The following is a 72089-nucleotide window of genomic DNA, read 5'->3' as shown; positions in this document are numbered from 1 at the left end:
TAGCCATAATCCAATGTTCATCATTTAATGCTTCTTTAATATTCTTAGGCTCTATGCATGAGATAAATGCAACATAATTACAAATATTTCTAAGAGAAGATCGAGTTGTTACCCCTTTGGATGGATCACCTATAATTTCACCATCCATGACATAGTTGTACTCTCTTGGATAAGATACTTCACTTTCTTCAATGGTTGGATTCTCAAGAGGATCATGAGTTTCCTCATTTTTCGTTTCTTCCTTTGATGATGGTTCTCCAACGTCATGTCTAACGTCATTTGTATTTATAACACCTACATCATCATTCACACAAGAATCCTTCCTCGGAAGGGGATTATCATCAAAAACAACATGTATAGACTCTTCTACAACTAAAGTTCTTTTATTAAATACACGATAAGCTTTAGAATTTAAGGAATAACCAGAAAAATTCCTTCATCACTTTTAGCATCAAATTTGCCAAGGTTTTCTTTACCGTTGTTTAAAACAAAACATTTACATCCAAAAGGATGAAAATAACTAATGTTAGGCTTTTTATTTTTAAAAATTTCATATGGAGTTTTCTTTAAAATTGGCCTAATCATTACTCGATTTACAACATAACAAGCGGTATTTGTGGCTTCTGACCAAAAATATTTTGGCAAATTATTTTCACAAAGCATGGTTCTAGCCATTTCTTCTAAAGTTCGATTTTTCCTCTCAACCACTCCATTTTGTTGAGGGGTTCTAGGTGCTGAAAAATTATGGCTAATACCGTTAGAGTTACAAAATTCAGTAAATCCAAGATTTTAAAATTCAGATCCATGATCACTCCTAACACTAGTTATAGAGTAACCTTTTTCATTTTGGATTACTTTTGAAAATGTGATGAATTATTCTAATGCTCCATCTTTAGTACTTAAAAATAGAACCCAAGTATATCTAGAATAGTCATCTACCAAGACAAATGCATATTGTTTTCCACCCAAGCTAGTAGTTCTAGTTGGCCCAAAAAGATCTAAATGGATCAATTGTAAAACTCTACTAGTTGATACATCATTAATGGATTTAAAAGAAACTCGCTTTTGTTTTCCTTTAGCACAAGCGTCACATATTTTATCATTATCAAATTTAAGCTTAGGCAACCCTCTTACTAGATCTCCTTGAATTAACCGTTGCAAAACACTCATACTAGCATGTCCTAGTCTCCTATGCCATAACCAACTATCATGCTCATCCTTAGCAACTAGGCATAAATTAGTCATATCAAAAGAATCTAAATGCACCATGTATATGTTTCTATTCTATGACCAACAAGCATAATCCGATTAGATGCAATGTCAATGACTTTATAACCATTAATTTCAAATAAGACATTGAATCCTTTATCGCATAATTGACTAATACTCAATAGATTATGCTTTAATCCATTCACATATAAAACATTTTTAATTTGTATGGAAGAGGTATTACCTATTGTACCAATACCTTCAATGTGACCTTTTGAATTGTCTCCAAAAGTCACTTCTCCTCCATTTTTGGCGTTAAGCTCAATGAACCGGCTTTTGTCTCCGGTCATGTGTCTTGAGCATCCACTATCAAGGTACCATGAATTTGAATTTGTTTCCCGTGCCTTGTAGCAATGCTCCTTTCCCTACAAACATAGATTAATTTTTTATTTTTGGTAGCCAAATTCTTTTGGGTCCATATTCATTAGTTTCCAAAATCCTAGTCCCCTTAGGTATCCATTTGTTTTAGGATATTTTTATCTTTAGTAGTAATGAGTTCTCTAGGAACCCACATACTTCTAACGATTTTTCCATTAGAGTTTCTTTGGGGACCTCTATGATTGTAGTTTCTAAAACTTTTTCTAACAAAGTTGGATTTTGAATTTCCACCTTTTTCAAAATGTTTTGTTTCAACTTTATCAAAAGAAGTTTTAAGATCATCAATTTTCTTTTGATGATCATCATTGATCTTTGAAAGTAAATTTTGTAAATCTAAATTTTTTCTTTTCAAACTCTTCTAGTTTGATTTGCAAATCTTTGATTTTACTTTCAAGATCGTTGTTGGTTTTGGATATAAGTTTGGTTTCATTTTTCAATTTTGAAACATCATTTTTATATTTTAAAAATAATTTCTCATAATCCGAAGCCAACCCATTATATTCCTCTAATAACTCATCATAGGATAAATCATCAAAATCGGATGAGTTAGAGGTTACCTTAGAATCTTCCCCGAATGCCATCAAGCACAAGTTAGCTACTTCTTGTTCCTCTTCATCGAAACTTTCTTCATCGCTCCATGTAGCCACATGAGCCCTGTGCTTATTCTTTGATTGACCATTTTTCTTCAATTGTGGGCAATCATATTTGACATGCCCTGGCTTTTTGCATTCATAGCAAATGATTGGGTCATTCTCTTTCGGTTCAGTTTTGAGGCCTTCATTTCATTTGAATTTTCTTCCTCGATAAGGTTTCATCATTTTTCTGAACCGTTTGGTAAACAATGCCATTTCCTCGTCATCGTCATTCGAATCACTCTTATCTTTTGTGGATTTGAGAGCAACTCCAATGTTTTTCTTCTTCTCCTTCTCCTTTGGTGTCTCGTCAATCTTGTCGAGGTCCACCTCATCTTCGAGCATCATTTCATGAGTGAGGAGTGACCCAATTAGCTCTTCAAGAGTTAAGGACGTTAAGTCCTTAGACTCGATGATTGCCGTCTTCTTTGATTGCCAGATTTTGGGAGGGAGTAGACTAACTTCCTCACAAGCTTTTCATTTGAAATGATCTCTCCATATGATTTGAGACCATTGACAATCGTTGAAAATCTATCCGTCATAGCTTTGATATCTTCATTTGGTTTCATCCTAAAATTTTCATAGCTATGCATTAGAATACTAATTTTAGATTTCTTTACCTCATCGGTACCTTCATGAGTGACTTGAAGTTTGTCCCATATTTCTTTGGCGGTTGTACACGATGAAACTCTTCCGTATTCATCTAGTCCAAGAGCACAAAAAATGATATAGATAGCTTTGAGTTGAGCTGGAACATTCTTGTCTCTCCTTCACTCCACAACCTTGGATGAGTGAGAGGCTTGATGTATCCTTCTTCTACGGCATTCCATGCTCCCATGTCAGTTGCTTGAATAAGTACATCATTCTATTCTTCCAATAGGCATATTTAGCTCCATTGAAGAAATGAGGCTTGTTGACGGGCATCGAATCGAGACCGGAGTCGAAGTTTGAAGCGGAGGCCATTGATGACTTTGATTATCGATATAACTCTTCCCGAATCGACTCAAGAGGTGATTAAACCTTCAAATGAGTTAGGCTTTGATGCCAATTGTTGAGTTGATCGATTGACTGAATCGGCCAAGAGGAGGGTGAATTGGCAATAAAAATTTTGGTGGAAGCTTTTGCAGAAAATTGAAAGAAATTGCACAGCGATTTAGAGTGGTTCGACTTTATCAACCAAAGTCTACGTCCAGTACCTTAGCTATCCAGACTAAGGATTTTCTAACAAAATCACTAATTTGTTCTTTCTTTTGAGGCCAAAGAGGTAACCTTACAACTCCCTCAAGAATATACCCCAATTCTTGAGAACACTCTTTTCTCAAAGAGAAATACAAATTTGCAAACTTACAAGAAAAACCTCACAAGGCAAATATGTTTGCACAATTCTAGAACAAAGAAAGAACACTCAAGAATAAATATAATTGAGCACAATAAGTGTTCTTGAAAGCAAAATGAATATTGAATGAAAAATAGGCTTGAAATGCTCAAACTTGAGGTTTGATGCTTTCTCTTTGATTCTCTCTTGATTCTAATTGCTTGATGTTTCTTGTTGTTGATCAATGGCTTCTAAGCTTGCTTAAATACACCTTGAATCACTTCTGAACGTTGGGGATGATTAGAGAAAATAATATAGCCGTTTTAGTGTGAAAATAATTAATAAAACAGTTTGGAGCGTGGGGGAATCGGTACCCCCTATGGGGAATCGGTTCCCTAAGTGTAAAATTCAAATATTTCGACTGTTATACAAGGGGGGAATCGGTACCCCCTGGGGGGAATCGGTTCCCTCCGAGCATACTGGAATTCTCGGAGCCAAACCATTCAGGGGGGAATCGGTACCCCTTGGGGGGGGGAATCGGTTCCCTCTGAGCAATCTGGAATTTTTGGCTTTGAAATGATTCGAAATACTTTGTAAAATTATTTTGAAATTGTTTTAAGATTAAAACTTAATTTTACACTTGAGTAAGGATTAAAAATGATCTTTAAAAGATTTGGAGTAATGTTTTGATATTCGAATAGTTATATCGAATATACTCAGAAAATCATTTGGAAAATCTTAAAATTCATTTAACTTAATTTATTATATCGAAATATCAAAATATTTTCAACAGATTTTTAAACACGAAAATATTAGAAGGAACAATCATGAACTTCAAACATGAAACGTAAAATGAATCCCCTATAATTGATGATACATAACACACATATCTCGAGCTAAAAAACTAAAAAGGAAATAAGTAAATTTCTATTACTTAAAATCAAAGAAATAAAAATAAAACTCGCAAAATTATACGAGTAATTTAGATATTGTAAATAAATTATATATAAAATTATCTTATAAAACAGAACATGACTAGCACGCCATTATATCACATGTTTTAATTTTTATCAACCATGAACATTTTCCAAACACGATGTTTATTTCAAACCCTGTAGACCATGACATTGATTGGCACATTTTTCATCTCTAGTAAAAAGACCAACACAAATGCTCCCATGAAAAATATCCAGTCGGCGAAGAAGAAAAAAATAAAGGCGCATATATGACACAACATGAATAAGAATGCTTGAGCTATGGTGAAGGTGCAAAGCATGTTGGTGCTCACTAAGAACGAGAATCCAACTATTCTTGTCTCGAGAGGGAATATTTCACTAGCTATAAGTTGAAAATTGTTGCATACTTACAATGTCAAAAATATTGTTAAACTTATATTTTTATGTTCCTATTTTTCTATTGTGTACTTGATCAATGCTTAGGAGTCAATAAGATAGTGATATTCTCTGTTTTAGTAAGATATTATTTTAGTTAGTTTTAAGATAATCATGTTTTGAGTCTACAATTCAGAGGTTTATGTATCAATTCCATCATCCAAAAAATAAGAATCAATTTATTCTTCAAGTTTAAGTCTTGTTTGTGTGTTGATAAATTTCTGCTTTTGTTTTATGGTATCAGAGCCAAGTTTAAAGAAAATCTAATTTCAATCTCTCAAATTACTAATTCTGAAAAATATGTCTTGTTTGGTCTAAATGATGTGAATGTGTTGATAATGTTAAAAAGGTTATAGTTGATGTTGTTCTTTCTAGTGAAAAAAAGGACCTCTGTTTGTAATGTCAGTGGTAGGGGAAAATATAAAGAAAGCAAGTCAAATGGATAGTGCAACAACATGGCATGCCCGATTAGGCCATATGGGTTACCAAATGTTGCAACAAATTTCTTCAAAGAAGTTAAAAGAGGGTGCATGAAGATGTGATTTATCAAGGCTGCTAATACATGAAATCTCATCGTCTTCCTTTCATAAAGTTCTCAAATCGTAAAACTTTTTGCTTGAGTTTATTCATATCGATCTATTGGACCAAGAACACCAAGTTTTTGTGGCCTTCTTTATTCCATGGTAAAGTTCTGGTAAAGTTTGTAGAGTTTAAAAATATTGTGGAGAAAGAATTTGGTGAGAATATTAAATACCTTCGGAGTGACAACGGTGGAGAGTATATGTAAGATAACTTCCTCTAGTTATGCAATAATAATGGGATTTTACGACAGAAGACATGTGTCGACGGATGAAAAACGATTTCGACAACTTGTTGGCAACCTAGTTTCTTTTTATCAATTAGACTAAAGGAGAAGAGTAAAGTCTCTTAAGTTGAATAAAGAAGGGGAATTGTTGACGGATTAGAAACGATTTCGACAACTTGTTGGCAACCTAATTTATTTAACAACTACAAGACCAAAAATTGTCTTTTCTGTAAGTGTCATTTCTCAATTTATTCAGAATCCACGAACTCCTCATCTTGATGCTGCCAAGAGAATCTTGCGTTATATAAATAGTTCTCTTGATTACCGTCTTATGTATAGGAAAGGCAATGAATTTATGCTGAGAGGATTTACTAATGCGGACTGGGCTGGTGACACAAATGATCGTCACTCAACTTCAGGTTATTATTTTAGCACAGGTTCTGCTGTGGTTTCATAGTGCAGTAAAAAAAATCAACTGTTGCTTTATCAAGTATCGAAGTTGAGTACATGGCAGCAACATTTGCTACGCAAGAATATATATGGTTAAAGCATTTGATAGGAGAAATTTATTACAAGATCAACTATGCAGTGAAAATCGAGTGCGACAATGAAAGCGCAATAAAACTAGCTTCAAATCTGATATTTCATGGAAGAACAAAACATGTTGAAATTCATCATCATTTTGTTCAAGAAAAGGTACTGAATGAAGAAGTTGAGTTGAAAGGAGTTCAAACCAGCAAACAAGTTGCTGATATATATACAAAGGCTTTAGTTAAGCCTAAGTTTGAAAGTTTTAGAGATTCACTTGGAGTCATTGATATAAGTATGGATTAAAGGGCTGTTGAAAATTAGTGCATACTTAAAGTCAAAAGTGTATTTAAACTTAGATTTTTCTATTCCTATTTTTCTGGTGTGTACTTGATCAATGCTTAGGTGTCAATAAGAGTGATCTTCTCTGATTTAGTAGGACATTATGTTAGTTTCAAGAGAATATCTCATGTTTGAGTCTATAAATTCAGAGGTTTATGTTATTATGTATTATTTCCATCATCCAGAAATAAGAAAGAATCCAAGTTTAAATTTTGTTTTGTGTTGATAATTCCTGGTTTTGGTTTAGTATGAGCCAAGCAAGAGGACCAATGACCAAGCAAAAGCCATTACATACAAACACACCAGTACTACAACGATAATAGTTAGATTTTTTTAATGAATATTTGGCGTGAAGGTAGTTTAAAAGAATTGCTCCATTACAATCTGTAAACATAACATACATAAGAAGTCAACACGGTAACAGACACTACAACAAAATAGGTTTTTAGTGATTTTTTTTAATCTTATAGCGCGTTTTTAAGCGTCACTAAAAATAATACGGCGCTAGTAAGAGCGCCGCTAAAACAAACACTGTAAAAGTTAGCGGCGTTTCTGAACCTAAAATGCTACAAAAGGTCAGTTATATAGCAGTGTTTGAAAGAACAAACGCCACTATATGTTGTGATTTATAGTAGTTTTTTTTTCCACAAACGCCGCTAATTCTATTGAATATAGTGGTGTTTGTAATACAAAATATTGTTATATATTATGATTTATAGTGCCATTTTTACCACAAATGCCGCTATTTGCAAAAGTTTGGCATAGGCAGATTTGATTGGGTTGCTCTTCGTTGAACCCGTAAATTATTGATCATCACTATCTTAACCTTAAACTTCCATTAATGCTAATATAATATTATTTTACTGGTGAGTTTAAACCATGGGTGTGATGGCATTATTTAAAGAGCTGGTAATGGCAACTGTTATTTTGAAGTAACCAGAAGCCTAGTTCTCTCAAGCAGCATTCTCTTCGGAGCTACAGAATATGTAAGATAAGTAATTTATTAAAGAAAACAATTTATCATCATTCATCTTACATGATATCTTTAAAGAATATTAAGTTCAAAGCTAACAAACTAAACTTTCATGGCTTTAAAGAATATATTTGCACTCCTTGGAGCCCCCAAAGCTTTAAGCAACCTGAAGTATACGAGAGAAGATTGTTCAGTACATGATAGGGTATCAAGTGGACCACATAGCATTGCTAACTTGGAACTAGCTCTTACCAAGTTCAAGAAGTGGTGGAGCAAATTTCAAAGCTTGAAATGCCACCTGATATTAAATAATGAAAAATTAAATCTTGAGAGCAATTATAACTTGGTAAAGAATAGGGTAAAGTCATCCAAATCTAGTAATATTTTGTGTACCTTGCACAAATAGCAAATATGTAAGGGAAAGTAGTTTGCACTGAAGGGGGTACAGTTGCATTGTTGAAGGCCTACATTAAAACATAGAATATTTAGTTACAGAAACTAGAAACGTCACAAGGCAGCTTTTGAGCAACAACATATGCTGAAACACTCCAAAATAAGGGTGTATGAACAACTTTGTACCATCATATCACCTTAAAATCTTTTCCAAATTATGCAAAGTTTTTCAGTAAGGAAATAATACAAAGTCAAAATCCCAGATGCAGCATCAAAAGGTGTTAATGCAACATGCCAAGGCTACAATACCATGATTTGAACTTCCATAACTTTTTCCAAGATGCATATAGGTGAAAAATTAAGTAAACAAAATATCATTAAGAGCCATAATACCTTATACAACCTATGATATTGTTCTGCCTGCTTCCTACTTTTCCAAACCAAAACTCGAAAATCAGGGCCTATACCACTGCAAAACAGCATGAAGATATATATATCCCAAAGCACAGAACAATGCAATGAAACTTATAGTAATTTAGGTGTATTTTGAACTGGTATTTGCTCAAGTGACTGGCAAAACATAGATAATTACAGATGTAAGCTGTGGGTGTATTTTGAAGTAATTTAACACAATATACGACTACATGCTAACCAGATTCAATATGTTCCCAACTAAAATAACTAAACAACTGAGCAATTTAATGTAAGTTCGTTCCCCATTGCATAGTATCTACAGACTATATTAATTCACTGAAACTCAATCCTTTCCTCTAAAAGCAAGTTCGAATTTTATGAACTCAAGCTTTGGCAATCAGAGAAACTGACTACCCAACTTAGATACAGAACTAGAGGTAAGTTTCTAATATCCTAAGTGACTAGCAAATAAAGGGAATAAAATTATATTATATAAGAAACAAATTCTTTGGACAAAAATGCTTGTAGATTGTATCATGTATAAGAAAGAAATATAAAACCAAAAATCCCATAAAAAACATGCTCTTTATTTATCATTCTTTATAAAGAGAAAAAAAATAAAGCATGGAACGTGTTCCTCGTATAACAGATTCTTTTCTTCAATCAATGCACCACCTCATTTACCAGAATAAAGAACACTCAATTTACATATCGTTCCTTAAATTTCTAGTTTTTAGAGAACAAACCCTATTTCTTCCCTGTTTCATTTTGTTCCTAAATTTCTCTCACCGTCCAAATATAACCAAACTCAACAAAGGAAACAAAAGGAAATTACCATAATACCAGTGGCCACAATTGGAACGACAAGTAACAGTGAAAGAACGGAAGCAGAATGGGCAGCAATCATCATGGGAGGGGTTTTATTCAACCTCTTATTCCCTCTAGATGCATTCACATATCTTTCGCTCACCTCCATTTTTATTTCTTTCCCTCTAGATACAATCGAGACAATCGAGACAAAAAGCGTTAGAACCTCTAATAATGGCAGCCTACTTCAACAAAATTGAAAAAAAAATGGCAGCGATTTTCAAGCTAAAAAAACGCAAATCATTCTATTGAAACTCTAATAATTACCTCAACGACGATAGAAACCCAATGGCAACGTTAAACAGTGTTGATGGTGTGATGTTGGAGGCCACGACGGCTTTGACCGGTGACAGGCAGCAGCAGTTTCGTGAGTATATTTGGGTATGTCCGGAGGAGATGGGAAATAGGAAAAGAGGACGGTGGGAAGAGATGGAAAAGGGAAAAAGGGTTTAACACCACTAAAATTATAAAACTTTGCGGCGTTTGTAAACCCAACTGCCACTAAAGCATTGAAATAACAGCGTTTTGTTTAAAAAAATGCCACTAACTATGGATCCAATTATGGCATTTCTTAAAAAGACGACTAACTCTATATCCTATTACGGCGTTTGTGCAAAAAAAAAAACGCCACAAGTCATTACTATATTGCGTTAAAAGATGTTAGGATTTTATTAATGTTGGCGGCATTTGTTTAAAAGTACCACTATATATTAAACGTATTGCGGCGTTTTCTAAAAAACGCCACTTAGGTACAAGTATGTGGTGGCGTTTGTTAAAAAATGTCATTATATATGAAACCTATTGTAGCATTTATGTAAAAAACGCCAAGACAGTAGCAATCTGTTGCGGAATTTGTTAAAAAAAATACCGCTAAAGTTATTATTTTGTGGCATTTGGCATATAAACGCCGCTATATGTTTAAAGTTAATGCATTTTGCCTTAAAAATGCCACAAAAAACGCCCTATAGAAAAATTTTGTTGTAGTGAGATCAGGACATACATGTTAAAAATTGATGCATACCTGGCATACAAAAGTCTGAACACATGCTTGAAGAAGTAATCCCCTCCCTATCGACCGTACATATGACACCAGGCAATTTCACTAGCCTTCACAATTTGTTGTAACTCACTTCGACATCCTCGACACCCATAATCTTTTACAGCGTCGTATGCCACGAAGTATCCTTTCCACGCTCAACTAGGCTCGTCAGTGTCTCGGTGATGATTAGAGAACCTATGAATAAAATCGTGGTCGGGACGACGGCAAGCCCCAAAGACACTCTCCACCCATAAGGGTACATTTTTTATCCATAGTTGACCAAATTTGCAAACAATATCCCGATTACAAATAATTGAAAGAGAATATTGGTTGCTTCACGATGTTGGACTGGGGCTATCTCTGACAGGAACAAAGGAACTACCTGCACAATCAATTTTATTATTCACTGGAATATACAATTCAATAAAAATATGTACGATTTTTATTCGATTAAACCTCATTGCCAAAGCCAACGCCAATGCCAACGAGCACACGCACGATAATAAGCATCCAAAGGTTCCGAGCACTGGAACTCAAGGATGCACCAGACAGGAAAAATACGGAAGCCGCTAGAATCATCAGCTTTCAGTCGAATTTGGTGTAAACCTTTGAAGCAACAAAGCTTGAAACCAGAGCAACTAGGTAGAGTGAAAACGAAAAAAAGCTGAAGATTGATCATCATATTTGCAGTAACTGTCTTCCTTTGCATGCATCTTTCTTTCATGGACGTTGGGGAAGAATTTAATCAAAAAGTCATCCATGGCTTCACCCCACCTGTAATTATACAATTCAAATAAATTTCTGTCTACTAATTTCGGTAACAATATTTGATTCCAATATATAATTGAAAATTGGATAATTAACTTGAAATTCAATGTCGTAACCGAACATAAGTGACAAGCGTCGTAATTGTCAAATAAAATTTCTTATTCTCAAAATAAATAAATAAAGAAATAAAGTATGTCAAAGAGAAGAATGATTGATCCACAGAGCTTCTGATATTGAATTGTTTTGATCTTAATATAAAAATTATAAAAAAATGGTTTCAAATTGAAAGATGATAAATCAAGAATTGAAAGAAAGAAAAATTAAATAAAGTAAATCTTTAAAAGAAATCAAATGAGTAAAAATAGCATCAAATTTCACTTCGCCTCAATTCAAATTGATCATCAAAAGAATTTTACTCTGGATACATGTCGATTACAGTCTACAAGGCTCAACCTTGTAACTTACTTTTCTCTCCGGTAAACCTATATTCTCAAGTCAATATCCGGAATTCAGTTCTTACTTGAACTAACCATGGCTATCCGCATTAGTACAATGTAGCTTTAAGCATTGGAAAAGCCCGTTCTCGGATTATGGTCTCTCAACAATGATCGAATCCGATCTCGATTCATCTTGGTGGACCGTCACTAAATTTGTTCCTAGGAAGTTGAATTTAGACCAACTGATTCTTCCTCCAAACTATAAATTCAAATAACATTCAAACCAACGTCGACTTTTTAAAATGAAAGTGTAAATACTTTAAAGATAAGACCGATTGTCAAATCAATATTTCAGAGAATCAAGAATGCCACCCGAGATGTTAAGTGCTTTTCAGTTCTCACAAACAGAATTGAGTCATCCCTAGGCCTTTGGCTAATTAAAAGTTTAGCTAAGCATGATCAAAATCATGCTTAGCATTTGTTTAAAAAGAAAGTAAGAGAAAACTAAAGCAAAAGGAAAAGAACTTTGATAAAAACCCGAGAAAATTTTATAAAATCGAAATAAATAAATACATATTCAAGCAATACCCAAAGGGGTATTTATAGTCTTCTAAAACCCTAAAAATAAATTCAAAATAAAAAGATAATCCAAAAATAAAATAGTTCCCCATAGTATTTTAAATTCAAACTTAATACCTAAGATAAATCTCCCTAAGATAGCTTTGTCCGTCCACCTTCTAGATTAATGCTGACTAGATCTTCTAGAAACTGTCACGTCGAACTGTGTCATGCCCTAGGTCATGCCCATGTTCCTAGCCATGATTCCAAAAAATAAAAAAACTACAGAACTGATCCTTTTAATGTTGTTTCCATAAAATAAGCTCATGCAAAAAAATTAATTAAAACATCCTAAATCAGCAACATAAAATAAATAGAGAGGAATAATTATCAACAAAACATGTGCAATTTAAAACACTCATCAAATTCTCCCTCACTTATTCAATGTTTGTCCTCAAGCATAACTTAACCAAACCATTTTAAAACTTTTATTTACTTTCCTTTATCTCACCTCATATCTAGGGAAACCAAGTAAGTCAAGATAACAACAATTATCGAAACCAAAAATAACAATAAAGTGAAACGCATAAATAGGAATAATTTAAGCAAAACCATGACATTCCATTAATCTATCAATTTCAATGTAAGAAGACTCAACACCCTCACAAGGATTCACTCATTTCGCTCGAAATGTTTCAGGTGAAAGAAAACAGTCTAAGCCAGAACCTACCATGACATTACCATTGGCATGTAAGAAAATCAAATCTCCACCACTGAAAATAAACAAGATGCAATAATCAAAAGGTCTTTAAAAAGGGTTGCAATGAGGCTTAGGTAAAGGTAGGGAAGAAGGCCAAAATGGGTTAAATGTCAAGACAAGAGATGCACAAATAAGTTTAATTCCATGAGAAATACAATGTAACTAAAAGTAATGCAAAAAAAAAAAAATTGTAACAAATACTAAACAACCAATTGTGTTTCCTTTTTCGAACTTTTTTCCTTTTTTTGTTTTATTCGAACCATGCTCAATTTTTTTCTTCTTTTTTCTCTTTTTTTCGTCGATGAACATACATCAAGTAACTCATTCTCTTGTCCTAACAAGGATAGCAAAAGATGGTAAAATAAAAAGGCTCGATTTTAAAAATGTGATAAAAAAAACTCAAAAATGACTAACTAAGGGGAATGAATGAATACGCAATTCGAACCATCGCCATACATTTGGAAACTTAGCGATATGTAAAAAGTGGCTCGGTTTGTACCTGATTTGGGACATATGTTTATGAGTCAAAGTACCTCAACAGTCCTTTTCTACCTTCATAAAGTGAGTAAATAAGTCCATCTCTTAAATGATAGAGAAATTAAGTCCCCGTATTTTTTAAGTGGAAGCAATTTGTTGAAACTGAAACTAACACGTGTACAATTTTTTAGCTAAAATCCAAGTCATATGAAAATATTATTATTTTAATGTATCTCATTCATTATTGTCAATGCCACATCAACTTTGCAATAACACATATGCCACCTCAGTATTTTGATGATTCCCGTTATAATCGTTATAATCGTTATAAATTTTATCAATTTGCTTTAATTTTAAACGCATAGGGACTTATTTGCTCTCTACATAATTGTAGGGAGACTGTCCAAGTACTTTGACCAAACTATTATGGGCATATTTTGGCAAATGGGTCTCAACAACAGATCGCGTGGTGTGTAAAAGTGGATTGGGGGACTTTTCTAGGAATACTGAAAGTCCAAAATCGTAAGTTGGGCTCTTAGAAAAATTGAAATATCAAATCCAGCTCAAATTTTATACAGGTATAATTTTAGGGGTAGGTATTTGTACAGAAGTAGTGGTGTTCTTTTTAACTCCACAAACATATGTTAAAAAGTATATAATTTGTTTTTATATGAATAATTATTTGGCATACTTACAGTTAAATTTTCTAATTTTACAATTGGAGTTAAAGGAACAATCATGGCTCAATGTTCATGATAATGATAGGATCATACATGCAGTGTTCACCATATATATGTTGGAACTATTACCCAATAATTCAAGAGACATGCTCATATTGAAAAGGGAGAGAGGAAAGATAATAAAATATGACATTTTAATTTTAGGAAAAATAAATTTAGGTGGAATGCGATGGGAACTTGACTTTTGCTATGAGAATTTATAAGCAGTCAATTTAAAAAAATGAAATTTAACAAAAATAAAGCTTTAGGGAGACCTTATTCTTTGGACTTTATTCAACTTATTAAGCTGGAAAATGTGGGGAAGAGTTCAATCATCTGAATCATACTAAGCCACTTGGTTCCTATGCTTAAAAAAGTACCAATTACAAGTTGATAACAAACAGTTTTTTTCCTCAAAAATAAGGAAGATTAATAACAGTCCAAGTCGAGCTCGACCACGTCTAGAGGGGTCAGAACTGGAACTGCATCTCCGGAGAATAGCCGAGAGCATCAAGGTGGCCGGCCATGGCCTTGTTCATGGGTGGAGGACCACACCTTAGAATCTACAGGTCATAATATCAAAATTCATGGTTCATAAATTTTGTTATTTTTCCAAAAATAAGTCGATACATTTTGTTTCCATTTAGGAATACGGAATGTAAAGAAGTAATGTACCTTGATATCAGAAGCCGGTGCCGGGCAGTGGGTTTGAATCGTTTCCCTCGACACAAAGCCGATGCCACCATCCCACACTTCCGGAGGCTGAAGAAATATCATCGTCATAATGATGTTTGTTAAGAAAACGGCTATCAACGTTAACATCCGGTATGTAACAAGAGGCTAAGCGCAGAAGTTGAACTTCAAAGTTGCATGTATATGGAATGAGAGATACGGCAACCGAAAATATTTATAGTAGATTGATCAAGTAGCTCAAACCACATGCCATTTGCATTACCGAATCACAGGAAATAGTATATGTGCAGCTAAATGGAGTGACAAAGGAGTATCATAGATATAAATTTCAAAACTCGTTTGCTTCTCAAAGAATTTCTCTAAGAGGCTCTATTAAGCTATGTTACTCCGATCATTCATTTTTTTTTTTGAGGTATTCATGTATGACATGCATTAGGACACCCAATATATGGAGAAACTTGAAGAGAAGTACCCAAGCCAGACACATACCCATATCCGAATCTCATAACATGGCCACTATACCTGTCCTTTTTACATTTGAAAAATAATTAGTGTGTGTTATGGTCAGAGCAACAAACCTGGTTCAAAACATAGTAGCCATTGAAGCGACCGGGGTAATTGGAAACAAGGCTATCCAACTCTTCCTGCAAATAAATCATTTGAATTTCACTTTCTGATCCATTTCCTAATTCCTATGATCTAGTCACTAAAATCACGCCTGTATTACAGGCTGTGCGAGTACATCCATGCCTCCAAGGTAGCCATAACAATCATTGCACATTAAATGTGCAACGTTCAGAAATTATTTCAGTTATTTAAGGAAACGTGATTATAATATGGAAATGAAATCCACCATGAAATTTGTCATTATAAAATAAAACAGAAGCTGTGTTATTAAAAAATGAAGAGATATCCCTTAGCTTATAGAACTCTTAGAGAACAATCCTAAGTAAAACTCTGCAAAACAGATTAGACATAAGACTAACAGATTAAATTTGAATATTAAACTAAGTATTATTGAGGGATCTATAACCTACAGAGTCCTATGAGGTTATTCTAAAGGACTAGCATCAGATAGAAAAGACATAAGCAAGGTTTTAGGCCTATCTTGCCCGGACCTTTCCGCACCCAAAACGAAATAAGGGCCTTGTCCAGTATACAATTGCATTCAAGACCCAATATAACTCAGCATTCCCCTTAGAGGCAGGACTGTATTCTATTCTCCAAAGCGGAAGACTCAAAATACAAAGTAGAAAGTAAAATACCTTCAAAAGAATGTCTTCGTATGTAACGTTAGCATAAATAAGGTGTACATTTGTCATGTCTTTTGGGTTCTCCAGAATGGCTCTGGCAACCTAATCAGAAGCCAAAAACCAGAAAACAAATGATGGTGAAACATTATTCGAACATTGAAAACTGCAACAGGCAATGATTAAAACAAGTGGAAAAGGAAACATGTATCGAATCTAACCAAATATGTTAAAAAAAAGCACTTGTTGAAAAATGATTAACATACTTGGAACATTGGAGTAATGCCAGAGCCTCCAGCAATCATCCCAAAAGCTCTAACTTCACCAGGTTGATACCTGAACCGCCCCTGGAAGAAACGATTAGGAATAACATTAAAAAATGATAACCAAATGTGAATTCTCAAGCTGAACATAATTCAGACAAGGCCAGAAATACAGTAAGATAGCAAGCCTTAAATAATATGAGGAAAGCGTATAAAACAAACATGATGTGTTTGTATTCTGTAGGAAACGCAGTGGAATGTTTAGCAAGATTGCATCAGACTCAACGGTAAGCAAAAATGAGTTTTATGGTGATACTCTAATATTCTGTCGCAATAAAGGCAAAATGATTAGCCAAAAAGAAAAACCATTGTTGCTAACAATGTGGCCATAGTAATGTTATCCAGAGAAACAGGGTGCAAAAGCGACAGATAACCCTACGGACAAGGGGAAATTATGCTTTCATATGAAAGAAACTGTATACCTTGGGACCCTTCACGGAAAGATAATCATCAACCCGCATCTCTCTAAAATGGTGTGACATCCTTCCTTGAGGGTACATCTACTTGCAAGCAAATTACCATCAGAAAGTTCACAGATGGGGTGCACCCAGATATACAAAAATCACACTGAAGATAACTCCACCCAACGCAAAGTTTCAGGTAAGTACCTTAATAACTAATTCAAAACAACCAACATCAGAATCCAATGTTGTTGGCGTATATGGCTTGATAACCTCCTCACCTTGGCTATCCTTTCCCCTGTTAAGATGAAGAGCATCTAACTCATATAGTAGTCCAGTTCACAAGCATTTGGAAAGTAAGTATAACCATTATCCTAGGAAGAAATACAAAAAGGATGAATATAATCAACTGAACCTGCAACTTAGATGCTGCCCGATGGGAAGACCCAAAACTGAAGTAGGTGTAGGAAGTTCAAATGTGAACTTTGCCACATTATGACTCAACTGCTGGCGCTTGATGAGCTTAAAATCTTTGAAATTCTCTGGATCTAGACAGCCTAAAAAGCAAAAATGACAGTGTCAACAACTTCTTAAGCAAACGATACAATAACAAAACTTGGGGAAAGGAAAAGTGTACCAAGAAGTAGATTAATACTCAATAAATCAACTTTTATGGGGAAAAATGGTGATTGCTTTATTAGCAAATAAAAGTCCATTGACAACAGAGAATAATACAAGGAACTGAAGATCAATTAGAGCTCAACAACAGTTAACAAGCCAAACTCAAGTAGATTTATCACCGAGACTGCTTGAACCTGCAACTTTCCCTAACCTAGCGGTCATAAGTTAAAATGAACACAATAGCATAAGTTAAAATGAACACAATAGATCGGTCTCTTGAAATGCATAAATATGCAACTTTGATCAGATATTCAGAACAATCCACGTCAAAATATAGTCATATATTGACTCTGAAGACACTAGTTTTTTATTTCATTTGTTTTATTTATTATTATTATTTTGTTTTAATATTATTATTATATTATATTATTATTATTAAATAAATAATTTATTATTATTACATTTTTACAGCCCATTTTACAAAATTGAAGCCCAACAGTAACCGGCCCATATTCAGAAGCCCACAGGAAACCCTAAACCCAATTTAGGGTTTGTATCATCTCTTGCCCCAGCCGCCAACATCACAGCGTTGGATCTAGTTTTGATCCAACGGCCCAGATGGTCCCAACAAGGAAACCCTAGGGTGATACCCTAGGGACACGTCCCAGCCGCCGTTGCCTCCGGTGTCACGCCACCTCGCCGTTGAAGCCTCCAGAAGCTCTGCTGCCACGACGACAGCCACACACGTCGCCTCTACGGTGAGTCACCAGTATAGCTTTGGTGACTCACCAAGGCTTTCATCCTCTGGACTGGTCCGACGAGAGCCTCACCGAGGCTATAAAACCTCGTTTCCCCTGCAAACAAAAAAAGGAAAAAGGAGAGAAAAAAATAGAAAGAGGGGACAACATCCAACAGCCACAGAGAAGAAAAAAAAAGCAATCCAGCAACCACAAATCACCAAAACAGCAAGGAAAAGAGAGAAGAGAAACTTACCGAGGGAACAACGGTCATCAGAGCCTCATTGCGCCGTCAGAAAGCCAAAGGTCGAAGGTAAAATTTTTAGATCTACGTATTTCAGTAGTATTTTAGGCTAAAAAACCTCCGTATTTAGCTTTAGGGGAAACCATGCTTTAATTTGGGGTGGGTTTTGTAATTTTCGGCCATCGGATGTGGTGGCCGGCGGCGGGTTTGACGGTGGCCGACCGGAGATCATTTCCCTCCGGTGAGGGAAATTAAGAGAGAAGGTAGAGAGCTTCTTCTTCTCTCATTTTTGAGAGAGAAGAAGAAGAGAAGAAATGAGGATGCTGGCCCTTCGGGCCAGCCGTTTGGAGCTATATATATCCCTTCCCAAACGACGTCGTTTTGGGAAGGGGTATATGCGTAATTTACACGTATAGATAAACCTTTCCGCAGCCATCTTAGTTTTGTAACATTCCATTTTAGTCACTGAAATCATTTCCTATATGTCGTGATTTAGTCCTTTAATTTTATTTTCTTATAATTTAATCCTGATCGAATATTTATAAATATATTAGGTAAATAACATATTTAGTCCTTTAATTTTAATAATTAATATTTTAAACCCCGAACAACATATTTCAATTTATTTTAATTTGATATATGAAATTTATATAATTTTAGTTTAGTCACTAAATTAATAAATAAGGAGAATAGCATGTTTAGTCACTCAAATTTTAAATAATTAATTATGAATTAGGTATTTAATTCTATTAGGTTATAATTTAGTCACTAATTTCAATTTTTATTTATTTGTTTACAAGTTTTATTTATTTTAAATATATAGTTTTAATTTTATTCATTGTTTAGTTATATGTTCTGTTTACTTTTAATTATTATTACTATTATTATTTAGCCATAAATATATATTTATATAATAAATAATATTTATTTATTAAAATCTTATTTAATTACTTTTAACTTATTTTAATCCTGTTTTAATATTTATTTATTTTTCAATATTAAGAAAGGGCAGTCTTAAAACAACTGAATGTCCATTTTCTGATAGTTTTAAATAAATAAATATCCTATTTTATAAATTATATATTAATTGTTTTAATTATTAATTTATTTTTTAATATCGAAGAAAAGAGCTGTCTTAAGGCACCTAGAAGTCCTTTTCTGATATTTCTAAATAAATAAATATTTTATTTATAAATATATATAAATTAATATATTTTTTCATAATTATAATTTTGAAATAATAGGATTATAAATTAAATATATTTTGAATTTTTAAATTTCTAATAATAGATACAATTTATAATTAAAAAGTACCAATTTTGGGCATTGTGGGGGTGCTAATCCTTCCTAAACGTAACCGACCACGAATCCCTTTTTATTATTAAAAAGAACGAATTTTTGGTTAAAACGCAGATCAGTTTATCTTTTAATCGATGTTTTCTTAAAAGCTCTTTTAAAGGATGATTTTTAGGTATTCGACCTACCTGATCCAAAAGGCCGATGGCGACTCCCAAATTATTTTAAAAACCATTTATTCACATCACTTTTCCCGCCAAGTAAAAAATTCGTGCCCGGACGAAAACCGATTACGACAGCTTGGCGACTCCGCTGGGGATTGGTCAAACTTTAAAACCAATTATTAATTGTCTCTATCAATTAGAAAATTAAAAATTTGTATATTTAATTTTTTAATTCTTTCTTTTCAAAATTTTTATATATATACTTATTATTTTCATAATATTTATATGTTATTTTAATTAATGCTTTATTTTCAAATATTAAATTTTATTATTTATTTGTTAGATGTTTGAACATTTCTCCTCACACACAACACTTGCATTGCATAACATAAGCTTTTTAATCAAGCTTGTCCCTTTAAGTGGGAGTGAAAGCGACGTCTTCGTGAGAATTTATTCTCCGTGTCAGACCTAGCAAGTAACTTTCGGGGTTCATATGCTCTATGTCTTCGTGAGAATTTATTCTCCGTGTCAGGCATAGAGAAATGTGTCCCCTCGAATTGAACTCGATCCGCTTAAGTCTGTAATGGACTAGGATTGAGGGTTGACAGCCCAAGGGGGCATCAACAAGGACAGTTCGAGTACCTTTACTCATAGAACTGAAAACCTGCATATAATAAACCCTAGAAACTCTCCCGATCTGAAACCATGCCGAAATTTTGTCAGTAGGTATACACAAAGGAGAAATAAGCTCTAGCTTTTAATTTATTTAATTTATTATTTTTCTCTCTGAATAAATGCCTGCGAACTAGTAATCATATGTTAGGTTATTTTTCCAAACAAAGCATGGAACTAGAAAGCATGAGGTTAAGATTTATACCTTGATAGATAGATTTTTTTCCATTAGTTGGTACTAACTATTCTATTTTTTTCTTATTTTTTCATGTTACATTGCTCTAATCTGTTCATATTGATTTCTTTTGTTTGCATTGCATGATAATGGCATAACCAAAAGGTGTTTACTGGAAAGACTGTTCATCATATTGGAAAGAAATCGTAAATGGACAAAAAGTTTTATGATCAAACAAAATATGATGCGGCCAAGGAAAGACATCCTGAAGAAACTACGAGGATCGAGGGAAGTTCTGTACATAGAGAACCAGTTATATTAATACCAAAAATATTACACAAAGATCCTACCAGATTGATACCAAAAGCAGTCTACAGTAAGAGTATCAGTCGGGACATTTAGAGTAATGGAGGTTTTTATGAAGCTCAAGCATGTTATTTGAAGGACTTGAACGACCAAAACAAGAAATTGAGCACAGAAATGAAAACCATGCATGAAAATTTTTAGAAGATCAGTCAAGCCTTTCAAAATGCTAGCCTAGGAAGTACCCTAGAAGAGTGGATAATAGGGGTCACCAAGCTGAAAAAGAACTGCAACTTATATGAAGATCTTGTTCAAGAACTTCTTGGACAGAAAGGCTCTCTTACAAGGGAAAATAAGCAACTCCAAGAATTGATACAGAAGATGAAAGAGAATGTCATGGAAGAAGCTGCAGTCCAGACAAGCAATATGACCCATAAGCTGATAGACCAACCTGATTTTACGAGGAATTGAAGCAGACTAATAATTCAACTATTGAGCATGAATGGAAATTAACTTGGCTTTAGAGAAGTTAGGACTGAAAGATGTCCCATACATGTAAAAGTTTTGTTTGATGTACCGAAACTTTTGTGTTCAATGAAATCTGTTCTAAGATGATCATTCTTGAGTAACACCTTTTCATACATACATTTGCATTTTTCATCTTTGCATTTTTCATTTTTGCATTTATACTTTTATGTTTGCTTTTGTATTGCATAATTTGCATTTTTATTATTACATTCACATATTTACATTTACATTTGCATTTTTTACGTTTGTATTTACATTTTCATTTTTACATAATTACATTTGGTTTTAAATTATTTTACATACATTTAAACATGAAAACATGAGAGTAATTCATGGAGGATTCCATGACATAATTTCTGAAATCAAAGTGGAGCTAACTTGGTCTTCCTAAACAAGGATAAGAACCATGAATGAGATTTTAGCAAGGGTTAGTATAATTGAGAAACTACAAGAGCAACTCAACAAGAGATGATTGATCAAGTAAAAAAATCCCATAATGATTCAAAAGAGCAAATGACAAAACTGATGGACTGATAAATGTTTACTCCATGGAGAGAAACCCTTAATGGATCCCGCTATAAAGGCTATGAATAAGGTTCTGAATGATAATGATGAGTTCGATGTGATAGTGTCTGATGATCAAGAACCTATTAGAGAGTATGGTAATTCAAGACAGATTCAAGATTTGGTCCCAAGGGGCAATCTAAGGAGTCTGGTGAACACTACCCCAATTATAGCTGAAATGAGCACCCAGAACCCCCTCGATAACATGAGAGCATTCAGTCATTCAGAACGATCAAAGAAGGTGATAGCCTCAAGAGCGACAAAAACTCTGAAGGTGTTTCAAGAATCTATCTCAAACCTATACCCTCATTTGGTTAAAGGTCAATATATTACACCAAGATTGGTGAAGGTGTCACCAAAGCCTTATGCCCATTGCTATGATCAAAATAGCTTCTGTAATTTTCACTTGGGGGTATCTGGACATTCAACAGGGAATTGTTGGTCACTGTTAAAGGAAATAGAAACGCTCGTCGACAAGGGAGTCTTGACACAAGAAATGGGGGGCAAATAAGGATAAAAATCCTGGGCTATGTACACACCCAACATTACAGGAGTAATGATGCATAAACAAGTGGAAGTGTTATCTACCACTGTAGTACTTTCTATTTTCAGCATCTTGTTTGAACTTGTTTTTTGTTTCTTTTCTCCGCTTTTGTGCAATAAATAAATGTGTGTTGTTTTATGGTTATGAGCAAGGAATTAAATTTTAATCTTGAATTTTTTTTAGTATCAAGTAGATTAAATATTCTTTTTCAAGAATTATAGATCTTGGCAAGTGGTAAAATTATATCTTCCATATCCCATCCAACGCCAATTACTCGACCCGTACTAAAACCAAATTTTGACACTACAATTATCTGAGACTCTGAAGAAATGTCTCTACCTGTTTTTGAGAAACTCACTCTAGATGTTTATCTTCTCGGGTAGAATTGATTAATGATACTACATTCCACCATATACATGACTTCATAAGTCACACATTTGTCCTTCCAAATACAAAACCATCATAAACCAAAAAAAAAACCTCAAAAGAACCAAACTTTCAATTATCCGGGAATCTTCCTGCAAAAAGAGACGATATGAGGCATCATGAATCAACTTATTGAAGATGATTTTGAGTGATTGGGGCTTACTAAAGAAGAAGGAAAAAGTGATTGATTGAAATAAATATATCATGCATTAATTACATTTTTTTCATGTAAATAAAGTTAATCTTGAATATTCATCCCCTGGAGACACCTCTTTTTACAAGAACTTCTATGTATGAGATGATTGAACTTCGCACACAGATCAAGCATGCAAATTCAGTGACATATCGCCCAAAGATGAATGAGGCATTTGCAGGAGCAAATAAGAACCTTAAGAGGATCATTACAAAGACCACTAAAGCTTACAAAGATTGGCACGAGAAGCTACCTTTTGCCTTATATGCATATTGAATTACTGTGCGAACATTTACTGGGGCAACACCTTATTGTTTAGTCTATGGGATGGAAGCAGTATTACCAATTGAAGTTGAGATCCCATCATTTTGTATCCTAAAGGAGGAAAAATTGGAGAAGACTGAATGTATCCAAGCTCGATTTGATCAATTAAACCTTATTGATGAGAATCAATTGAAAGCTATTTACCATGAGCAAATGCATTAGAAACGGATGATGAAAGATCACATCCTAGAGAGTTCCAAGAGGGTGATCTAGTGTTTAAAAAGATCTTGCCTATACATAAAGATTTTCGTGAGAAATGGATGTCTAATTGGGATGGGTCAAATATTGTAAAAAATAGGCCTTTTCCGGAGAAGCATTGATTTTGGCAGAAATGAATGGGAAAGTTCTGAGAAACCAAATAAACTCAGATTCTGTCAAGAAATATTATACTTGAAAAAAAACAAAAGGAAAAAGGAGAAAAAAAGGAAAAAAGAGAAAAAAAATTGGCAGTCTAGAGGGATCCAGATGATAGAAAAATCCCCAGCAAAGCAGATCCAAGTCAAGCAAAACAAGATTGAAGGCATCCAATTAAGAGAGAATATCTTCAGAATTCATTTCGCATCTCAAGATTGATTTTTATTTGCAAAAATTAGTTTTTAAAATCCTTAATGCTGATATGAAAAATGATAAAAGGGGGGTTCAAGATGTAAATTTTTAAATAACATCTTAGAACCAAAGAGGATTCGAGTTGAAAACCTAAAAAGGCGGCTCGAATATTGAATGGTGCAACAACGACATAAGAGATGATCTTAAGCTCTTAATGAAGCACCACACATCCCAAAGATGTTCCTGAGAATTTGGAAACCAGAAGTATCTCTACAAGATGAGCATAACAACCATTTCTTCAAATTAGTGGAAGCCCGAAGCGACATACTGAACCAACTTGAAAGAACCTACTTTACCAAAATCAACCTACACCTCAAATCAGTCAATAATTTTGACACTTGCCATAGGACTATGATTTTTGAATGATTTAAAAGTGTAGTTGACTTATTTGATATTCATTAAATTCATTGTTTATGATTTGATTATATTATAAACCTAAAAGGGGTAATACTTTACAAAATTCTTTCATTCTTCGATAAAGAAAGGAGGAAAAACATTTTCAAACATGACAATCTCAAATGAAAAAGGTCCTTGAAGCAAGTTGTTGCCTAATCTACCTCTATTGTAGAAAAAGAATGAACGATGCCAGAATAATGAAGCACTTCACATTTTTGAAGGCAAGTGGTCCAAGAAGCCAGAAAGTCTGGAAAATTGAACTTGTGACACTCTCCGATGACATTATTAGCAGCTCATCAAGAAAGATTATCGTTTATCTCATGCTGAGGGCGATAAGCATCACCAGACAAATTATTTTCCCCAACCATCAATTCAGGTTCTCTAGAAGATTACATCATAGAGACATGAACAAGTCACTACCTGCACTCTGGTTATACCGTGATGCTGGCTCAAGTCTTGATATATCATTGCTACTTCTTCTATGCCGATCATTTTCTTTGTCAAGATGATATTCATTATGTCTTTCAAAGATTGCTAAATTTGAATTTGAGGACTTATGGCACAGAATAAGACATTGGAACATAATCTACCCTTATAGGCCTTTTATATAGGGTAACATTGGTTACAAGATTCCAAAAGTTAAAGATGACCAGTTTTACTGTCAACTAAACCGTTCCATGATGCTAAAAGAGTGGGATATATTGGAGCAGCAGAAGAGTCAGTTGTCGTAGCAGTCATTGCAAGAAAATGCACCAACAAAAATCTTCTAGTTTATCCTGATGATGTTTATTTCTTCCAGTAAGGTTGTTACGCTGGATGCCACCGACAATAAGGTCAAATTCGACAAATCTACTCATCAATTACTCCAACTGATCATCATTCAGTTCTTGCATATCTGTTTTCAAAGATATGCCAAGACAGTGGAAGGCAACCTCTGTATCACTGATTCCAGAGAAAAGAGACAGGACATTGATATCACTAGAGAACATGTCTCTAACAGCTCCTCATGTATGGTTTTTAGGGAAACCTAGAAGCATTTCCACCTCATTAGGTTCAAGTGGAATAACTTTATTCCTTCCAACCCATACCAGATTCCATTTTCAGCACTCATCAAGAACATACTTCTGGACACTCGAAGGTGGCTCATTGTCATAAGCTTCAAGAGCCTTACATATCCTTTCTGTCAATTTGGCTCTTCCTGTACATGTTTGTAAACATTTTAACTTTGTTCTTGGATCCCAGGAAGGCCATCATTTCTTTGTCAATGGAAAAATATCATGTATAGTGCGTGGAGAAAACAAGATAAGAGGAAATCTATTCTCAATTGGCAGATTATGAATATAGCCCCTTTTCAGTGTAGCAGCATGAAAATGCTTCGAATCTACAAATTTTAGCTCTACATCGAATAAGTATTGTGATATTCCAGTCCAAACATTAACTGGAGCAAGTGCCACGTTCTCGTAGTAGAAATAAGGAGACCCAATAGCATCTTCTGGAAGTGTTCTTTGAGTTATCTGATCTGATTTGGTATGAACCCCAAAACCAATCATTGGATTTGAAAGATGAATTTGCTCATACTAGAAATAAGGAGACCCAATAGCATCTTCTGGAAGTGTTCTTTGAGTTATCTGATCTGGTTCGGTAGGAACCCCAAAACCAATCATTGGAATTGAAAGATAAACTGCATGATCGTCTTCATTAAAAAGCCTTTTTTCAAGCTTCCTCTACTTCTTCCTTTTCTAAAATCATAGCCCAAGTTTCGCCTTTGCTTGTAATTGGGATCATTGCATAATGACTTCCTATCTTCTACCATAAGAAGTGCGTCAGTAGCCTTAGCCATTTGATCAGCACATATAAAATCTTTCAATTCTGCAATTGATGAATCTGGACCACATCTCTCCATGGTTATTGAAGCCTCAGCCTCTGAGAATCCATTTTTGTCAAGTATAACAGTTTATTTTCCTCATCAGAATCAGAATTCAGGATTTCCTCGATATCAGAAGAACTATCAATATCTGTGAAATCATCCTGAAAGATCGCTTCATAATCAGATGAGTTGTTATCAGAATCAACATGTTGCATGGGTGTGGATTTTTGATGAACCTGTACCACTGTATATGTAGTCTTGCTATTGCATCAGATTACTGTTTGCATAAATTGGTTTCTCTCCCACATAAAAGTATATTTCAGAGATGGCCTTCACTGAAAGATGATAAGCCACTGTGTCAGCCTGGAACGGATTACCAAGCAATTTATACTGCTCTGTCTGACTAAATCCCTCCAGAATGATTGAGTACTTCTTAAGTTTGTGACAACATGAAGAGAATTTCTCCAGTTACTTGACAGTACTACTGTTTAGTAACACCAGAATGGAGTATTCAAGATAAACAGATTTGGGGCACGAATAAAGCTACAAGTACCTACAACAATTCATTTTCAAAATTAGACCTCGTGGGGATCATGACATTTCAGTCAAACAGACATTAAGAGTGAATCAGACAGATCTAGAGGGACATCTTGAGGGCCTATTTCAACCAGAAATAGAATATTGGGGCATTTTGAAGGCTCACAACAATAAGAATATTTGGGCATTCTTGGAGGCTCATCTCAACAAGAAGTAATGTGGAGCACACTTTTAACATATGTATCAGTAAAATATTGGGGCATTTTAAAGGTTCCTTCAGACAGATCCATGTGGGGTATTTTTGAAGGCTCAGATTAACAAGAAGCAAATGTCGGGGCATGCTGAAAGCCCATTTCAATCAGAATTAGGACTGTTGATGCATTTTTGAACGTTCGTATCAGCAAATGCTGGAGTATGCTGAAGGCCCACATCATCATGTGTTAAAAATCATTGACTTGAGCAGATATTTCCAATAAGACAGAAAGAATGAAGAATGAAAATGGTGAAACAGTGATAGTAGAGCTGGCTATACATTATTGTTTCGTTCATCAGATAATTACATCAGGATCATATTGTTGAACAAATATCTACTCAGCAAGAATGGTTTCAAATACTCAATCTTCTTAAACCATGTGTCACATAACAATATGTTCTTTGTTAAGCTACATCACAGTTGCATGAATAAGGATGGTCCCTAGGAAAACCATTTGATCCAGGGTTAGTTCCTCAAGATCTCGGCTTTGAATTTGGTCTTTTGTGTGACAATAATGATTGAACATATTTCTTTGAGATTTCTGGCAGTTAGTTTTCAACCGCGCTGTTAAAATCACAAAGTTGTTTTTCACATCAGTGTTTGTTTACTTGATGATATTAAATAAAGAGGCTCAACTTATGTTATTCTTATTCCCGTTGTTACCAGGGTTATCATTACCAGCCAGGGTGAACTGAGTTTTCATCTATTCGGTTTATCCTGTGTGTTTCATCCCCAGCGGCGAGAATTCCATAAACCTCCTTCTGTACATGGATCCTATAGCTGAAGTGTTTCTACTTTCTATAATGCTTATTTCCGAAGAAAAGGTGATCAGTATTACACTTGCCCTTGCCCGAGATGATATCGAGATCAATTAGTGTCTCCCATTCAATTCGACACTAGCACATTTTGTGTATTTGACCAACTTTTTGGTCATACTAACATCACACTTGAATCCCCATTGAGTTTTGTTCTCAATTGGTCTTGTGACATCATACAAAAATTTTGAACACCATGCAAAGAGCTTCAATGATTGAGAAATCTTGGCAGAAGCCAAAAAAAAGATGAATGTGTTGTCAAATGCTTTACGAACATATGAGCTGAAACCACATGAGATGAAGAATGTTGTCAAATGTTTTACGAACCAGTTATTCTGATGTTGAACCAATGTTCAGATCATATGGCGTTTTCATTTATTGATCCAATGTGAAGTTTGTCTTCTTCAACACCAAGCTTTGAAGTGAGATATGACAAAGATTTCTTTCCACAGAAGAGAAGCAGAATTTTAACAATAAGAAACTAGTGGAGCCAATTATGGTTGAACGATAGGTTGTTGATAAGCATCTCGACGTGATATGGTCCAAGTTGCCTTGTTCGAGATCCAATTAGATGTGGAGACATGAAAGGAATTAGGATAAATCTTCCTTATGATCTGTTTCAAGAGTCAAATCAGAACAGACTCTACTCTCCTAATTAATCCCCGCTGAGTCAGACATATCTACATCTACACTCTTCAAAGATGATAGATTCTCTCTTCAAATATGATAGATTCTCTTTTTAAAAATGATAGATTCTATTTTCAAAGGTGAAAGCTTTATTAGATTTCTACACAAGTCCAAACAAAGAAAGCTGATGTTACCAAAGACAAAATGGGGCATCAAAGTCATAGTTCTGACTACGGCAAGAGTTCCACAAATAAAATATTTCTTATGAGACTTAAATGAAGCAAAGAAGGCACCAAGATACAAGTTGATCAGATGATTCTGCAGAAATGCAAGCTTGATAGCATAAGTTTCTACACTGATATCCAGAGGTAACCCTGGCAATAAATGATAAAAGTGAAGGAAGACCTAGTTCACCACTTTGAAGTCAAATAAGATTGCATCAACATTTATGCATTCATAAGAATATCATTTACACAATTGACAATGCATTACATTGATACATATGATTGCATTCAAACATAAGGTTTTGCAGATCTTCATATGAAAAAGAAGATTCATGATGAACAATACCTTACAAGAAGAAGGTATTCAAAACCGCAAATACAGGAATCACGCAAACATCTGAAGAATAGATGAACATAATCTGCAAGAGTGAGCATTATCTTGAGATTGGGGCATGTTACCAATCAACATGTTATTTTGAAAAATAATGTGAAAACGGTTTTCATAGTTTCTCATTCAATCTTTTCTAAAAATGAAATTGTTGAATAGTAAGAAGACGATTTTCATAGTTTCTTACTTAGTAAACTATTTCTCACATCTGTAAGTCCTACAATGCATGATGTTTCCAAAAAGCCTTCGGGAGCTTTTTGATGTTTTCAAAGCCTTAGGGTCATCTGTAAGTCCTACAATACATGATGTTTCCAAAAAGCCTTCAGGAGCTTTTTGATGTTTTCAAAACCTTCGGATCATCAGCATTTCCAAAGAATTCATAATGAGAAGAACTTATCTGAAGAAGGAAGAAGAAGTTCATAATGAGAAGAACTTGTTCAACCTTTTGCTTAAATTCCTCACTCGATGGATCAACATTACCAGAAAGCTCATAATGAGAAGAACTTATCTGAAGAAGAAAGAAGAAGTTCATAATGAGAAGAGCTTGTTCAACCTTTTGCTCAAATCCATTACTCGATGGATCAACTTTTCCAGAAGAGTTCATAATGAGAAGAACTCTTCTGAAGAAGGAAAAACAAGTTCATAATGAGAAGAACTTGTTCAACCTTTTGTTTAAATTCATCACTCGGTGAATCAATAGTGCCAGTTAGAGTTCATAATGAGAAGAACTCATCTGAAGAAGAAAGAAGAAATTCATAATGAGAAGAATTTGTTCAACCTTTGTGTAAATTCATCACTTGATGGATCAACTTTTCCAGAGAAAGTTCACAATGAGAAGAACTCATCTGAAGAAGGAAGAAGAAGTTCATAATGAGAAGAACTTGTTCAACTTTTTGCTTGAATTTATCAGCATTTCCAGTCGAGTTCATAATGAGAAGAACTCATCTGAAGAAGGAAAAAGAAGTTCATAATGAGAAGAACTTGTTCAACCTTTTGTTTAAATTCATCACTCAGTGAATCAGCAGTGCCAGTTAGAGTTCATAATGAGAAGAACTCATCTGAAGAGGAAGAAGAAGTTCTAATAAGAAGAATTTGTTCAACTTTTATGATTCTATCACAGAAGGAGATAGATCAGCATCAACATTTCCAGAAGTATTCATAATGAGAAAAACTCATCTGAAGATGAAGAAGAAGATCGATCAATATCAGCATTTCCAGAAGAAGTTCATAATAAGAAGAACTCATCTGAAGAAGGAGATAAATTGTCATCCCCAGTGGAAAAGTTTATAATTAGAAGAACTAATCCCAAAGAAGAAGAACTTGTTCAACATTTCCATCATAATCAAGTGAAGTCAAATGAAAAAAAAACTTATTTTCTTTTCGTCTTTGCCCTATTCTCGTTAACACAAGAATGAACAAAGAGGGGAAGTTGAAGACACTAGTTTTTTATTTCATTTGTTTTATTTATTATTATTATTTTGTTTTAATATTATTATTATATTATATTTTTATTATTAAATAAATAATTTATTATTATTATATTTTTACAGGCCCATTTTACAAAATCTGAAGCCCAACAGTAACCGGCCCAGATTCAGAAGCCCACAGGAAACCCTAAACCTAATTTAGGGTTTGTATCATCTCTTGCCCCAGCCTCCAGCATCACAGCGTTGGATCTAGTTTTGATCCAACGGCCCAGATGGTCCCAACAAGGAAACCCTAGGGTATCATAACCCTAGGGACACGTCCCAGTTGCCGTTGCCTCCGGTGCCACGCCACCTCGCCGTTGAAGCCTCCAGAAGCTCTGCTGCCATGATGACAACCACACACGTCGCCTCTACGGTGAGTCACCAGCATAGCTTTGGTGACTCACCAAGGCTTTCATCCTCTAGACTGGTCCGACGAGAGCCTCACTGAGGCTATAAAACCTCGTTTCCCCTGCAAACAAAAAAAAGAAAAAGGGGAGAAAAAAATAGAAAGAGGGGACAACATCCAGCAGCCACAGAGAAGAAAAAAAGCAATCCAGAAACTTACCGAGGGAACAACGGTCATCAAAGCCTCCTTGCGCCTTCAGAAAGCCAAAGGTCGAAGGTAAAAAATTTTAGATCTACGCATTTTAGTAGTATTTTAGGCTAAAAAACCTCCAGATTTAGCTTTAGGGGAAACCAGGCTTTAATTTGGGGTGGGTTGTAATTTCCGGCCACCGGATGTGGTGGCCGGCGACGGGTTTGACGGTGGCCGACCGGAGATCATTTCCCTCCGGTGAGGGAAATTAAGAGAGAATGGAGAGAGCTTCTTCTTCTCTCATTTTTGAGAGAGAAGAAGAAGAGAAGAAATGAGGATGCTGGCCCTTCGGCCAGGCGTTTGGAGCTATATATATCCCTTCCCAAACGACGTCGTTTTGGGAAGGGATATATGTGTAATTTACACGTATGGATAAACCCTTTCCGCAACCATCTTAGTTTTGTAACATTCCATTTTAGTCACTGAAATCATTTCCTATATGTCGTGATTTAGTCCTTTAATTTTATTTTCTTATAATTTAATCTGATCGAATATTTATAAATATATTAGGTAAATAACATATTTAGTCCTTTAATTTTAATAATTAATATTTTAAACCCCGAACAACATATTTCAATTTATTTTAATTTGATATATGAAATTTATATAATTTTAGTTTAGTCACTAAATTAATAAATAAGGAGAATAGCATGTTTAGTCACTCAAATTTTAAATAATTAATTATGTATTAGGTATTTAATTCTATTAGGTTATAATTTGTCACTAATTTCAATTTTTATTTATTTTTTTACAAGTTTTATTTATTTTAAATATATAGTTTTAATTTTATTCATTGTTTAGTTATATGTTATGTTTACTTTTAATTATTATTACTATTATTATTTAGCCATAAATATATATATTTATATAATAAATAATATTTATTTATTAAAATCTTATTTAATTACTTTTAACTTATTTTAATCCTGTTTTAATATTTATTTATTTTTCAATATTAAGAAAGGGCAGTCTTAAAACAACTGGATGTCCATTTTCTGATATTTTTAAATAAATAAATATCCTATTTTATAAATTATATATTAATTTTTTTAATTATTTATTTATTTTTTAATATCGAAGAAAAGAGCTGTCTTAAGGCACCTAGAAGTCCTTTTCTGATATTTCTAAATAAATAAATATTTTATTTATAAATATATATAAATTAATATATTTTTTTCATAATTATAATTTTGAAATAATAGGATTATAAATTAAATATATTTTGAATTTTTAAATTTCTAATAATAGAGACAATTTATAATTAAAAAGTACCAATTTTGGGCGTTGTAGGGGTGCTAATCCTTCCCTAAACGTAACCGACCACGAATCCCTTTTTATTATTAAAAAGAACGAATTTTTGGTTAAAACGCAGATCAGTTTATCTTTTAATCGATGTTTTCTTAAAAACTCTTTTAAAGGATGATTTTTAGGTATTCGACCTACCTGATCCAAAAGGCCGATGACGACTCCCAAATTATTTTAAAAACCATTTATTCACATCACTTTTCCCGCTAAGTAAAAAATTCGTGCCCGGACGAAAACCGGTTACGACAGACTCCATTTTGCTTTTAACATTGTTCACTTGATTCTGGCTTGCACTTTTCTTTATAAGCACAGCCAAGTTAACACTGCGAGCTTTGCAATTAACGAAAGCCAAGTTAAGATTCAGTACTCATGAAAGCAATTGCTTACTAAGTAAAGGAAATAACTTTGTTAACAATACTTGCTTCTGACAGCATGATAAAGTACCAATCCATGAAGAGATACTCACAACGTGTACAACTATTCCATCCAGAAAACAAGCCGTTCATATTTTATGTGACAGTCATTCATTCCCAAGCATTTCATTCAAATTACATTTGAAACAGAACTCGATCTTTTACCGCATATTCAATCGGTATGCGAAAACATTCAGAATCAGATTAAATCATGACCAAAAGATAAACAGTGCCACAAGTTACTCAAACAATCTGAAGATCCCAATTTCTTCACTACATTCTTAACAAGAAGCTATTAATCTATTTCAGTACCTTACATAGTACATACCCCAAAAAACCCATTAACCACTATACATAAACACACCAAAACATAAACAGAAAAACCCCAGATTTAAGTGCACCTGTTTCTTAACACTCCAAGAAAAAAATTTTCAAAAAAAATAAATCTTTGAACAAAAGAACAGAATTTTAACTGCTAAAAACACAGCATAAAGTCAATTGAGTGAAAAATCAAAACCTTTAAGTTTTCTAGAGGAAAAGAGATAAGCAGAACCAACAACAATGGCTAAAACAGCTACTGCTGCACCAACAAGAATCTGAACATCAAGAGATTGCAAGAATTCCAAATCCATGATTTCTGAAACCAACCACCACAAAATCCAACACTTCTAGCAAAAAGACCCCAGATTTATTCTTCTTTTTAAGCTTTTGCAGTGGTGATTGGGTTTGAGTTACGTTTATAGGCAGAGAAGAGGATAATAATGGTTAAAATGGCAAATGTTTGGTGGAGGCACAGAACCATTTATCTTCGTAATGAGACCAAAATGAAGAATCTGGTGCACCTACCCCGTCCATAAGAGTCTCCTCGAACTTTTCATTCTATGATAGAATAGATGTGATGTGGTGCTGAATTATTTTATTTTTCTTTATTCAATTAAATTAATAAAAATCTTACATTTTCCTTTTGTCTTACCAACTAAATCAATTACGATGTGAAATAGATTTTTATGTATTTTCTAAAGAAATAATGTAAGGTAATGGTAAGTTGATATTTATTTAAAAAGTTTATTTATTATATATTACAAACGTAATTATTTAAATGATCTTGTGATTAGCTTAAAGGGTAAAATACATAAATAGTCATTCGACTGTAGGGTACTGCTTTATTAAGTCTCTCAACTATTAAAAGTTATAAAATTATTCTTAAACTATAGAATGTTACTTTGTTAAGTCCCTTGGCTATTAAAAGTTACAAAATGTTCACTGATTATTTATTATGTTCCAAACTCGTCTTTTTCATGTTAAAAAATTAGTTGTTGTTAAGGTGGACGTTAACATGATGGCTGAGATATGATAGTCATTGGAGATTCTAGGATCAAATTTTATCATATCACAATCAGCAGGTTAACGTTTAGCTCAGAATATTTTCAATTTTTTAACACGAAAAAAGACGAGTTTGGAACATAATTTATAGTCAGGTGATCATTTTGTAACTTCTAATAGTCGAGAGACTCAACAAAATAACACTATAGTCAGAGGATAATTTTGTAACTTTAATAATAGAGGGACTTAATAAAGTAATACATTATAGTCGAGGGAACATTTATGTACTTTAACCTTAATCAAAATGTTAACGGACAAAATTTTAGCCTCGATTAAAGATTTTGCACCAACCCTTCATATATTTAAACTTTTGTGAAAAAAGTGTGGAAACGATCGATAACAACACCATTGTTGAACATTTTTAAACATTTTCTCTGATTTAGGCCTCACGCGAAGAACAATATCGATATTTTTCTTTTAGTATCGATACTGACGAACCAGAATGCTCTGTTTTGAGCATGAAAACATACTCAAATCTAATCCATGCGCTCCCTTAAGACTAACAAAGCTTATTAATGTCTTATTTGAGGTCTTAGAGGTGAAAAAGAACCATCTTTCATGTATATAACACACAAATATGAATCTTGCCATGAAATCACTCAAACATGCTTGCATGAACAAAACATACCATATATGCACATTTAATGAACTACATGTGGTATGGACAAGTTAGAATAGTGTTACCTTGAAGCTAGGTGACAGAAAAATGTCCTTAAATCACCCAATGACTAGCTCTCTTTGCCTCTAGCCTTTGATCTCTCCTCTTGCTCTTACATTAATTTAAACAAGGAAGATGAGTTATTAACTCATTTAGGAGCTTAGGAAGGTGTTAAAAACAATCCTACAACTCAAAACACTCCCAAAAAAAGGATTGGAAGCTTAAGATTAATAACCCCACTAAAACCATTCTTGGAAAAAAACACTAAGCCAAACCTTACAAATGGGGGCTTAGATGAAAGCTTGGAAGATAAGGGTTATGATTCTTACCTTGGTTGCTTCAGAAGATGCTTGTAAACCTTAAAGTTCAAAGCTTTGCATACAATTTGGGGAAGAAGAATATAATAAAGAGGAGAGAAAGAAGACAACAAAGAGATGCAAAAAGGAGGGATTTTTCTGACGTGGTCATCCCACATAAATGGGATTTAGCTTTCCTTTCAAAAATTGGGGAAACTACTTACTTGGTCCCTCTACATTTGAGTCCAGATTAAAAAACACTATTAAGTCTCGTTGGGCTCATTTATGACCCAATTTAAAACCATTTGGGGTCTAAAGTTTAATATATTAAGGGAAATTTACTCCAAGCCCAAACGAATAAACCTGAAACTCCTAACTCGTATTTCGGGGCGTTACATAAATTTTATGGAGATGTTGACTTGAATAAGGGTCCGTTGGGAGAAGACCAAACAAGGGACTATCGGGACCATCAACGATTCAAGATATATTGTACGATTCAGGTGGTCTCAGGTGAAGCACAAATGTTCGATGAAATGGTTGTGAAAAAAAAATGGGATTAATGATGAGAGTTGACAAATTCTGTTAAGATGAACAAAGTGTTATTGTTGACCATCACTAATAAAATCAATGTTGTTGGGATTTTGATGAAGCTCAATTGAACAACCAATAATGTGCCAAGAGAGGGTGAATTAACTTTTTGAGTTTATGGAGTAAGGAGTAAAAAGATGAGACAATTTGCAAAAGGATTTATAATGGTTCGACTTCTCAACCAAGTCTACATCCACTACCTTAGCTCCTCACTAAGGATTTTCTAACAAATTCACTAATTTGTTCTTTCTTTTTCCAGGATAAAGAGATAACATGTACAACACCCTAGCTTTTCAAAGGCTAAACTAGAACCAATCCCTTTATAAAAGGAATAAGATGTAAACAAGAAAAATCTCTCGAAAGGAAGGTGTTTACAAAGATTTAAGCTCACTAAAGCAAAACATAAGGATATACAATTAAGGTCAAAACACAAATATTTACAAGATAAATAAAATAAAGATTGAAAAACTCTTCTCTTGTGTATGAATGCTTGGATAGATGTTGGTAATCTTCTTTAAGTGTTATCAACTTGTTTTATATGTTGAAATGAGTTTGTGGCCATTTCTAGCCATTGGGGATTAATTTTATGCAAAATAAAACTGCCATGGACATCGGTACTCTTTTAACGAGTATCGATACTACCTTTGAAATATTTAAATAAACTAGTCGTTAAAGACCGGTAGTCTTGAGCAATATCGATACTATGTTTTATGGTATCGATGCCACTGTGTAAAGTAATATTGGTGCCCCTTTGAGTATCGGTACCTATTTTGAATTCTGGAATTTGAGTCGTTTGAAAAACATATGGTAGTATCGATACTACCTAAAGAGTATCGATACTACCTAAAGAGTATCGATACTTCTCTTACCTTTGGTATCAATACCACATGAACACTATTAGTACTGTTTATATAGTATCAATAATGTAAGAACAATATCAGTACTACATATTCAAAAAATTGTTTTGTGCTCAAATTATAGTTTAATGGACTTTGAATTATTTTTGAAAGCTTTGAACAAATTCAATCAAGTCCAAAAACATTTTTGCCTTAATTTGTTATATCAAAATATTATAAAACATTGTTCAACAATCTCTCCCTTTTTATATAACAAAACATTTGAAAAATTATTTTGGCAAAACTTCTCCTTAATAAAATATTTAATGAAAAAGAGCAATATTTGGAAAATATTAAAGTTTCCCCTTTTTCATTCTTGAAATTGAATTTTTCAAACTCATACTTCTCTCCTTTTTATTATATAAAAAATAATTCAGCTTTAAAGTTCAAAAATAAAAATGGAGAGTAAGTGGTAAATTTTAGCATAAAATCATTTAAAAAACAAAGCTCCCCCTCAATAAAAGCATTCCAAACAAAAATTTGACTTTAAAAGCTTGACACTTAAAAGACATTAAATTTCAACAAAGATGAACAAATATGTTACTAGCACAAGAAATTCAAAATAGCAAAGTCTAAAATACTTTATGCAATACCAATTTTTGTATTTAAGTGCATGTGCATAAAGCTATCCAAAAATGTTATGCATTTGAAAAATTGATATCAATTGTTAGAGAGATATCATTTAAATAAATCACATGCATAAACATTAAGGTTAAAAATTAAAAATTGTAAAAATAAAACATTAAAACCAATTTTGACCAAAATTTATTACGATGAACAAACATTTATGAAAAATCATTAAAACTTTAGAAAATGTTCATCACAATTCTTTTTAAAATACATGAGATAGAAAACGTAAATCATTTAAAAATCAAAACTCATGTATGCTTAAACTAAATGAGCATCTAATTAATCAAAAACAAAAACATTGAGCTTAAAGGTTATATATTCCTTTTCAAGTGCGACTAGAGCATTTGAATAACTTCACTTTCATCACCATTGCTCCCACACACCTGCAAGAGACATTTATGTGGATTTTGGTATCCAAATTGCTTTAGATCATTGAACATTAGTTTCAATGCCCCTTGTTACCTTAGGAATCCACACTTGTTTATGTTCCTTGTGACCATGAGAATGATAATGTGAGCATTTTTTCATTATGAAATTAGATGAATTATTTAAAATAATTTCCTTTTCTTTTATTAAGCATTCAAGCTTAACCTTTAAATCAAAACTTTCTTTTTCAAAATTTTCAATTTTCATTTTTGAAAGCTCAAAATCCTTTTTCAAAATTTCATTTTGTTTTTCAAAATCAACTTTTGCTTTCAAAAGAAAATCATTTTCAACTTTAAGTTTTGAAATCATTTTCTTGTATTTAGAGTTCATGGTCTTAAACTCAAACAATAATTAATCACATGCATCTTGTAACTCATCAAAAGAATATGAATTGGATTCATTATAGTTAGAAGATACTTTGGGCTCTTCAAGAGCCATTAAGCACACTACCTTTGTTGGTTCTTCTTTCTTGTTTCCATGAATTTATTCTAGCTTATTCCAAAGCTCCTTGGCATTTGAACAAGAAGAAACTCCTTCATAGACATCAGGACCAAATGCACAAAACAACATATGCATGGCCTTAGCATTATGTTTAGCTTTCTTCTGTTCTTGGAAACTCCGCTCCTTCGTCTTCTTCTTTGAGAAGAGTAGCCATTCTCGATCATCTCACATGCATTAATATCATTGGATTATATGAATAGCTTCATTAATTTCTTCCAATGATGGTTGTTGGATCCATTAAAGTATGGAGGCTTGCCGATCGGTTGAGAGTCTTCCATGTAGAACGAGCCAGAGGTGGAATCCATCTTCTCAGTCGTGTTAGAAATGGATAGAGCTTTTTCAAGGATTGTCTCAAGGTTGTTAGACCTTCAAGTGAGTCAAACTCTGATACCAGTTGCTGGGATTTCGATGAATCTCAATTGAACAACCGAATAATGTGCCAAGAAGGGGTGAATTGGTGTTTTGAGTTTAAGGAGTAAGAAGTAAAAAGATGAGATAATTTGCATAAGGATTTATAGTGGTTCAAATTTTAAACCAAACCTTAGCTCCTCACTAAGGATTTTCTAACAAATTCACTAATTTGTTCTTTCTTTTTTCAGGATAAAGAGATAACCTTTACAACTCCTTAGCTTTTCAAAGACTAAGCTAGAACCAATCCCCTTTATAAAAGGAATAAGATGTAAACAATAAAAATATCTCAAAAGGAAGGTGTTTGCAAAGATTTAAGCTCATAAAAGCAAAACCTAAGGATATACAATTAAGCTCAAAACACAAATATTATAAGAGAAAGAAAATAAAGATTGAAAAGCTCTTCTCTTGTGTATGAATTCTTGGATAGGTGTTGGTAACCTTCTTCAAGTGTCCATAACTTTTTTTATATATTGGAATGAGTTTGTGGCTGTTTCTAGCCATTGGGGTTGTTTTGGAGCATTAGGGATTAATTTTTTGCAAAATAAAACTGTCCAGGACAGGGAGTATCTATACTCATTTAATGAGTATCGATACTACCTTTGTAATATTTAAATAAACTAGTCGTTAAAGACTGTTGGGGTTGACCAGTATCAATACTATGCTTTATGGTATCGATACCATTGTGTAAAGTAGTATCGATGCCCCTTTGAGTATCGGTATCGGTACCACATGAACAGTATCGATACTATTCATATAGTACCGATACTGTAAGAACAGTATCAGTACTACGTACTAAAAAACTTTTTTGTGCTCAAATTCTAATTTAATGGACTTTGAATTATTTTTGAAAGCTTTGAACAAATTCAATCAAGTTCAAAAACATTTTTTCCTTAATTTGTTATATCAAAATATTATAAAACATGGTTCAAGAAATATGTTTTATAGAAATATGTGTTAGTGAGAAAAATATTATAAAACATTTTTGCCTTAATTTGTTTAGATGCAAACTTTCAAGCTCAAATTTAAGAGGACTCATATACACCAAAACAATAAGAAGAGGGTAAAAAGAGTGGTTTACATCTTCGTCTTCGACAATCTATTTTTCTTTATTTTTTTAATTATAAGTCATATGTGCATGTTTTATTATTAAAATAAGTTACGTGAGCATCCAGTTACTGAGTAAACGATTAAATGACTAAAAAATTTTAATGTCTAAAGTTTAGTGAACAAACTGAAAAAATTGAAAGTAAAGTTCAGTGACTAAGTTTGTAATTTACCCTCGTGAATTTTTGAAGAAATTGGATATAGAGAGCTAAAGCATGGGGTTTGCCATTAGGCTGAATATTATGCAAGTTAATAATCCATCCTATAATATCAAACTTTGATCAACAATAGGCCTATAGTTGATTCCGATGGTGAAAATAAAGTCCATGGTATTAGGAGTGCAAAACTCGACTCGACTAAAAAATACTTTTTTAAAATTTCGAGTTATTCGAGTCAACTCAAATTATTAATTTGGTTTTCAAATTTGAGTCGAGTTGAAATTTGAAAATTTTGAGTTACTTGAAAAATAAAAAATTTGACAATGTATTTTGACAGTTTTACGATTTAGTATCTGATTTCATTATTCCTTCAATTCCTCCTTAATTTTAAGTCTATTTTTAATCAAATTTTGACCACATGCTTCTAAACAATCTTAGAATACACATGTACTTTCAATTCTCTTTTCAATAACAAGTTTTCTATTTTATGATTTAGTCCCTCAATTTTTCATAATTTCCTTATTTTTTAATTCATCCTTTATTTTAAGTTCCTTTTTTTTACCAAATTTGAATGGCATGCTCATGTATCATTATAGAATACCTATGTCACTTCAATTCTTTTATTTTTCTAAATATATACTCTCTTTTTTATTTTAACCCTTAACATTGCATTTTATTCAATTTGGTCTTTTGAATGCAATGGTTTACAAATTCTTTCTTCCTGTCAATTCTTTGACCATTTTGCACCCACATCAATATTTTACCCTAAAATATTACATATGAGTACCTAAACTATCAGTTTTTGTCCATTTTATTACCTAAACTTTCCAAAAAAAATTAAAACATTACCTAAAGTTTAGTTTTTATTTCATTTTAGTAGCTACCGTTAAAAAATTAACGCATTTAGTACCTAAACTATAATCTTTGGTTTGTTTTAGTTCCTAAACTTTCAATTTCCCCCTGTAAATTAATGTTAAATTTTGCAAATGGGTACTAAAATGAAACAAAAACTAAACTTTAGGTATGATTTTGAAAAATTGAAAGTTTAGGTACTAAAACAAACCAGAACTGATAGTTTAGGTACTAAACATGTAATTTACCCTAAAGAAAAATATAATATTGTGAATATATTTTATAATTTTGGATTGTATTTGATATATTAAATAACATTACAATGTGAAAAGAATATGGAATATATATATCTTATATGGTTAGAAAAAGTTGAAAAATTAGAAGCAATCCTTACCATAATATTATAAATAATTAGAATAAAATTAGAATAACTTGACTCAAAATTTTAAACTAAACTCGACTCGAAAATTTTTCAAGTTAAGTTTAAGTCAGGATAAACTTAGAGGCAAAGTTGGGAACCAAAGTTAAATGATACTGGCCTGTGAAAGCTCTTGAGTGGGCTGACGATGCCGATGAAGATGGCGATATTAGGATGGCTAGGTCTGCTGCTTTAGAAAAAGCTTTTACTAGTCATGAATATCCAGGTATTGTTTTTGTGGACACTTCTTTTCGTCCGGGCAAAAAGATATATATATATATATATATATATTATATTTATTATTATTATTATTATTATATTAATATTAATAATTTTGATTGCAGACCCACAAAACAAAGGCCTAGATACAAACACCTAGGACCCAAGTCAACTACCCAATAGCAACTCGACCCGAATAGACCCGAACCGGCCCAAAAAAGATCCAACCTGATAATATTAGGGTTTTTAAACCCTAAATCTAACAGCCGCCAACAACGTCTAAGCCGTTGTTGCCAAACATTCTAGCCTCATCCATCAACTCCATCCCCGAAATTCTCGGCACTAAAGAAATAACCAAGTCAACAAGGATAGTTTTCTCAGTTCGAATAGAACTCTAAACCAAAACATTTCAGTCCAAGTGGGACTCTAAATCTGTCTAAAATAGCCAATCACTAGGCTATTTAAACGCATGTAAATCAACAAACAAGGGGTATTTGAATAAAAAAAAACAAAGGGAAGACTCAAACGAAAGCCAGAAAAATACAGTAAAAGAAAAGAAAACTGAAAGGAAAGAAGCCTTACCCTGATCGGAGCTCATCGGAGGAAAGCCAAACGGTCGCCGGATTTTGGTTTTTTTCGAAGGAAATAACCTAGATCTAGAGGGTTCGGGTTAATTTTAGGCTAATAGACTTTGGTTTTCGCGTAGAGGTGGCTGAGGAGAACGTTTTGAGCTAACACGCTCTTTCTCCGTTCCCGCCGCAAACCTCGTCGTCCTCCCCCCGATATGGGGATTTGAGAGAGTTCACAAAACTCTCTCTTTCCTCTAGTTTTTTAGGAAAGGGAAAATGAGAATAAAATGAAATCAAAAGCCTTATTTTAGGCTTAAATTGAGGAGCCAAAACTACGTCGTTTTGGCCCATCTCTTTCTCCGTGTTTTTGTATGCTTGGGGGATAATCGCATTTTAGGTCCCTCATTTATATAATCTGTTTATTTCAGTCATGAAATGATATGGGTTATTTTACGTTCAATCCTCTCTATTTTGCATAGGTTTTATTTTAGCCACTTTTTATATATAATATTAGTTATTTTAGTTTATTTATAGGTTCTGTCCTCATTAAATATTATTACTTATTATTTGGCCATATCATTTTATGCGAGTTTATTTTGGTCGCTGTAAATTATATATTTTGATTTATTTTGATCTTTTAGCATGTACCTTTGAATATTTGTATTTTAGTCCTGTTATAGATTATTTTCGTTTATGGTGCCTGTATTTTCGATGTTTGCGATTTGGGCTCTGATTTGTTTTGTAATTATTGTTTAGTCATATTTAGTTCATGTTAATGTCAGTTTAGACCCTTAAATTCCATTTTTGATATTTTAGTCCTTTAACTTTTAGTTTTTACTATTTGGATCCTTTACATTTTTAGTTATTTATTTATTTGTTTTATGTATATATATTTTTATTTTATTTTAATTATCATATTTTTTTATTTCTTTTCGCATTTATATATATATATATATATATTGTTTTTACCCTCTTCTATTTTTTAAAGACTGAACATTTTTTTCATTTTTTTTCTTCTTAACATTTTTATTTTTATCTTCTCAATCTATTTATTTATTTTTTTCTCTCTTTAATTTATTTAATATTTATTTTTTAATATAGCCTTCTTTGACCTTTTAGGGGTAATTTCAATCGATCAAAGGTAATTAATTCGAATCGAATTTTTTATTTTTTTTAAAATTTTTGCTATTAAGAGAACCGAAAAATGAATTGGTACTGAAAGGGCAGTACAAGGGTGTTAATCCTTCCTTGACTATAACCGACTCCCGAACTCGACACATTTCTGGTAAAACGTAGATCAGGTAAGATGGTGTTCGATCTACCTAAATATCATTTTAAAACAATCGTGGTGACTCTAACATTTTTTTTCAAGTCGAAGCCCAATTCCGAGCCCACCCGAAAGACGACTGCTATAACTTGGTGACTCTACTGGGGACAGGTAAATGGGTTGGCTGAAATTAATTTCCGATTGTCTTTTGAGCGAAAATTACAAGTTTAAATTTTAATCTATTTATTTGATTCTTATTGTTTAACTTTGATTATTTTCTTTTTCAAATAAATAGTTGTACTGACGTTTTTTTCAATGATTTCATATTTTTGAAAAAGTTTTCATCTGGCTGTATACCCGAGCTCCGAACCCTTTTAAATGGGGGTGAAAGCGATGCCTTTGTGAGAATTTATTCTCTGCATATGTCTAGCAAGTAACCTTCAGGATTCTTATACCTTATGTCTTCGTGTGAATTTATTCACCGTACGGTCATAAGGGAATGTATCCTCTCGAGTTTAACTTAGTCTACATGAGCTTGTAATGGGCTTAGGACTAATGGTCTGGAAATCCCAAGGGGGAACCAGCAAGTAGAACTCGAGTACCTTTTTAAAACCTAAACCGCGAGAGTACAGTGAATTAGAGCCCACCCTAAAACCTCATTTCAAACCCTAGGTTGCTTCGATATTATTTCATGCTTTATTTTATGTTCAAAGCATGTAAACTAGAAATTTATGTGGTTAGGATTGGTTCAGAATTAACATGTGGGATAGAGATCATGTCCGGGTAGGAATAATAAGCATGTGGGGTAGATATCATGTGGGGTAGGACTTTTTATTTTTATTATTGTTTTGATTTACCTCACTCACTCTTTTCATTTTTTTTCATTTTTTTACATCATTCAAAAGAGGTGTTGATCCACAAAAAACGTTCTTGTTAAACATAAATAATTTGCATTAATGAACAAAGGGGTTATAATATAAGAGATGAAAAGCTCATAAGTCCAGCTATGGTTAGAAATGACTCAAAATAGACCGGGTTTACACCAAGCAAGTCAAAAGTTAACTTTTCCAAAACGGGTTGGCAAAGGTTGCAGGGATAAGACGAGAAAAAGGTTATTGACCTGGAAAGTCCCTTCAAAGGCAACAAAAACAAGATGGCAAAACAATAGCTGAAATTGGATGCCATTGTTGACAAATTTAAGAAGCAAGTAGATAAACTTCGGATAGTTTCAATCGATGGAGGTTTCCAATCGTTTTCATTGGAAGCAGGCTCAGCAGAGGGTGAAAGCCGAAGATGCAGTCATTCAAGACTTTTTGGAACAAGCAGCTCGTCACAATTTAGCTAGAGAAGTCGGAACGATTCGACAGGGTACTCAACCGATGACAGAAAAAGGCGGAAGATGAACCAACTTGTCAGAAGCTGTTCGGAGCTATACCTTTAAAATGTTTTTTGTCTCCTAAGAAATAACATTTTTGTCCCCAATAAGGATTATTTATAATAACAAATATATTTTTGGATCAATGCCTCGAACATTTCATGCATCATGCATTCTTGTATATTTCGCTTTATTTTTCTTTTTTTCCTCATTACATTCACATTAACTAACAAGCAATGTCTCATATAAAAGGATCAAACTCTGGATACACCACTCAAAGAAAAAGAAATTAAAAGAGATGCTTTGAAAATTACTTGAACCGTGTCTGTAAAAAGATCCAAAAGCGATGAATGAGATACTAGCACGTGTTGGTAGGATTGAGGAAATTCAAGAGCAAATCGTAAAAACTCAACAGACATGATCGATAAAGCAAGAAGATTTCAGGATGAATCAAGAGAACAAATGACCAAGTTAATGGACATAGTGAATGTTGTGATCCATGGAGAGAAGCCACTAGTGGATAGAACTATAAATACTGGTGCTGAAACTGGAATGACAGTGGCAAGATAACCTGTTAAGGAGCTAGATATTTCAAGACAGCTCAAAAAATAAAATGTGGTTGTAGAAGGTTCCACTGGGCCAACAATGAAGGAAGATCTAATGAGGGATACATTTTCCCTTGTGAGAGATAAGCTTTACTCAAAGAAGGGGGTCATAGAAGAGGATCAAATGTTGACTAAGAAAGCTAAGAAAGATCAACCTCTCATGATTAGAGGTTCTAACCCTTTACAATCATCAAGTCAGGACACTCAAGGTCTATCTATAAAGTGATTACCAAGTAGTCTCTCGTCATGGGAACTAGATGAGAAGAAAAATAAAGTACAGGGCTTTCAGTTCCCTTTATTCCATTTTCACTTGAAAAGCTACATTCAAAAATGCTCACAGCCGGATTGGTTACAGCGGAATAAGTCTAACCACACTGGCCCCCGATTGAGAAATTGACCTATAAAGAGATTCCTTGGATAAATCAAGATAGAACCATAAATTATTCAATTAAGGTTCCTAGCAACCTTGAGTATCCTTTAGAAAAAACAATTCAGGGGCATAAAGTAGAAGAGAAAGGGATCAAGGTCCAAAACTCGAAAGTCGTTGCTTCAACAAAGAATTACTGTGAAGAACGTAAGGTGTAAAAGGATGAAAATCCAAGTAGAAGGGCTTCTATGAATGTAATTCGAGAATGACCTGTGGGTTTGAGAATAGATAGGGTAGATGCAGCCAGGAAGACACCTCAAATTGTTTCAGCAGAGGATTCCTGCTAAAAACATAAGGTGCAAGAGGATAGGAAAGGAAATCCAAGCAAAAAAGCTTCCATGAATGTAGTTTGAGACTCGCCCGTGGGTTTAAGAATCAGTCAGACAGACAAAGCTTTGTAAACGCCTCAAACACCTATATCAGATTTCCTGAAGGCAAGAGGGATTTTGGGCAGCCTAGAAGGCCTGACGAACATTACGCCAGTCACAGCTACAATATGCGTTCAGGAACCAACCAAAACTATCACCACCAAGGAAAATCATTTCGGATCTAAGTTTGAGCCCAATTTCCAACCAGGAAAAAAAGTTGATAAATCACATGGAAGTGGGATTTTCCCAAGAAGCTACTCAGGAGGAAACAAAAATTTTTGCATTTGATGGTACATCAAAAAGAGCCCCGACAAGTGAAACGATTGAGAAATAGAGAGCCACTGCATATGAAGGCCCTAATCCAACTAGTGGGGCATCCAAAAGAGGCCTTATTCCATTTCGTGGCATCCTGTTTGAATTTTGTTTTTTTATTTAATCATTCTCATATTTCTTTTTGTAACTTGTTTTTGAACTTTCTTTTTATGAGGATATTTAAATGAATTTATACTGAGATTTAATCAATTTTACAACTGGAAATTCTTTGAATATCAACTGAATTTAAAAACAAAACTCTGCAAATGGTCAGAGTTAGAGATCTTTGACAAAGTGACAAGATAAAAATTGGTAAAATAACGACCTTTGATTTCCCCCCAAAAGAGACACTCGAACACCATATCCTTCTCTTGCAAATATCGATATAACCTTCTCCTCTCATAGGGGAATGAAAAAGACTTGATATTAGGTATACATAGGAACAGAAATATGGGGAATCTATTGTGTATGACATTACTATATTTTTATTGAGGACGTTGAGTGATGATAATGATCTTCACGGATGGAATAGTCGAGTAGGTGAATCTAGTTAAGGTCTGTTGCTTTGAAATTTAACTCTAAAGATGGGATTTCTTGACTTTCAACAACACCTAGACTATAACAGGTTCTTCTTGACAAACTTAAGAAATTGAATCCGTATACCCATATTATAATATTATATATATTCAATAAATCTTGAACTGTCCCTCTAGAGACATTGGTTAAACGCCCCAGCTTTATGGATAAGATTCAGCTAGCCTGATAAAGGTGATTATAATATCTATAAAGCTTGAGTTATCCCTCTAAGGCAATTGGTTAAATGCCCCAGCTTTATGGATAAGATTCAGCTAACCTGATAAAGGTGTTTATATATTGAGCTGTCCCTCTAGAGCAATTGGTTAAACGCCCCGACTTTATGGATTCAGCTAGCCAGACAATGGCAAATTTATCTAAATAAGGAGTTTCAGTAAAAATGGACTAAGGGAGTTAAGAAACACCTGTTATAGTCAATTTCACATGAGCACTCAGGAATTTCATTTTTAGACCGATATTTCTACATTGCCTTTGTTAGAGAAGTCTACAAAGCTTGAACAAATGGAAGATTTTAGAGGACCGAAATAGAGGGTCTAGTAATTAATTATACTAGTTGCGTCATTTTATCCGCATCCGAGTAAAATGCCAAGCCAAGGAAAAGAGGCATGTTGCGATGACATTCTGGTGGCCAAAATCTTAGAAAATAAAAGGCATACCTAAAACCAACTCATCAATTTGGATATTTGTCAAAGAGCTATAACTCTGAAAGCATTAAAGAGCTATTAATTCTTTTGATTTCTTTGAGTACATGTTTATGATTTGATTTGATTATGAGCCCAAACTTTTTTCCTATCCTTTTTTCCTCCAAAAATAAAAGAATAGAGAAAAACATTTTCAAACAGGACAGTCTCAAATGTGAAAAGTCCTGAAAGCAGTTGAGACTCATTTTGCCTCTATAGAAGAAAGAAAAAACAATGCTAAATTTCGAGCATTTCACATTCTTGAAAGTAATCAGTCCGAGTGATCAGATAGAACTTGTAACACTCCATTGCGACATTGTCAGTAACCCGAGAAGAAAATGGGGTATGATCGATTCTAAGGACCAGATCGGCAGACAAAGAACGAGGCTCCATCCAGGAGAGAAAACAGAACTAATTCATGTTGCATGCATCTTAGACATACTTAAGAGCCTCAGATTTATCATTTTAACATACATAACTTCTTGCAGCTTTTAGTGTCAAGTTTCAACTTCAAGACGAAAGATACTCGATTCAAAAGCACATTTAAAAATTGATGGAGGTTACTTAACTCAACAGTGAAGAGCTACACCTCAACTAATTTGACCAATTGAAAGATCGACAGATTTTAGAACCAATTTTAGACGGGTTCGAGAGTCAATCAAGAATAAATTCAGTTCAACTTAACTCAATGACGAGTGGCTAGTCTCTAGTTAACATTTTCAAGCCAGATTTCAAATCCACGACGGATGATATCCGATTGAAAGCATTTTTCACTAGGCTTTCCCGTGAAGGGGAGTCATCTAAAGATTTATGATTAGCTTGGACCTGCGAAGGGGGCGCCATCCTTCATTTAGAGGAATTTTACAGTACAACTTAAGTCGAGAAAAGCTGTCAGTCAACAAATAACTTTCCAGTTTCATTCAAAGCCAATTTCAACTTCACAACGAAAGATATTGGACTCGAAAAATGAAACTTACATAAGATTGGATTTCAACTTCACAGCAGGATGTCCAATTCAAAGCTCAACTTAACACCGAAGAAGCGTCTGTCAACAAACAACTTTCCAATTTTATTCAGAGTTAATTTCAACTTCACAGCGAAGGATGTTAGACTCGAAATGACGCAACCTGCACAAGATTTAATTTCAACTTCGCAACGAAGGATATTCAATTCGAAGCCAATTTGGTAAAGCAATACTTGGATTTCAACTTCACAACGAAGGATATCCAACTCAAAGCTCAACTTCACGACGAGGGAGCCATCCACGATTTCAACTTCATGATGAAGAATATCATGCCCTAGTAGATTGACTTAGATTCACAGCAAATGAGTCATCTGCAATAACAGAGGGTTATCTCCCAGCCTATTACAACATAGCTCAAGGAGAAAAGGGCTATCTGTCAATAAAGACCTTCGAGTTCGATTACATTCAGCTCAAAGGCATATCAAATTCACAGCATAGCTCAAGGCGAGAAGGGTTATGTGTCAACAAAGACCTTTGAGCTCGATTACATTCAGCTCAAAGGCATATCAAATTACAGTATAGCTCAAGGCGATAAGGGCTATCTGTCAACAAAGACCTTCGAGCTCGATTACATTCAGCTAAAATGCATATCAAATTTGCGGAATAACTCAAGGCGAGAAGGGTTATCTGTTAACCAAGACCTTTGAGTTCGATTACATTCAGCTCAAAGGAATATCAAATTTACAACATAACTCAAGTAAAGAAGGGTTATCTGTCAACCAAGACCTTCGAGTTCGATTACATTCATCTCAAAGGCATATCAAATTTACATCATAACTCAAAGCGAGAAGGGCTATATGTCAACCAAGACCTTCGAGTTTGATTACATTCAGCTCAAAGACATATCAAATTTACAGCATAACTTAAAGCGAAAAGGGTTATCTGTCAATAAAGACCTTCGAGTTCGATTATAATGTCAAATTTATATCATAGCTCAAGGCGAGAAGGGCTATCTGTTAACAAATACCTTCGAGTTCGATTCTATTCAGCTCAAGGGTATGTCAAATTTATAGCTTAGCTTAAGTCGAGAAAAAATATATGTAAGTAAGAAACTGTCGAGTTCGATTCCATTCAGCTCGATGACACATCAACTACATGATAGCATCGAGAAACTACTTTCTGGTTGAAGCTGAGGTTTTCAAGTCAAGAAGAAGATTTGGGGCAATCTCTCAGCTTAGTACAACATAACTCAAGGCGAGAAGGGTTATCGGTCAATGAAAACTTTCGAGTTCGAATCCATTCAGCTTGATGATGTATCGACTACTTTCCGAATAAAGTTTAATCCGAGGTCTTTAAGTTGAGAAGAAGACCTGGGTTAGCTGTGCTTTAGTGACAAGAAACCATTTTCCAGTAGCATAGCTTAAGTCGAGAAAAGCTATATGTCAATGAAGATTTTTTAGTTCGATTTCGTTCAGCTAGAGGTCTATCAACTATATGGTAGAATCAAGAAACTATTTTCCTGACGAATTTTCAAACTAAGGTTTTAAACCGAGAAGAAGACCGAAGTTGACTATAATTTGGCAACGAGAAGTCACATTCCGATTCAAATTTCGAACTACGGCTTCAATTTAACATCGTTTCAAGACGGACTCGACTTCGCGATGGAGGAGTCATCCGTAACTCAATTTGACAGGGAGTTATTCTTACTTGCAATATCAGAGTTAATTTCAACTCCACAAAGGAGGATATTAGACTCAGGGACTCCTTAATATCGATCGAAAATTTGTGTCATTTTATCTTTTTCCTATTTTTCATTACACGAAAAAGGACAAAAAGGGGCAGTTGTGGACACTTATCTTCGTTCGGGCAAAAAGAATATATATATATACATATATATATTTATTTATTATTATTATTATTATTATTATATTAATATTATTAATTTTGATTGCAGGCCCACAAAACAAGCCCAGATACAAACACCTAGGACCCGAGTCATCTACCCAGCAACAACCTGACCCAAATCGGCCCGAAAAAGATCCGACCTGATAGTATTAGGGTTTTTAAACCCTAAATTCAACAGCCACCAACAACGTCTAAGCCGCCGCCGCCAAATATTCCAACTGCATCCACAACTACATCCCCGAAATTCTCGACACTAAAGAAACAACCAAGTCAGCAAGAATAGTTTTTTAGTTCGAATAGAACTCTAAACCAAAACATTTGAGTTCAAGTAGGATTCTAAATCTGTCTAAAACTAACCAATCACTAGGCTATTTAAATGCATGAAAATCAACAAGAAAGGGGGTATTTGAATCGAAAAAACGGAGGGGAAGACTCGAACGAAAGCCGAAAAAATACAGCAAAAGAAAAAAACCGAAAGGAAAGAAGCCTTATCTTGATCGAAGCTCGTCGGAGGAAAGCCAAACGGTCGCCGAATTTTCATTTTTTCGAAGGTAATAACCTAGATCTAGAGGGTTCGGGTTATTTTTAGGCTAATAGACTTTGGTTTTCACATAGAGGTGGCTGAGGAGAACGTTTTGAGCTAATTTGCTTTTTCTCCGATCGCCAGTCACCGTTCGCCGCCACTAGTCGTCGCAAGCCTTGTCGTCCCCCCTCCCCGATGAGGGGATTTGAGAGAGTTCACAAAACTCTCTCTTTCCTCTGGTGTTTTAAGAAAGGGAAAATGGGAATAAAATGAAATCAAAAACCTTATTTTAGGCTTAAATTGAGGAGCCAAAACTACGTCGTTTTGGCCCCTCTTTCTCCGTATTTTTGCATGCTTGGGGGATAATCGTATTTCAGGTCCCTCATTTATGTAATTTGTTTATTTCAATCATGAAATGATATGGGTTATTTTACGTTCAATCCTCTCTATTTTGCATAGGTTTTATTTTAGTCACTTTTTATATATAATATTAATTATTTTAGTTTATTTACAGGTTCGATCCTCATTAAATATTATTACTTATTATTTGGCCATATTATTTTATATGCGTTTATTTTGGTCACTGTAAATTATATATTTTGATTTATTTTGATCTTTTAGCATGTACTTTTGAATATTTGTATTTTAGTCCTAGTTATAGATTATTTTCATTTATGGTGCCTGTATTATTCGATGTTTGCGATTTGGGCTCTGATTTGTTTTGTAATTACGTTTTGTCATATTTAGTTCCTGTTAATGTCAATTTCGACCCTTAAATTTCTATTTTTGATATTTTAGTCCTTTAACTTTTTGTTTTTTCTATTTGGATCCTTGACATTTTTATTTATTTATTTGTTTGTTTGTTTTATATATATATATTTTTTTGTTTTCTTTTAATTTTAATATTTTTATTTCTTTTCGCATTATATATATATATTTTTGTTTTTACAGTCTTCTATTTTTTAAAGACTGAACATTTTTCTTCATTTTTATTTTTAGTTTTAGTTTTTTTCTTCTTAAATTTTTATTTTTATCTTTTCAATCTATTTATTTATTGTTTTCTCTCTTCAATTTATTTAATATTTATTTTTCAATTAACCTTCTTTGACATTTTAGGGTAATTTCAATTGATCAAAGGTAATTAATCCGAATCGAATTTTTAATTTTTAATTTTTCGCTATTAAGACAACCGACAAATTAATTGTTACCGAAATGGAAGTACAAGGGTGCTAATCCTTCCTTGATTGTAACCAACTCTCGAACCTGACACATTTACGGTAAAACGTGGATCATGTAAGATGGTGTCCGATCTACCTAAATATCATTCTAAAATGATTGGTGGCGACTCTAACATTTTTTTTCAAGTCTAAGTCCAATTCCGAGCCCACCTGAAAGACGGTCGCGACAGTTTTAAAAGACGATCCTAGGTTACGTCGTTTGGCTGAGAGTAGAGTTGATAATAGAGATGAATTAGAGCTGATCATAGACGTATTAGGCAAGCTGAGATTGTCTCTACGGAGGAGGAGAATCGAAGAATGAAGGGGCCGATGCCAAGGAAGTAGATAAGGATGCCTTGGAGGAGAGAAGAAAGAGGATAAGGGAGAAGCTGCTAGAGAGGAAACAAGAGGAAACTCCATTGTTGGAGGAGCAAGAGGAAGAGGAAGAGGAAGTGGAAGAAGAAGAGGAGGAAGAGTCGGAGTATGAGACAGATTCAGAAGAGGAACATATGGGAATTGCAATGGCTAAGGCAGTTTTTGTACCGAAATCCGAGAGAGAGACAATAGGCGAGCGTAAAAGGATGGAGGCTAAAGAACAGGCTACGAAGGAGGCCGAGAAGAGGAAGTTGAAACATAGGAAGATTGAGACAAGGCAGCTCATGGTTAGAAGATTAGGGAGGATGTTGAGATATAGAAAAACATAGAACTGGAGGTGAACATAGAAGATGTTGATACTGATGACGAGATTAATGAAGTCGAGGAGTATGAAGCTTGGAAAGCGAGAGAGATTGCTAGGATTAAGAGAGATGGATAGGAAAGGGAAACAATGATAAATGAGAGGGAGGAGATTGAGAAGGTTAGAATATGAAAAAGGAAGAGAGACGAGAATAGGAGAGGAGGATTCCGAAACCTGCTCCACCTCTTAAAAAGAAGTGGAAGTTTATGCAGAAATAATACCACAAGGGTGGCTTTTTCCAGACAGATGCTGATGATCCTGCTACAACTACTGGAGCCCACAATATTTATCACCACGACTTCTCTGACAGGTGACGACAAGATGGACAAGACTGTATTGCCCAAGGTCATGCAAGTCAAGCATTTCGGTCGTAGTGGCAGAACCAAATGGACTCATCTTGTTAACGAGGATACAATTGATTGGAACAATCTGTATGTTCTTAATAAATCTCATCCCTATGAAATTATGCTTTTAGCTCTCAGATTCTAACTTTGTAATAAGTTCCATTCTATATATTTTGGATTTGCATAAGCATTTTATATCAACTGAAGAATTCAATTAGTATAAATAATATCAATAAGTATAAGTTATGGCCAGGGTCATTGCTAGATTTTCGGGGGCCCTATACAAATTGTTATAAGAGGCCCTATTTTTTAGATATATTCACTTTTGAGGCAATAATAGTGGCATGTTTTTGTAAAAACGTCGCAATAGGTCCATCTATGTTGGTGTTTATTGGAAAAATGCCACTATATATATACTTTTTGGGGCATTTTTTGGGTTGTACGCAATAGGTCCATCTATAGTGGCGTTTATTGGAAAAACACCACTATATATATACTTTTTTGGGGTCATATTTTTTGGGGGCCCTGCGCGGTCGCGCAGTTCGCGCCGCCCCAGCCACACCCTTGGTTATAGCTTAAAGGATGAAATATTAACTTTTAGTAAGTAAAACTTGTTTTTTCTGAGGCAAATCGACGAAAATTAAGCGGAACTTGTATTATATTTGGTGGTTTCTTTGGGCTTCAATACCCATATCTGTTACTAGTGGGTAAAACAAGCAAGGAAAAAAGTTTTTTATTTGCTGGTTTATTGAGTGAAAATCTAACAGAAAATTCCTAGAAGCATTATATTTACTTATTTTTATTTGCAATTTTATTACTTTATCAGTATGTTGGTGGGTATTAATAAACTCTTATTGGACTTTTTTGTGCTTCATAGTAGTGGAACTTCTTGCCTCAAATTGTTCCATTTCAATGATGGTAGGGAGAACATGCTTGGAGTAGATTTTCTTAGTTTCTTTCATGGATCATCTTAAACGAAATCGAAATACCTTAAATAATATATTTAGTGAAAAAGAATGATTTTCAGAGGAAGTTTCTAGGTAGATAATGAATCTGCTTATTTTCGATGAGATCTTTTATTTGAAGAACTTATTCTCTAAAGGGACCTTAAGTTTTTATTTAGTTGGATGTAGATTTAAACCCCAAATATAAGATCTCTGAATATTTGTTGTGCTGGTAATATTTTTTTGTATGACCACTAGGTATAAACACCTTGGTTTTAAAAGGCACGAGGCATAACTAGGCACTAAAGATGACGCCCGCCTAGAATGAGGCAAGGTGAGATATAAGAGGTGCACGCCTCTGGGCTTTAGGCACTGGGCACAACGTCGTTACGCCTTTCAGATTTTTTTTTATAAAGATATTAATAGGAAGTAGAACAAATTAAAGAAGAAAGAATAAAAAAATAATTGCAATAGTAAAAAAAAGGAAGAAGACGAATGAAGAAGACTAGAAAACTCTTTATTTTATCATATTTTCTCATTTCTTAACACTAATATTTGACTTTTTAACAAGCCCAACCCTATAGCCCAAATTTATAGTCCAACTCTATTGTTTATTTATTTATAACAAACCATTATAACTTCTTTCACCCTTTGTCTGCTTTTAACCCAAAATATATGTATGTTTTTAGAAATTTAGTTATTTAATACTACATAATTAATTTTAATTTTAAAATAATAAAATATTGAATTAAATACTAATTACTTAATAAATTTTATTAGATATCAAAATAAACTTTTTATAATAATTACAAATTTTAAATTGATAAAAAAATAAATTTGTATCATTTAAAAATAAATGAAATAATAGTTTTAAATATTAAAAACATTAAGTATAAATCAATAATAGTGTAGATTTTGGTGAAGAGGATTGAAATATGTTTATAAAAACAAAGAAAATAATAGTTTTAAATATTAAAAACTCTAAGTATATATTTATAAAAAAAACTAAATCAATACATTGCAAACAAGTATTTTAGGAGTTAATCAGTGGGTAACGATATAAATAAACTCATGCAATTAATTTATAAACTTTTTAGAATGGATATGTTTATAATATCGTTTTAAGTATAAAATATGTTCCGTAACTAATTTATAGGTTTTTTAGTATAAAAGTGTGTCTCGTCTACAGAAGGCACGCGCCTACATCTTACGCCTAGACTCCGGAGACCTTTTGCGCCTAGGGGTACCTTGCACCATTTAAAACCAAGATAAACACAACTATGTTCTGAAGACCTTGCCTATATTGTTATTGTTTGGCTTTTGTGCAGATGAACGTAAAACGATCCCCATCGGGAAAAGTATAATGCAAAAATGGCAGCGGTGAATGTACCTATAGCAAAACCAAAAGGAAGCAAGAAGTTGAAGGACTGGGAAACAAAATAAATCATACTTTCTATTGAAACACGTGTGTAAAAAATACTCATTTTTTGCTCAAAATACTTAGTACAATACTTTATTTATATATTTCAATTACAACAATTGGTTTACTAACTAATTGCTAACTAACTACTAACTAACAAACTTTCTAAAGTACTTCTCAACACTCCCCGTCAAGTTGGTAGTCTGAAGATATCCTTGACTCCCAACTTGGAAATTAAATATTCATGATGTTGTGCTCCCAAAGCCTTGGTCAAAACGTCAGCCAACTGATATACTGATGAAATATTATATGTACATATTACCCTTCTTGTATTTTCTCCCGAATAAATGATAATCTATTTCAATATGTTTTGTTCTTTCATGAAACCGAATTTGCTGCAATCTGTAATGCTTCCTTATTATCACAATAAAGTCTAGCTGGTTGCAGATCATTGACACCTAATTCCATCAACAGACCTCTTAACTATACAATTTCAGCTGCTACCATTGTCATACTTTTGTACCCTACCTCTGCTGATGATCTTGATATGGTATTCTTTTTCTTTGACTTCCAGGAAACCAAAGAATTTCCAAGTTTAACACAAAATCCAGTAATTGATCTCCTTGTCATCAAACAAGCTGCCCAATTAGCATCACAAAAAGTTGTCAGCTGATATTGTCCTGCATAAGATAGTAGAATTCATTGAACATGATTCTTCTTTATATACTTAACCACTCGAAGGGATGCCTTTAAATGTGATCTTTTGGGCTGCTACATGAATTGACTCAGATGATGTAACACATAAGTAATATATGGTCTTGTATGAGTAAGATAGATTAATCTTCTTATTAACCTCTGGAAGACTTCCTTTTAATTTTGCAACATTTCATTATCTATCCTCTTCTCACCATTTTCTATCAATTTAGAATCATAATCAGCAGAAGTAAATTTGACATTCTGTTCCATATGAGTTCAAAGAGGTTTAGCCCCTCCTAATCATATTTCTTCAATGAGCTCTAGTGCATACTTTATTTGGTTTAACAAGATCCCTTTACTAGATCTAAGTATTTCAAAACCAAGAAAATACTTAAGTTCCCCTAAATCCTTCATTCTGAAATTAGCATGTGAAATTCCTTTCAATTCTTCTACCATAGCAGCATCATTACCAGTAATCAATAAATCATCAACATATATAAGTATGATCACTATGTTTGTTCCTTCTCTTTTTGTAAAAAAATCAGTAATCAAACTTACTTTGAATGTATCCAATAGCAACCAAAGCTTCAGTCAACCTCATGTTCCATTGCCTAGAAGCTTGTTTGAGACCATAAATAGACTTATGCAATCTACAAACCATGTTCTCCCCCTGACTGCAGAATCCCTGAGGTAACTGAATGTAAACTTCCTCAACCAAATTGCCTTGAAGAAATGCATTGTACACATCTATCTGAAACAAAGACCAATGTTGCATAGAAGCCAGGGCTAAAACAGTGCACACTGTAACAAGTTTAGCAACAGGAGAGAAAGTCTCAACATAATCTACACCCTTTAGCTGGTTGTAACCTTTCTCAATCAGACACAACTTGTAGCGTTCAACCTCACCATTATGTCGAAACTTAACCTTATACACCCATTTGCATCCAATGAGAACCTTCCTTGGTGGAAAAGGAACTACATACCAAGTATTGTTTGACTCTAATGTTTGATTATCCTCTTGCATGGCCTTAATCCATAAAGGATCTTGAATGGCCTCATTATAACTAGTAGGTTAATGATAGAAGTAGAAGAAGTAAAGATTGAGTATGAAAAGGAATATGAGAATAAGAAATGTTATTTGAAATGGGATAAGAGCTAGAGGTGGATGATTGGTAGAAAACATACTTATTTAACCAAAGAGGAGGCTTTGACACCCTAGAAGACCTCCTAACAGCTTGATCAACTAGAACAACAACACTAGGAGAAGAAGAAGAAACTGATGCAAGAGACACCAAAACAACAACATTAGGACAAGGACTATTAGAAGAATTAACAGACTGAGAAGACAAATCAGGATGACTAAGATGACCAGAAGAAATATCTGCTGAAGAAAACTCAGGAACAAAAAAATTCAGAATCAAAACAAAAGGTTGAGAAGGAAATAACCTAGAGGAAAACTCAAGAAAATGAAAAGGAAAATAATTTTCAGGAAAATGAACAACCCTACTAACAAAAAATATCTTAGAAACAAGGCTAAACATCAAATATCCCTTTTGAGTAACCGAGTATCCCATGAAAACCGAAGGAACAGCTCTAGGAAAAATTTTACCCTGAGGCTTAGTATTAGTAGCATAACCCAGATAACCAAAGACCTTTAAATGAGACAAGATGGTGGCTTATGATTAAACAATTCATAGGGAGATTTCAAATTAAGAACAACAGAAGGAAGCCGATTAATTATATAACAAGTAGTTAAGACACACTCTCCCCAAAACTTAACAGGGACTTGAGACTGAAAACGAAGTGCACGAGCCACTTCCAATAAATGTTTATGCTTCCTTTCAGCTACCCCATTCTACTGAGGAGTGTCAACACAGGAAGACTGATGAACAACCCCTAAAGAAGAGAAAAGAGAAGAACACTTTGTGCTAAAAATTCTAGCCCCATTGTCACTACGAATTATTTTGATAGAGGCTTGAAAATGATTAAGACCTAAGGAAAAAAACTTTCTTAAAGAAACAAGAGCATCAGACTTAATCTTCAACAAATATACCCATGCCATTCTTGAGCAACCATCAACAATTGTAAGGAAAAATCTATGACCACTATGAATGGAAATCTTATATGGATCCCATAAGTCCATATGAATCAATTGAAAAGGAACACTAGACCGAGGCTAACTAATCGGGAATGGTAACCAAACCTATTTGTCTAAGGGACAAACATAACAAGAATGAATGATAGAAGAATCCAGTTTGCAGTCAATCACTGACATATGATGCAATTTCAAAAAAGAAGCATGACCCAACCGAGCATTCCAAATAGAAGTTTTATTATCAACAAAGGACATACAATGAGATTTAATATTGAAAGACATACTGGAAACTTTAGAAGTAGTACTGGGAAAACACAAATGACTTAAGAACATACAAGCCTACTTGTTTCATACCAATCCCCAGCATCTTGCCATTGGAGAGATCCTGAAAGATACAAATATCATGATAAAATTGAACAACATAATTTAAATCAAAAATTAATTTGGAAACAGATAACAAATTGTGAGTGAAGGAAGGCACATATAGGACATTATGTAAAAAATGAAGAGAGTCAAAATAATAGGAACCAATGTGAGTTATTGGAAGTTTTTACCATTCGGAAGATGGAAAAAACGTGAAGAACATGCAACAGGATTACTCAAGCATTGAAAGTCAAACAACATATGGTCAGTAACACCAGTGTCAAGAATCCATGTAACCGAACCACTTTTAGAAGCAGGTAAACCATCATGAACCATACCTGCAAAATTGGCAGCAACAACATCACCAGAATCAAAGTATCTTTGTTGAGAAGCCCCAACAGATGATTATACTGGTCTGTGGTAAACACTAGAGCCAAAGGAGAAGTTAAAGGAGTAGAGTCAGAATTGTTATCAGCCTACTCAGAACTAATGATCATGGCATGGGAATTCTTTTTGGCCTTTGTGAACTTGAAATCAGGAGGGAAACCATTAAGCCTATAGAACTGTTCACGCTTATGGCCACGAATCTTGCAAAAATAAAAACACCATTGTATCTGCCACGACGAACGGTAGATGAGTTTGAGTACATTGTAGCAGAGTTAGAAATAGGTGAAACACCCAAGGAAATAACACCGCCGTGACTCTTGCTGAACCACCATGGAATAAGCACAATTAACTGATAGAAGTGGATCCAGAAGAAGGATCTGGCTCCGAACTGCATAATACATCTCATTCAGACCCATTAAGAACTGAAACAGGCATTGTTGGAGAACATGATTCAAGACTTGCTGAGAATCAGCACAATTACAAGAAGAAACATGGACTAACGCACTGTATTAATCCCAAATAAGCTTGAGAAGTGAATAATAAGTTGAAACAGAAGAGTCTCCCTGAGTAAAAAGAGCAATCTCACGATGCAAGAAAAAATTTGAGATCCATCAATTTTGTTGAATCGTTCTCTCAAATCCTTCCATACAAACGCAGCAGTAGATGCAAACACTAATCTAGTAGACAGTTCAACACTCATAGTATTCAGTAGCCACGAAAGAACAATCGCATTACAATGATCCCACTACGATTGAAGAAGTTCACCGAAATCATCACGAGCATAATCACCGTAGATGAACCCTAATTTGTTCTTCACCAACAACACAATCCGAATTGAATGACTCCAGAGATTATAATTCTCAATCCCAATCAATTGATGCAAACCAACACAGTTCCAGGCGTATCAAACGGATGAAGATAAAGAGGATGGGTGAAATCAACTGAATCCATGAAGAAAAAAAAACAAAGAAACCGATAAGGAAAGAACCAGGGAAGAAAAAAAACCAGACTACCTTTCCTCTGACACCATGTTAAAACACGTGTGTAAAAAACACCTCATTTTTTGCTCAAAATACTTAGTACACTACCGTATTTATACATTTCAATTACAACAACTGGTTTATTAACTAATTGCTAACTAACTACTAACTAACTAACAAACTTTCCAAAACTACTTCTCAACACTTTCAATCTATCATTTTGATTTGGACAGTTTCATCTCTTCTATTTTTCCTGATGACTGCCATGTGTCTTTGCAAATGGTACAAAGAGTTGATCCTTTTTTTACCCTCTGTAAAAGAGATGTAGGGGGTTTAATGAATCATAGCTTCGATGAAATTAATTGAAATTCTGAATTTTAATGCTAATTTATTAACGGGGTTGGAATTTACTATATATGTTCCATTAAAATCATGATTTTCATGTTGATTTTATTTTTTGAGAAGCAGTCAAACCGATTTATCTTCTATTTATATTTGTGTTAGTGTAGTATTTTGAGGTTAAATGCAAAATTTGTGAGAAGAAAACCCAGTCTGCAATCGGAACTAAGGCCGGGTTTATGGTGTTGTTGATAAACAGAAAGTTGGATTTTGGAGCTCTGGTTGCCTTGTATATTGAATCAGTTAAAGAAGCGGTGGATTTCATTGTTTTAGGCCCTGATGTTGTTCTGGTGGTTTATGGCAAAGGGTTGGAATTTGCAAACAGTTTCTGAAATGGATTTCTGGTAATTGAGTTATCAATTTAAAATATTTTATGGTTTTGAATGCTGGTGTGATTGAGTAGGTTCTGATTGTCTTACATCCTCATCTATGTTTTTGGTTTAGGAATCGGAAAACCAGAATGTGTTCGGGAGGTCTCAACTCAACACTAATGGAAAGGTAATAGCTACTCTATCATTTCCATTAATGTATGTAGTTCAGAGGTTTTCAGTTGAACTAAAATCGAATCATTTGTAGAATGATTTGATTATGCGTTCATGAGAAAGAATGCACATTTTGTGCAAGTCATAACTAAACGTAAAACCCATTTCGTTCTGACCTTTGGAGGCGTCCAGTTAAGAATTATGACCCTCCCAGTTATCGCGTTGCCGGTAAGCTTTACACCTTCAGTTGCGTACTTATAGCTGTAAAGACTAGTTCGGAGTTGGTAGCAATGTCATGACATAGATGAAGTGTTGTAAAAAGTGGATGCCAGCTTTGAAGCCTTCCTAATTGAGTTCCTAGTTCAGAATTATAGTAGCAATGTCATGACATAGATTAAGTGTTTTAAGAAGTGAATGGCAAATCGGAAGCCTTCCTAATTCAGTTTCTCCCTGTTCATACCATGTCTGAATATATGTTGATTATCTAGAATTGCAGATGTCCAGCGAGATTATGAAAAATGAATAATTCGGATGCTTTGGCTGACATATTTCATCATAATTTTTTCTCTCACTCTGGCAGAGCATGATGGCTCTCATTCTACTAAGATTGCTTCAAAACCAGGAATCAATTTTGTTTACATTGCAAAAGTTTTGTTAGATTTTTTTTAAATCATTTTTTGGTTAGCTTTTGTTATATGTTTCTGTAGGGAGGTGGTTTCATGATTCATCGGGCAACTACCATTCAAAAAGTTATATTTGATATGTATGCATGTGTAAGAACCCTTTCTAACAAAACCATCCAATGTCCAAGCAGGGTGTAGACGTGACACCAACAATCTGGGGACTATTTTTGTAGTTACCCATTTGTTTTTGTTAGATTCGACACCGTCTAAAACATTTATCTGATAATCATCAATTTCTGAAATTGTAATTCGGACGTTTAATTTTGAATTATAGTGTAGATAATTTTTAATTTCAACAAAATTTGTTTCCCCCTGTTATTCCAAAATCCCAATTCAAAGCTGACTACTTCCGCTGCCTTACATATTGAAGCCCTGCTCTCTTCTGACCAGTCTCATCTAATTCTCTTCACCCAAATAAACTGAGATAAGAAAAATTTTCTTCAAAGATGTGAGTTGATAAATATCCACCTAAAACCCTAACTCAATTCTTGGTTCATGAAGACATTGCTCAAAATCTGATAGTACCAGTATTGTTTTTTTTTTTTGCTTTACTAATACATTTTTGTTTAGTTCTATATGCCCATATTTTCCCTTCTCTCTTTTAGTTATTTTATTTCATGATTTTTTCCACTTGAATTTAACAGGTTACCGAGTAAGATTACCCATTTTACTCTCCTATGACCACCTATCTGGGTCTGGCAACAAAACCCCAACTATGGCTCTTTTAGACTGATATACCCCATGGCTGAGGTCTAAATCACCCCCCCCCAAAAAAAATCAATTTTTACTCTTTGATCCGAATTAGGATGATGAGTGTTAAGTGGTTAGAGGATTCAATTGGATGAAAAATGTTGAGAGTTCAATTGTTTTTTTAAAAATTTCAAGGTTTATTATACCAATAAGTCTAATGATAATATTATTTTAAATATGCTTTTGTCTCTTTATACTTTTATTATAACAAAAAAAATAATTAAAAAACATCCTTTTAGATTCAAACATATATTAATGATATATTTAAAAAAATATTAATGATATCTTTAAGCATCATAGTATAATTGCAAAAAAAAATATAATTACTATTCTAATAATCACACTCTCATGTAGTTACTAGAAACTTGTCGACACCGTTTTTCGCCCGGAGGGGAAAGATCGGTACCGACTTGGGGGTTTTTCTTTGAAAAGAGTTCGAAATGTGAGGAGTCGCCACCAATCATTTAAGGTGAGATTGGGACACCATAAAAACGGGTGATTTTGATAAAACATTTTATTTTTTTATCAAAATACCAAGTTTTAAGGTCTGCGAAAATCTAGAAATCAAGTCAGTTACGCATGGGGAAGGATTAGCACCCCCACAAGCGCCCAAAAATTGGTACCTAGTTGATTACCCTATGTTTAGAATAGGAATTTTGAGTTCGATCTTTATTTAATTTGAAAAAAATCATTACAGATGCAAAGTTGAAAAGGGTATTTGTTTATTACTGCTGATAGCATTCGCCCCTAGCATAAGTGCGGGAGATCTACTATTGTTGCCTAATAACCAGGCATTGCCTTAATTTTAGTAATCATGATGCGATTTTGAAAAGGATGTCGACCTATTTCGGGAATCATTAGTAGTCACCCCCTGAGCATAATTGCGGGATATACCATTAATTCCCTATTAAGTGAACATTGCCTTAGGTTTGAAAATAAAATGCAATCAGACAAATTTTTATTCGTCCTAATTAAACTTAGGTAGATTAAGGTTTTTTTCTAGCTTAAAGTGTAAAATTATGAAAATTAAGAAACCATAAGCTCAAGCCTAAAATGTAGGTTCTAATATTAACCCTATTTGATTTTTAAACCAATTATTGAATCGAATAACCAAGATGGTCCCTCGAGCATTTAAGCAAGGGCCACTCAAATTATTCCCTAAATTAAATGACTAGTTTGAAATCTAACTAAAATAGAGGTTCTAACATTAATTCAAATTAATTTTAAGATTTGAATAATTAAATTGGAACCTCGAGTAAAAGCGAGGACCAAACTAAGAATTCTCCTAGTTTAAGGACTAAATCTAAAACACAAGTAATCTAGATTGGGAAAAAATATTAAAATATAAATCAAACGTGTTAATTTAAAAGACAAATGATCTAAGGAGGGCTAAGTTAAAAGGAAATTAAAATCAAAGGCCAAAATTAAAAAGAACAATTAGTGAATATAAAAGGACTAAACTGAAGCGAATAAAAAATGTAAGACGAAATTGAAATATTGAATAAAGGACTAAAATTAACAAAATAAAAAATAGTAGCTAAATCTAAAATAGGCAGTGACCAAAATGCATAAATTGAAAGCATCACATCCAATTCCAAAATAGATAAAATAACAGAACTAATTAGTGATTAAATTGTAATAACATAAAACTAAGTGGTCAATTTCAAATAAATGACAAAATATAATAGTGATTAAATTAAAACAAAATATAAATCGAGTACCGAAAAAAGGAAAAGTGCACACTTGGTGACTAAAATGTAAAACTTGGTAAAGTTTAGGGGACCTAAAAACTAATTAATCGTATTATTTAAGCGTAAAATACCCTATTAAACAAAAATGGTAAAATTACAAAATTAATCAGACCAATTAATTTTTTTTTAAAACTACACATGACCAAAATGTAAAAACACGCTAAATTAGAGGGACCAAAAAGTAATTTAACCAAAAAACATAACATGCATAAAATTAGAAAATGACAAAAAAAATCCCTATAGTGACTAACATGCAAAAACACGCGTAAAGTAGGGGGACTAAATAGTAAATATACCAAAATTACATATCATGATCACAAAAGCAGTCCCTACAGGTGACTAACATGCAAAAACACACGTAAAGTAAGGGGACAAAAAAGTAATTAATCCAAAAATTATAAAGCATAAACATAAATGGAAAATTATGAAATAGGTCCATGCCAGTAACTTTTTTATAAAAATGTGCGTAAGTTAGGGGGACCTATGTGCAATTTCCCATAACTTGTTTATAAATACAATATTTTCCCTTTTTCATTTCAAACCAAATTTCAAAAAAAAAAACGAGAGTTCTCTCCCATTTCTCTTCGGACAGCCCACTACAACTTACTTTAACCGCCGCACACGGTGGCCAGATTCCCAAAATTCACCCAAAACACCCTAAAACAAACATCTCACCTCCCAAGGCTAGATCTAGGGTTTAAACTACCTAAAGAGCATGAACAACCCTAAAAGAAACCCCCAAGCTGCTCGACTTTTGGGCTTCCCCAATCCTCGCGAAGACGAACTGGTCGGATGGTTTGACTTCCCCACTCTAAGGTAGATCTACTCTCTTTCTTCTTTAGGTTACATGCAAAAGCTTTGAATGCCTGAGTATTTTATTTTTTGGCTTTGAAACTAAGGAAAATAATAACACAATAGATACCTTCAAAATGCTTCTGATTTTGTTTTGCTCTTTATTTTTTTTCTCAAAAAATGGAGAGGGAAAGAAACTCTCATTACACTTTTGTTCAGGCTTTATAAGCCCCGATTTACAACATTTTCTCTTTATTTTTTTGCTCTGAAACGAAATAATTACAAGAGAAATCATTGTGATTTTTGCGTGTTATTTGGTTTGATTTGGCTTTGCTTGCTGACTTGGTTGTTTGATAGAGGCAGGGGCCTTGGTTGGTGGAATCCTCGGTGGCTAGGGGTTTGTGCAACAAGGTGGTAGATCTGATTGGGGAAGAGGGTGGCGGCGGACTATATCAGATGATGGCTGCTGCTAATACTTAGGGTTGAAACCCTAACAAGGGTTAGGATTGGGCCCAGTTTGGGCCTCGTGTACCGAGCCGAGTTTAGGTTTAGTTTGGTTGGGTTGTTTGGGTTATGGTTGGGTTTTAGGTTTAGTTGGGTTGAAAAATGTTGATTACAACTGCCCCTCATTTCTCATTGTAGTGAAACAAAATAGAGCAAAGACACACAAAGTACCATTTTTCAACGTGGTCTCTGCTTGTCAAGCTGTGAACTCTTTTTGGGAATGTCAATCCACCTCTTGTGGAATCGTCGAGTCCTTACTGCAAATGATGTCATCCTACCTCGTTCTCATGGTTGAGTCTCCATCTCTAGTTCTTCAAGCTATGGGTTCTTCTCATCATGATCTTTCCACTGGAAACGTTGATCCCTCGAGTGATGCGTTGCTGACTCGAAATGCTGTGAATCGAGCAAAGGAAATGTGAAAACATCCTGCTCGAAGGTCTTATAGATGGCCCGAATAACTTATCATCTTGCTCGAAATACTTATAGATGACTCGAATGATTTAAGCAACATACTCGAAAGACTTACTGATGGCCCAAAGGACTTTTACTGATTTCATGAATCGAACAATAGGAAATGTTAATCCCTCAAGTGGGGCATTACTTATTTGAAATGCCGTGAATCGAGCAATAGGAAATGTGAAAATGGCCCAAAGGACTTATCATCTTGCTAGAAAGACTTATAGACGATTCGAAGGATTTAATCATCATGCTCGAAAGACTTACTAATGGCCTGAAGGACTTTTTCTGATTCGAAATGCTGTGAATCGAGCAATAGGAAATGTTAATCCCTCAAGTGGGGCATTGCTGATTAGAAGTGTTGTGAATCGAGCAAAGGAAATGTTGAAAACATCATGCCCGAAGGTCTTATGGATGGCCCAAATGACTTATCATCTTGCTCGAAAGACTTAAAGATGACCCGAAGCATTTAGCATCATGCTCAAAGACATACTGATGGCTCGAAGGACTTACTCATCAAGAAACCCTTGAAAACAAGCTCAATTTCTTAAAAACTTTCGTTTAAAATTATCATTAAGAAACCCCTAAAAATTAGGCTTACTTCTTAAAAATTCATTATAAATCATCATTAGGAAACCCCTGAAAATCAAGCTTAGTTTTTAAAAAGCTCATTTGAAAACATCAAGAAACCCCTAAAATTAGGCTTAGTTTCTTTTAAAAATTAATTTGAAAACATCCTATCAAGAAGCCTCTGAAAATCAGACCTGGTTTCTTTAAAAATTCTTTTGAAAACATCATGTTGTTTGGGTAATGTGCCCCCACATCAAAGTAATGGTTATTCTTTATTGGACTCCTCAATCGTTGAGGCTTAGCCACTTTGAACAAAAATCCCTCAATTCGAGGCTCGAATTATGCTATTTCTTTGCTCTTTTCCTTTCTTTGAACTATCTGTAAAACTACCTTGATGCATGAAATGTGAATGCAATATATATGTATCAAATGTATGCATGACTTTCTTATATGCAGAAATGTTTATCATTAATCCTCTTTTAACTTCAAAATGGATATCTCAGTCCCCATTCACTTGATCACTCTTGTATGGAGTCTGCCCCCTATATCAACATGGCAAACTAATCATCTTGTACAATTATGTCCTCTTTGTCTTCTATCTTTTGTCTTGTTTCTTTAACATATTCTAGAAGAAGTGTTTCCCCTCTTGATTTCTTGTTGCGAATGGTTAGACAACTAGGAACCTTACATGTCCTACTCGACTTTTCAATCATAAATGTCTCTTGAGAGTCCTTTGCTAACTGAAGCGTGAATGGTCCACATCCAGATGAGCTCTTTTTTGTTTTCATCTTTTGGCCCTAGCACTCTAAGTGGTGATACTCTCTTTCATGGTCCTCTGATTTCAATCTCGTTGCCTCCATATGATTGAGATTTCATGGGAATGCCCCCATGCGGGACCATCAAGAGTTGATATTTGATTTTGAAAGATTTATTCCTTGTACCATTCGTTAATGACCACAAGCCGTCATCTTGGGCAAACAAAAAATTTGCCACATGTCTCATTTGTTATTGTCAAAGTTTAAGGGCATTCTCTTTCTGTGAGATCTTAAATACATAGGGGTTTGTAGTGACCAAAATTTTCCTCGACATGAATTAAGATATCAAGAAATATCGAGGTAAGTCGTGCCCCTTATTGTTCAATACGTTGCCTCATTGCTTCTTTATCACTCATCTATTCGCTTTAGCTTGAGCGACGCTGAGTTCAAGGATCTCTTTCTCTAGGGATCATCTTGTTTGAAATTTTTTCTCCTTTATCTTATTTTAAAAGATCAAAGAATGAAAGAATTTTGTAAAGTATCCTTTAACTCAGGCTAACAATTTGAAGCAAATCAACAGTCCTTTTAATATTTTCAAAGTTATAGCTCTTTGAAAAGTGTCAAAACTAATAGTTAGATTCAGGTTGGCTTCCTATTTTCTGAGGTTTCGGTCATCAAAGATGTCTTTTTCCTTATCAGTTTTTGTGAACATTATAATATGCCCCTCTTTCTTTGGCTTGATGCTTTAATCGGATGCAAACAAAATGACGCTACTAGCATAATCGATTACTAGACTTTCTAAAACACTTTTATTTCGGTTCTTTGAAACCTTTCATTTGTTCAAGCTTCATAGACTTCCTTAGTAGAGGCAGTGTAGAGATATCAGTCTAAATATAAAATTCCTGCATGCTTGGTGAGGTTGACTATAACAAGCGTTCTTCAACTCCCTTAGTCCATTTTACTGACCTCGTTATTAGATAAATTTGATTTAATTTGCCATTGTTTGGCTAGCTAAGTTCAGCTTTATTATAATCGCCGTCGACACCGTTTTTTGCATGGGTGGGGAAAGATCGATACCGACTCGGGGGTTTTCTCTTTGAAAAGTGTTTCGAAATATAAGGAGTCGCCACCAATCATTTAAGGTGCGATTGGAACACCATAAAATCCAGGTGCTTTTAATAAAATATTTTATTTTTATCAAAATTCTGAGTTTTAGGGTATGCAAAAATCCAAAAATCAGGTTCAGGAGTCGGTTACGCGTGGGGAAGGATTAGTACCCCCACAAGCGCCCAAAAATTGCTACCTAGTTGATTACCCTATATTTAAAAATGGAAATTTTGAGTTCAATTTTTACTTAATTTAAAAATCATCATGGATGCAAAGTTTGAAAAGGATATTCGTTTATTAAGACCAATAACATTCGCCCCCAGCATAAACGCGGGAGATCAATTATTGTGCATAATAACCGAACATTGCCTTATTTTAAAAAAAACCATGATGCGATTTTAAAAAGGATGTCAATTTATTTTGGAATTATCAGTAGTCACTCCCGGATCATAATTGCGGGATATATACTATTAATTCCTTAATAAGTAAACAGTGCCTTAAAGTTAAAAATAAAATGCGACCAAACAAGATTTTATTTATCCTAATTAAACTAAAAGTAAATTAAGAATTTTTCTAACTTACGGTGTCAAATTATGAAAATTAAAGGACCTAAAGGCTTAAACCTAGAAGTGTAGGTTCTAATATTAATCCTATTTAATTTTTAAACCGATTATTGAATCGAATAACCGAAGGTGGTCTCTTGAGCATTTATGCGAGGGCCGACTCGAATTATTCCCTAAATTAGGGGGACTATATTAAAATCTATCGAAAAAGTAGAGGCTGTATTTTATCTTATTTAATTATGTAAATGTTAAAGTTATAATTAAGTTTGGGGACTACATAGTCAAAGGATTTAAAAAATTACAATTATGATATCTAAATATAAAATCCTAAAACTTAAGGATCTAAACCTATAAATCTTAAAGTAAAAAGGATTAACTTAAAATTAAAGCCCTAATAATTATTAAAAGCAAGGAACTCTATTAAACTAATTTAATTATTCAAAATTTAATAAATTTAGAATTTGAACAATCAACTCGAGTAATTGGGTACTTTTATTGTGAAAACTCGACTCGAATTGTTCCCTAATTAAACTAAAGTGAAATTCTAATTTCTATGTTCGGTTTACAAATTTAATCTAAGATTAAATAAAAAACTAACTAAATAACACTAAATAATAAATTTAAAATAAATAATAAACAAGAAAGAAAAAATATATGAATTAAATTGGTGTTAATAACAAATTACAGGGATTACATGAATGAATTAAACATATAAAAGACTAAATTAAAATAAATTAAAAAATAAGTGACCAAATCGAAACAAAATGAAAATAGATTAATAGCTAAAATACAAAACAAGCAGAAATTATAGGACTAAAACTAATTATCCATTTCCTTTTAAAACATAAAGTTCACTATTAAATAAAAAATGAAAAATTATGAAATTAGTCCAACCAAATTAAAATAAAATTAAACAGTCATTACATAGGACCATCATGCAAAATCACGCTTAAATTAGGGTGATTAAACATCAAATAACCCAATAAATAATAACATGCATAATTATGCGAAAATAACATATTCAATCCTCTCAGGTGACCATAGTGTAAAAAACGCTAAAAATATTAAGGACTAAGCAGCAAATCACCCAAAAATGCATAACATACATAGCAAAAAGGGAAATATTCACATCAACACCTATAAAAGGGGAAATAACCAAAATAGCCCTCCCCTAGGACTTAAATGCAAAACACGAAAGAATGTAAGGGGATTTAAAACAAAAATAGCCCTTAAAGTATACATTATATAACATATTTTTCACTCTTTTTCATCTTAAACCAAACCCTCAAACAAAAAACCTTAAAAGCTCTCAACTCTCCCCTCTTCCTCTCGATTGAGAACTTAATTGAAGCCTAGCGCCACCGCTTTCCCGCCGCTCTGGCCACCACATACGATGGTCGGAGCCCTCAAACCAAACCCAAAACACTCTACTTTCTCTGGTCAACACTTTTCACACTAAACTCGGCACTAAAAACCCTAAAATAATACTCTAGACCACTCAAAAATGGTTCGATTCTTTGAATGGTATTTACTCCGGTGACCCTCGACAGTGGCGCATACTCCTCTCACCCCAAAACCTCAAAACTTACCTCTTAAAACCTAGATCTAACCCAAAACTCTTAAACTCTTCGACTCCCTCACCAACAGCACACCTCGATGACCCCAACTTTGGTGACTCCTCCTTCCTCAGGTAACTTCTAGACCCTTTTTATTTTACTATAAACTAGGTATTACTTATGCTTTTATTTTATTTTTTTATTTCGAAATGAAAAACACAACAAACAGAAAAAAACTACCTTAAAAGCTTTGTGTTGTTCTCTTAAAAATGGAGCCAAAAAAGGATCCTTTTTATTACATGGGATCCGGTTTATATAATCAAAATTTTTACATATCTTTAAAAATAAAAAAAAATATTATAGCTATTATTGATGTATTGTGTTTGATGATGGTGAGCCTTTAATGCCCCGGATATTCCGGGTTTGTTGACATCTCTAATAGGTAGTTGACCGGCATAGCAGTGGTAGGGTTCTTGGAAACGGCGATGGCGGTTGAAGGAATGATATTTTTAGGGTTAGGGTTAAGGTTAGATTAGTTATGGATCTGAGTTTGGGCCTATAAACTGGGTTAGAATGTTTGGTATGGGTCTGGTTTGAATATGTGGGTACTGGGTTTTGGGTTTAATTTGGGGTTTGGTTTAAAAATGGTGCTTACAATACCTTCATTGGGCTAGTTGAAGGGTTCCTCTCATAACAAAATCTTAGACTTGACAATCACAGTGGAGCAAACACTGAACTGCCGAGTATCCGAGCAATGTCATGGTTTAAATGCAATCTATTCATAAATCCAGGGCTTTTGAGTTTCCTCTATAACTAATTGCTTTAGTGGAATAACTCAGTTTTATTGTATAATCTATAGTAATAATTTATTAACCTTTTGAGTATTCAGATTTAGAATTTCTTAAGCTCGTCGAGAAGAACCTGTTATAGTATGTGTCTTTGATGGTCAGAAAATCCCATATTTAGAGTTCAGTTCCCAAACAAACTGACATATACTAACTTCATCCACTCCACCATTCCATTTGTAAAGATTAGGATCATCACTGAATGTCATCAATAGAAGTGTAGTCTAGTCAACTTTGCAATGTCATAGAAAAGAGATGCCCCATCTTGTCTTCTCCTACGCATGTCTGAATACCAAGCCTCTTGATTTCCTCATAAGAGGAGAAGGCTATATCGATCTCTACAAAAGAGGGGTATGGTATTTGAGTGTATCATTTGGGGTAAGGTCAAGGGTCCTTGTTTTATATGGGTTCAGTCTTGTCACTTTGTCAAAGATCCATAACTTTAATCATTTAAAGATTTTTTAATTCAGTTGATACTCAGAGAACTGCAAGATTACAAATTAGATTCAGTGATCACCATTTTTAAAACAACATAAGTTCATTTAAA

The 72089-nt window shown here is 33.9% G+C and overlaps 1 protein-coding gene and 1 pseudogene across 1 annotated transcript; one reads left to right on the top strand and one right to left on the bottom strand.

The window, feature by feature from the left end:
* Nucleotides 1–14482: 14482 nt before the first annotated feature.
* LOC120139222 (NADH--cytochrome b5 reductase 1-like) lies at nucleotides 14483–33945 on the bottom strand. The gene is made up of 9 exons (XM_039154531.1): nucleotides 33536–33945; nucleotides 17148–17289; nucleotides 16940–17030; nucleotides 16754–16831; nucleotides 16275–16355; nucleotides 16024–16113; nucleotides 15337–15402; nucleotides 14741–14827; nucleotides 14483–14628 (listed from the first exon to the last, which is right to left on the bottom strand). The coding sequence occupies exons 1-9, from the start codon at nucleotides 33648–33650 to the stop codon at nucleotides 14536–14538; spliced, it is 843 nt and encodes a 280-aa protein (XP_039010462.1). The 5' UTR covers nucleotides 33651–33945; the 3' UTR covers nucleotides 14483–14535.
* A 4775-nt stretch (nucleotides 33946–38720) lies between these two features.
* On the top strand, nucleotides 38721–55831 carry LOC120139244 (annotated as a pseudogene).
* The last annotated feature ends 16258 nt before the right edge of the window (nucleotides 55832–72089 follow it).

The sequence above is a fragment of the Hibiscus syriacus genome, unplaced genomic scaffold, assembly GCF_006381635.1.
Source record: "Hibiscus syriacus cultivar Baekdansim isolate YM2019G1 unplaced genomic scaffold, ASM638163v2 tig00110733_pilon, whole genome shotgun sequence".
In the NCBI taxonomy this organism is placed as follows: domain Eukaryota; kingdom Viridiplantae; phylum Streptophyta; class Magnoliopsida; order Malvales; family Malvaceae; genus Hibiscus; species Hibiscus syriacus.
The sequence above is the reverse complement of the archived record's forward strand: the minus strand, read 5'-3'. Positions and strand labels throughout refer to the sequence as shown.

Excerpts from the sequence above, each read along its gene's own strand:
- LOC120139222 (XM_039154531.1), bottom strand. The coding sequence starts at position 33,650 with ATGGATTTGGAATTCTTGCAATCTCTTGATGTTCAGATTCTTGTTGGT. Across the intron at positions 17,290-33,535 it reads TTCCTCTAGAAAACTTAAAG|GCTGTCTAGATCCAGAGAAT; the intron begins GTTTTGATTTTT and ends TTTGCTTTTTAG. Across the intron at positions 14,629-14,740 it reads CACCGGCTTCTGATATCAAG|ATTCTAAGGTGTGGTCCTCC; the intron begins GTACATTACTTC and ends TATGACCTGTAG.